The following is a 70,061-nucleotide window of genomic DNA, read 5'->3' as shown; positions in this document are numbered from 1 at the left end:
AGAATTGCATATCTGTGTGACTGAGGGGCTATCAAGTACTCTGTGAGCTTTATGTTTGTGCGTGGCACATGAGTGGGGGAGTACATAGATACGGATGTAAGCTGATAGATATCGAGGAACAAAGAAAGATGCTATACACACGAACGCTCTCACATAGATTTTAGGGTCGATGCTCCATCATGGCCTTGACCGTGGTAGCTAAAGCAAATTAGACAACTAAATATCCATTTGTGTGTGAATGTATTGTGTGTTTGTGTGTATGTGTATATACATGTATGTGTGGTAAGACGTCTGGTTCCAGGTTCAGTCCCACTGCGTGGCCATCTTGGGCAAGTGTCTCCTACGATGGCCTCGGGTCGATCAAAGCCTTTGTGAGTGGATCTCTTAGACAGAAAAGTGAAAGGATCCCGTCGTGTTGATTCGTTAGTTACTGCACGCATTTTTTTTCTCTCCTTCTTTCTGTGTTTTTTTTCTCTCTGTGTATCTTTCTGTTGAAGAGCGTAGGCTCGAAACGTTAAAGACTTGTTTTATTTATATTTCCTGAGCGCCATACTAATACAATTGTTTGTTTGTTTTCCACCTGCCTTCGTCTTTTGTCTATTTTCATAAAGCTTCCCGTTATATATATATATATATATATATATATATATTAGAAGAAATGAGGTACTCAGAAATCTGGATGGTTTTATATTTAAATATATTTACGAATATGTCACATGTTTTTATAAACCATATATTAGCGCTTGCGTCCACTCTAGTGGAGTCGTCACTAGAGTGGCCCCTAGACTTATCCCCTCTAAGTTACGGAGACGTAAACACAACCAACATTGGTTGTCAAACAATAGTGGGGGACAAACACACACATATATTTATATATACGACAGGGTACTTTTAGTTTCCGTCTACCAAATCCACTCACAAGGCTTTGGTTGGCCCGAGACTATAGTAGAAGATACTTGCCCAAGGTGTCACGCCGTGGCACTGAACCCAGAATCATGTGGTTGGGAAGCAAGCTTCTTACCACCCAGCCATGCCTGATGCCATAAAAATTTATAAACTTTCGAGAGAACGTGAAATAATTGAATAATTCTTTTTTGTTTTTCCCCCCTTTCTTGGTACAGTGAATCTTGAAGCATTTATTGCTGTAAGTAATAGTGTGTAGAAAAGTCGAAGCCTGCCGTGGGACATCCAAAAGTCTTTTTCAGCCCAATATTAACATGCTATTAATGATAAGCATTATGTGCTTCGAGATCCACAATTCCAAAAAGAAACACACACACACAATAGTACATGTATTCCAGCGTTTCTGAAACTTTTTCCATTCATTACCCCATTTTTCACCACGAGCTTTTTTCGCGACCCCAGATATCAAATATGAAATAAAACATACAAATAAATACATAAATCTTTTTTTTTTTTTTTTTTTTTGCTGAACAATACACATATGAAAAAAAAATGTAGTTACGTTATTTGTCAAAATAAAAGTAGTTTTCGGATTTGTGTGTTTGTGAAATAACAACTGCATTGAAATTCGAGTGTTTGAATTTAATTTTCGCTTCGCGACCCACAGTTTAAGAAACGCTGATATTATTCTAACAATAGATGTATATCCATTTCATACATCTTTTATGACACCGTTTATACAAATGAGAGTAAAAAGAGAGTGAGTGAGAGAGAAAGAGAGAGAGAGAGAGAGAGAGAGAGAGAGAGAGAGAGAGAGAGAGAGAGAGAGAGAGAGAGAGAGGGTCGTGGTTGGGGCGGAGATTACAAGCTTCAAATGTACTCTGCTATATAATATACAGAGATTATAATATACACTGGTTATGAGGGTCGGAGGTGTAGTGTGAGAGAGTAGCAGAATGGAGCCTGTTTACGGAGGGCGATGGTGTGAAGAAATGGAAGCGGTAAGTGTGTGGAAGACTTGGTAGCTTCTTCAGGGTGGTGCTTTAGTGTTTTGTGGTGGTGGCGGTGGTGGTGACGATAGTGACGGTTGTAATAATAGTAGGAAGAGGGGTGACGAACGAGATGAAACCACACTTATGAGATGTACTGGAGGCAGAAATGATGATGATGATGAGGAGGAGGAGGAGGAGGAGGAGGAGTAGGATGGAGGTGATGATGGTGACGATGGTCGATAATGACAGCGATGATGATAATTAATCATAATGACAACGACGGCGACAATGATGATGATGATGAGGAGGAGGAGGAGATGATGATGATGATGATGAAGATGATGAATAATGGAAGTTGTAAGAGGAAGAAAAAAAAGAAGTAGAATTTATAAAGTATATTCTGTGTATGGGAAGTAATAGCAAAGAAGCTGGAAAAGAGGAGGAAGGGTGGATGGGGGGAGGAGGTGAAGAATTCAAAGACGAGAACGATTTTGAAATCGTCGCCACCATCGTCATCATCATTTTTACCAACACCAACCAACCAACTAGCCAACCAACCAAGCAACAACCAACCAGCCAACCAAAAAAATAAACAAACGAATCAAAAGACAGACAGACAAACAACCAAAAACAACAGCCAACAGAATAAGCGGGAGGGTTGAGAGGCATCAACTAAAGCCGCAACACAATCAGTCAGTCTTTCCGTGTTATTTACTAATTCCCACACAAAGGAAGCTGTTAAATTTTTGTTTTTTACCAGACCCCAAGGTCGAGCGAACGAAGGAACCACCACGTGGTTGCTCTATCGGTACTTTTTGGTTATCTCACCCCCATTAAGAAAAGCGGGTTATCTTCCCCAACTGAAAAATAAATTGTTTAACCCTCAATAAAACAACAAAAAAATAAAAAAGTTAATAAACTTGAAAAGTGAAATGAATAAACATCTTAGGGAATCTGAAAGTATTTTTATAACAAAATTTGATAAACATGTTTCGTTTTTGCATTTGGTTTGCAAGATTCTTTATATGAGTTCGTGTCTTGAAGCATATTCTGTTGTGTCTGGGGAGAGTCATTTTCTTTTTGTGCCTTATAATTTAACACACTCACCGGTAAAGTTTCCACTTATTTTTATTTTCCTAAACTTTTCAATCTTCAATAAACATGAAAACTGAAAAAATTAAATATCTTATTGAATCTAATAACATTTTTATAACAAATCATACCATTCCTATTGAGGAGGCCAAAAATCAAAAGGATCTAAACCTTTTAATTCAGTCTCTTGTCGCCATATACACTTAACTTTTTAGTGGAGAGATAACCCAATTTTTTAATGGCAATTTTTAATGGGCGTGAGATAACCAGAAGGTACCGCTCTATTGGTTATATTTGCATTTATTAGTCATTGGATTACGACCATGTTGGAGCAACGCCTTGGAGGTTTTTAGTGGAACAAATCGACCCTGGTACTTTTGTCTTTTTTTTTTTTTAATTTGGGGATCTTGTTAAATTCCTTCCATCTCCGTAAAAGTTTCGTCTGCACAGACAAAATGTGAATAATCTGGAAATACGATTGGCTAAAATCGTAGAAATTTAGATGTTTGTAACTTCTTGATTATTAATTTCTAGAAAAGAAAAAGGAAAATGAACTGGATTTTCGTCATCGGCATCCAAAACTACCCCAGAATAACAATTTTTGCAAATAATTTGCTGTAAAAAATTTTAAAACTTCAAGTGGTTAGAAGAAATGTAACAAGATCTAAGTCTGGTACTTATTTTATCAGTCGCTTTTGCCGAATCACTAAGTTACGGGGACTTAAACAAACCAGCACTAGAGATAGGAGACAAGCACATACATACATACACATACATACATGCATACATACATGCATACATACATGCATACATACATGCATGCATGCATACATACATACATACATACATACATACATACATAAATACATACATACATACATACATACATACATACATACATACATACATACATACATACATACATACATACATACACGCGCTCACACATTTATTAATGTGATTTTAGAGGGATATATTATCCGGGCTGAAAGAAGGGTAATGACCCCCTTCGGTCATGAATGACAATGGGATTGCACCTAGAAGGTTACACTCCGACCACAAGACGGCAGTGTCCCTTAATAAATATAGAAGGCCTGAAATTGTGTGGGGTGGGGGCAGTCGATTAGATCGACTCCAGTGTTTCACTGGTACTTAATTTATCGACCTCGAAAGGATGAAAGGCAAAGTCGACCTTAGCGGAATTTGAACTCAGAACGTAAAGACGGACGAAATACCTATTTCTTTACTACCCACAAGGGGCTAAACACAGAGAGGACAAACAAGGACAGACAAACGGATTAAGTCAATTATATCGACCCCAGGGCGTAACTGGTACTTATTCAATCGACCCCGAAAGATGGAAAGGCAAAGTCAACCTCGGCGGAATTTGAACTCAGATCGTAGCGGCAGGCGAAATACCTCTAAGCATTTCGCCCGGCATGCTAACGATCCTGCCGGCTCGTCGCTTTTAATGTCCCTTAATAAGTGTGTCTTCAGTTAGCAGTACTAATTCGTATTCTTCCTCTGGGTCTTCCTATGAGCCTTCCTGTGGAATTAAACTTCAAACCAGAGTCTTTTATACACGTAACTCAACTCTACGAGTGGAGTTAGTTTCTTGTCTTCGGTGGGACTGTATAACAAGATAAGTATCCAACATTAGGTAAATGCCAAGTTCATTTACCATGAGAACGGCGATAATCGCACATCTGGTGTTATTATCTGCTTCACATTATTCTGCTCTGACTAAGATCCGCTTAACTTTCACATACTCTTATCATCAAATATAGCTTATCAAATTTGTCTTCCCAATCGAAATTTGCAGTTTTATTAACATTTTAAAAATAATTGTTTTTTCTCTGATCCACCGCGATTATCTGGTGCAGTGGAGGTGCATTGTCGAAGTTATTTTTTTTATGGTGTTAAGCGGTTATTTAACACATTTGAAAGACCATTAGGCTATCCAGATTGTCCCCTTTGTGGGAAGATTTTTAGGCCAATAGCCGACACATTACCTAGTCTTGTGAGGTTTGGTAGACAGAAACTGAAAGAAGTCTTTGACGATACGTGATGGTTGTAGATGAGTATTATCGTCATACAAGCGGGGCTGTTTGTTTCCAGTCTTCTGCGAAAACATGTTTGGCTATGGGGAAATATTACCTTGCTTGGAAACGAGTGAGAGTTGGTGATAGGAAGGCCATCCAGCCGTAAATAATCTGCCTGAAGAAATTCCGTCTGACACGTGCAAGCATGGAAAAGTGGACCTTAAATGATGATGATGATGATGATGTTCAGTGAGTTTGAATTCATTTAGGTAGATTTCCTCTGACAAGCTCTGTGGTCATTGACCCCCCCCCCCAAAAAAAGAAAAAGAAATAAAGAAAAAAAGGCACTATTGAACAGGTTTGCAGAGATTTTAATTAGCCTGTTTTGAATTAAGTATTTCAATATCAATTCTGCTTTAACAGAATCATTTGTTCCGAGTTTGTTTTATTTGGTTGCAGCAAAAAAAAACCAAAAAAAAACACAATAAAGAAAAAATGGAAACAATGTCGTTTGACACACATTTTCCAGGTTTCACTGTCATTTAAAGATCACCAGCTCACTAACACCCCTTCCTACGCCTAGCCTGACAACCTGTCCAGTAAATGAATATTGGAAAATGAAATAAAATAAATGAAAATATGTAAAGTATGTGAACCACAAGCAACGAGAATATTTGTCATACACCAGGCTTTGTTTTGCTGGTAACAGATAACATTTCGTTGTTTACTCGCGTTTACAGAGTGAAATGGAAGCTGACGTAACTGTTTTTATTATTGTATCTACCAGCAATAAAATAAACACTAGTAATGTTATAACATTAAGACAATGAACCTGGCAGAATTAATAACCTTACTTGTTCTTCGATTGAATTTACATACCAAGCCAGTGACATTACATTACGTCCTTTTTTTTAAAAGATTAATGGCTTGACGTATCTACTTTTAAATAAGCACCGTGTGTAGAGATGTGATTGTCGTTGCTATGTCCCAGGTGGGACCCGTCCCGGGTTAACTCAAAGTAGACCCATGGTCAAAGGCGTTCCAGTTATGACCATCATGTGCTTTGAAAGAAATTCATTTGTTCCTCGCAGGTCGAGCGATTACGCAGATCTTTAGTTGGTTCATTGAGTTACAGAATATCGTTTTGGCAACAAGAAGTTGTATATATCTGGCAACACGGCTGGTGGACAGTGGCTATAGTACTGATGGGAATATTTAGGAATTAGAATTTGAATTAATCTATTGGATTTTACCGCTAACAAAATGAACAAAACGTAAAATTCAGAAAATCTTGTGTTAAAGAATAACATCAATTATTCAACTATGGTAGTAGTTGAATAATATTCTTACGGCCGCAATTTACTCACACGCAGCATCTTTCAGAGCTTGTCGCTAATTCAGTTCTTAACCAAATGGAACACCATTAATATTTTTGAAGAGGACTGGTCCCTAGCTACATTTTGGCATTAAAAAATTGAGATTTGGTTCAGTAGAAAAAAGTTTACATCAGAATTTGTAACAACATTATAGGAGAGTAAGTAACACCTCCAATCAAGTTTAGATCTAAATAACTTTTTTAATTTAAAAGCAAAATATATTTATCTTAGCTTCAATTGAAGCATGAAGAACCTCATAGTTTTGATTCCATGCACCAAAAATCTGTATAAAAAAAAATTGTGAGGTAAAATATTATGAAAACAGTGTAAGTAAGGCAAAAAAATTGGAATTAAGTATAATGAACTTCTTTATTTTCAAAACAAACCATATTCTAACTAAGCTTAAATGACAGAGCTCAATTCGAGGAATTTCATGGTATCAATCTCATGCAATGAAGTTTTAAAAAAAGTTATGAGTATTTGTTTCTCAAATTTGAGGGTGATAATATAGTTCTATACTTTTTTATGGATATAGTTATATTGGAGACTTAATATGTCACCAACATCATTGAGGTCAGGAAAAATTATCAATGACACCACTAATTGACACATTATTAATTAGCATAATAACATAGCCCGGAAAAAAACATGGATTACATGGAAAAATGTGAGCAAGAGAAATAACATTCTTAAGATTATAAAGATGGAAAAGTACAGGACAAGTTATTACATCTGGTAAAGTGCAGACCAAGAAAATTTTTACTTAAAATATTGCGGCTAAAGATAAAATTTGAATATCAAAAATTATTTGATTTTAATTTACAAATTAAAATTATTAAAAATAGGTACCATCATATTGTTAAAATATTGACACATAAGAATACTTAAAAAATGAGAGCCAGAAGTACCAATACAGCTAAAGTTTTATGCAAATTTGAACAGTATATATGGTAGGCAAATTCATTATGTCAAAAAATAGGCATTGGGTCAAGACTAAAAATGTGAAGACTTGGCAATGACTTAGGCAATAACTGAATTTGTTATAGATTTTACTGTAATATATAACTAATTTTTGTATTATTCTATTTATTGTACTTATCTAATTATGTTCTATTATTTTTCAAATTTCTAATTATCAATTAATAATTTTAAAAATGAATTTTTTGAAGTGCAAAAATGTTTTAATAGAATTATTTTTTAAATTTTTAATAGAAGTAACATGTAATAACTTGTAATAAAATTTTTAGTTTTAATAAAAGCTAATATTTTCTAAATCTAAATATTTTATCCTTAGCTGCAATACTTTAAATAAAAATTGTCTTGTTCTGTACTTTACCTGATGTAATAACTTGTCCAAGTTTATAATCCTAAGAATATTATTTCTCTAGCTCACATTTTTCTATGTAATAAAGTCATGATTAATTAGATCAACTAGAGACAAATTAGAAAGCAGAGATCTGATGGAGCACCCACTGTCTTTAATAGGCTCAAAGACATCCATTCTTGGAAGGTTGGTTTCTTCCTCCCAGTAATCAACGTAGAAATGATTGATAGGTTACAGCAGTTGCTAGCAGAGCATCAGTGTAGACTCAGAAAAAAGAACTAGTTCAAAAATGCAAAGGTGATTTGCTAAAGACATACAAATACATTTGAAGTACTACCTAACAGTAACCATTTAGCAAATTGCATTCGTAAGATTTTGTCAACTTGAGACCAAGATAGAAAGTACTTGTCTAAAGATGTCACACATCATCATCGGTTAACGTCCGGTCTTCATGATGGCATAGGTTGGATGGCTTGACATGGAGCTGGCTACCAGAGTCCAACTGTCTTGTGGAATGGTTTCTACTGCAGAATGTGCTGAGTACTTTTTATGCATCAGTCACGAGTGCATTTACATGGCATTTGTGCATTAACACAGCACTGGCAAGGATGCTTTTTATATAACAGTGGCACCTGAAATGACAAGCCAATATGTGTGGAAGACAACGATTTTACTTAGCTTGACAGGTCTTAAGTACAGCAAACCACCACATCTCCCAGTCCCTTGTCATTTCCTTCATGAGGCCCAGCATCAAAAGATCCTTTCTCACCACTTTGTTCCACGTCTTCCTGGATCTACCCCTTTGACAGGTACCCTCCACAATTTGAGCTCAGCACTTCTATATGCAGCTGTCCTCATTGCATGACCAAACCAGTAGTCTTCTCTCTTGCACAACATCTGACGCTGCTTTTGCAGTTTTCCCTCTTAAATCATTTACATTGTCATTACTCATCCAGCAGTGCACGCTAGCTTCATTTCTTTCAAATCTAACTGGAAACACGATTGGGAAGCCATGTTTTACTTAAGAATTTGTTTTTAAAGTAGGTAATGCAAAAGCAAATAGTAAGACTTATTTCATAATTCCTAACCTGTCTAGTGGTGACAATTTTTTACTATAACACACCCTATTGTGTGCATAGATATATATATATATATATATATATATATACACACATCCATTGAACAAGAACCTCACAAAGATGATGGAGGACTGAGGTATGTGGCATATTGCTGTAGTTTAAGGTCCACCCACTACAGGAGAATTGAGATCCTAAAAACTAAGGTATCACTTAAAAAGCACCCAGTAGAGTGGTTGGCATTAGAAAGGGCATCCATCCACAGAAACCAAGCCAGAACAAACTATGGAACCTGGTGCAGCTTCTGGTCTTACCAGTTCATCAAGCTGTCCAGTCTATATAAGCAAGGGGAGAAAAAAAAAACAAAAACAAAAAAAAACATTAACTGAAGATGGGATTAAAAAAAAAAAAGAAGTTTATTTTTAATTTCAATGCCCTTGGGCACTTCCAATAATCGAAATCATTTCCTGTTTTCAGTCTATTCTTTGGTAATGGTGATCTGTGGAAACAGCACTTGGTCCTCATTATGTCTTGGTTCTCTATACTAGTTTGAATGTTTCATGTCAATACTTGCTGTTCAATATGTAATAGAAATTTTAAGGTGGTGAGGTGTGTGGTGACACACTGGGCAATATTGTCCTTTATATTCTGAGTTCAAATTCTGCCATGGTCAACTTTGTGAGAACTGATGGTGGGTCAATGTAATTGACTTACCTACCCCCTCCCCCTAATCTTGCTAGCCTTGTGTTAAAATTTTAAACCAATATGTTATGAGTATTTATGGTAGCTCCCCATTTCCATTATACTGAAATACAAAAGAATTTCCTCCTATAATTTTAATTTCTCCCATCATAATTAGCAGGAAACCAGAAATTTTTCCAAAGAATCAGATCTGGTGTGTGAAACTGAAAAAATCCAGTTATTGTACAAAGTCATTTCCTGAGGATGCATTCCAATCTTTGGGACTTGAAACTTGGAAATAAAGGGAAAATATCTCTGCACTTTCACATACTTTACCAAAATGTTATTTTAATGACTTGGATATTAATTTTGTTCATTACTTGACTGGAGCAACCTATGAACATTCTAATAGTGACTATCCAGTCTTTTCATATACTCATAATGCAATTTATCTTTAATGTAGAAAAGGCATAAAGGGGCATTTCACTATTTTTTTAGTAAGCTAAACAACTCGAGACTTCTCAGTTGTTAGATACAAGAATACTATGCATTTAAGACAGACAAGGTTTCACAGACCTCTAGACCATCTGGTTAACAGTACATCATAATCTCAAACCTATTGGGTTACATCAATACATATTGACTCAGCAAATTAAAACAAGGAAAAGATAAAATATTTTAACAAGAAGTTTATTCAGAACCAAATACTCCAGTTGGTGTAAACTTGTTAAAAACAGGAATACAAAATATCATTGTTTTAAAAGGAGATATAGAAATCAAATGTTCTATAGAGTCAGTTATAGAAATGGTGAGAGAATCTTCAATCCTTTAGTTCAATGTAAGAAATTTATTCCCAAGCTCATCTTGGACATGCTCCAAAAAGGAACGGATCATACCAAACTCAAAAGGCACAGAGTAGTTCCATAGCAGTAAAATATTGTACAGTCTATTCCTGGTTAGAGCCAAACAGTATTCTTCCAGTGAAGAAAAGTATCCGTTTTGTCTTCCACTACAGTCCCCAGCATAAACAGAAGAGGGGACACTGGTATTGTCACTTGCTTTGGAGCAGAGCTGAGTCGTGGTAGGGATCCCACTTTTTTCTTGCTATATTTTCTGGTTTTGTGCCAAATAGCCAGTACTGGTCTACCAGAGTAAAGTAGAACAAGCCAAGAGACCGAAAGAACCTGTTCTGCGCGCTCTTGCGAGAACGCCAATTTTCTGTAAAAGAAAACAAGGAATATATTACAATATAGCCAAAAATTCAAGATTCAAAACAAAAACAGCCTTTGACTTATTCTATTCAGAAGATTTTTTTTAAACCCAATAATTACATTTATTTATAGTTTCGACTATTTTGAATCATTCCATTCCCCTTGAAGTTTCTAGATTCTTACGATATAAAGGTTAATCAAACAATATATTTTATATACATTCAATCCAATTCTCTATAGTAATAAAGTAAATTATTCTGCAAGCAACTATGCTTATGTTAATATAAAGAAAGTCCAACACAGGAATGATTATCAATTTACCACGATTATACTAGAGTAACAAGCAAACTGAATGATTTTTTTTTCAATTCAAAGAATTCAAAAATACTTACAGGCAATATAGATTTGGAGTAAATTGGTTATAAGAATCATCCAGGGAGTTCAATAATAGGCTCGGACTCCCAGTCCACAAATACAGAGTTATAGTAATCAACAATTGACTGGTTCATCTTGCGGAATTCACATTTTTCGGCACAAGAGGTTGGAGCCTGTCATAAGAAAATGGCAAAATTGTATTTAAGAAAAGATGGAAGAATAATAACTTCTAAAGTTTAAAATTTAGCCCCCTGCAATATTAGATGCCTTCCGAATTTTATACCAGTTAATAATTAAGGATTAAATTGGAACTTTAAAACAATGATGTTGACTATATTTAAACAAGGATGGCTTAGTTTATTTTATTCTATTTTTTTAAAATTTACTGCTACTGATAAGACAAATTAAAAATATATATATATAAAAAATGGATTCTTACCTGGACCAGTACACAGCAGTAATCCCGATAATCCTCGTTGTCATTTGGATCCTCGTATCTGACAAGTGCTGACAATTTGTCAGTGCTGTCAACTTTTACAAGATTAATGTCGTTATCACGACAAAAGGCTTCAACTAAAGTCTGTTGAATGCTGACCATAACGGACTGGTTCCGGTCTACTGGCAGAATGCAAAGCAGAACAAAATCTGGACCCCTGTAAAAAATTTTAAAAAATTATAAGTATTTTTGCTAAATGTTCAAAGTAGATATAATTCTTAAAATTACAACCGCAATCTATTACCAACATTAAAAAAAAATAATAATAAACAGACACGAGTGGCCCCTTTCGAGTAGCGAACCGCACTACTAAAAAAAAGTAATGGTAATTTTTCGTTAGAGTGCCATTCAAAAGAATTCCGTGAGCCGCAGGTGTAAAACTTACAAACTGCGAAAAGAGGGGGTGGGATGAATATTAAGAAAAAAAATAGGCCGTGCACGTGATTAGATCACCGTAATTAATAAAAATAAATAAAAACACGTGCAAAAGTTCTCAGGGTAGGTCTGTTAGCTATAGAATAATAAAAGTGTCACGAGAATATTTACTCTCAAGATTCCAGAACAAACCAGAAAACTTGTTTCGTCCGGTGCTAAATAAAGCTGTCGACACCGTATTAGCTATTTATAGACCATTAATAGATATAAAAAAAATAGCTGTTGGCAAGGATTTCTACATTTCACGTAGTAAAAACAAGTCCCAAGACTTGATATTTATTTTTAAAATTTAAATATAGAAAAAAAGTGAAGAGGGAAAAAAAAGCTTACATTTCCAGTAATTTGACGGAGCTCGCCACACCGCAGGTCAGTCTGCCCTCAGACTTGGATTTAAGGATTAACTCGCTCAAAGCTTGGCCGATATCCATGTTGTTCCTGCGAATGAAATAAAAAAAACACATTTCAAGGTAACTGAAAATAAAGCTGTAAGACACATGACAACCAAGTTGGCAGGAATACAAAACTGCAAAAAGTAAATCTCGACTGATCCAGGGGCATGGGGATTTGAACAACTGTTTCTATATACACGTAGATCTGGTGACATTTAACGAACTTTAACGTTATAAGCCACGCTATACCAACGCATAAAAATGTAAATATTCCATGCAACCAAGATCAAAGTATTGGCAGTTCATGATCGACATACACCAAGTTACCCAAAGAGAAAATTTAATAATTAGGCACAGTTAAGCCTCTTAACCAATGCTAGATATCCTTCCAGTTCCTTTATGTAAAAAAGAAAAAAAACTATCGCTAGAAGTAATTTGATTTTAAAAAGTACTATTCTTAACCGTTAACAATTTCTAAAATATTTTATAAACTAAAGTTCCATACCTAAAATATGTACGATTACACTATAATGAGCTCTGACCCGGTTCTCAACAGATAAAAACTTGCTGTCACATGTTTGAATTTTCCCCAGACTTCCAGGAAAACCCCCTCCCCACCATTCAACCGAAAAGCCAGAGTTGAAGTCAGCTGCAAAAATTTTAAACTTTATGCAGCCACCTCCGGTTCTAAACTTTCGTATACTTCAAATTTTGTACAATAAATTCATATTAAAATTTAAGGAGGAAAAAAAAGCCGTTGCACACACGCACTTTCACTGGATAGAAAGAAAAAAATGTAGCACACACGCACGTTTCACCTAATAAAGAAATACCGTTGAAACTCGACGACGATTTCCCGTTAAAAAAAAAGAAAAACTCAATATCCCGATCTTTGTAAATATGAAATGTTTGCACGCGCACACACAAAAACCTTTTAATTAGTCAAGTTCCTTAGTATGTACTTTTGTCATTAACAGTTAAATGACAAAAGTACATTAACGAATGCGTCAGTTTAAAAGTATTTTGTGCAAAACTATACTAAAAACTAATATTTAATTTCAACAATTTAAACAAATACATACAACTGCGTCGTCTATCAGATTAATATTCGAACCCCGTCTCCCACCTTATTCTTATTATTCAAACTGGTTAGGTCTAGTAAGTACATAGTCCATCGTGGCACACGCGTAGGTATGCGAGTCCCGGACACAGAGATAAACGAAATCTCGGCTGACTATTGCGCCATATGACGCAAGAAAAGCAGAGCACGAACACACAGACACAAAGCGAAAAGTTGTCTGACAGAAAACAAAGTGGAGTCAAAAAAGATGAATTTCACGGATACACGTGGACATTATGGGGGAAATGGAAAGAAAGAAAAGAAAGTGATGCAATTATTCTGTTAATTTTTGTGTTTCAATTACTGGTCTGCATCCATGCTAGAGCGCCTTTCTAGACAAAGACCGGTCAAAATCCAGGCCCTAACAAAATATCTGCACGAACCTCACCTCCACCTTAACCAGATCGCAATTAAATTACATATAATACATTCATGTATGTATATAGCATACACACGTTTATACACGACCTCAACTCGTAACAAAGAGAAAACTCTGAAAATGACGTTGGTTGCATTGTTCGCTCTCGCACTGAAGATCAGGGCATTGTCTCAGCAGGGCCTTATCTTAAAGTTCACAAACACCTCCACGAACACCTCGAGATTTTTTGAAAAGAAGTTTCGAGCAAACTCGCATCTACACACCGCGCGCACACACACATTATATAATGTGCACAAAGAATTCAAAATACGGTTACATGTATGTTATTTATAAATACCGCAGAAGCAACCAGCGTATATATAAACTATATATATAATAAAAAATTATGTCATAAATTCTATTTAATCCTCGCAGGATACTATGTAGGTACCTATAAGGAACCTTGGTAATCGCTGCAGAATATATTCACAAAAACAAAGCGGAGGGGGTAAAAAAAAAACAAAAATAGATCAATTAATTACCTTTCTTTTGATTGCATGGGTTTTTCAGAATCTTCAGGCAAAATCATGTTGTGATTTAAGAATGACAGTTTGCAAAGTAATGTATAAGTCCGTAAGATAAAAATCAAGATTCGGTTAATTGGAAATATCCAAGTTGGTTGTAACAAAGCGCTCAGTTCGTCGTAAGAGAAGAAAATTGCTTGCGACTCGTTGAATGAGAGAAAAGATGTGACAATGGAAAGGATAGCGCGGCTGCTTATATAGCAGTTGAGATTTGCTGGCTTCTGATTGGTCAATTCGCTAACGCTATCACCTGCTGCTTCTGTGTATAAATGTGATACGTCACACGTTTCAAGCGAGTGCGTTATACATATTACATTAGCTGTTAAAAAATATACGAAATAAATAAATAAATAAAAAAAGACGCACGCACACACACACACACACACACACACATGCACACACACATGCACACACGCAGCTGTTAATAAACATTATATATACAAAAAAGTATATTACACGTAGTTCTAGAAATCGCGGTCGTTTTCCACGTATATATACACATACGTGCAAATTCACATATTTTTTTTTAAAGTAAACATGCACACACATGTATTCAACTGGTGCAATTCACATATACGTAAGCACATCAACTTGCATATACATACACAAAATTTAAACACAATGAATTCATACACAAACACATAAACACATAAACGCACACACACACACACACACACACACACATGCACACACGCAGCTGTTAATAAACATTATATATACAAAAAAGTATATTACACGTAGTTCTAGAAATCGCGGTCGTTTTCCACGTATATATACACATACGTGCAAATTCACATATTTTTTTTTAAAGTAAACATGCACACACATGTATTCAACTGGTGCAATTCACATATACGTAAGCACATCAACTTGCATATACATACACAAAATTTAAACACAATGAATTCATACACAAACACATAAACACATAAACGCACACACACACACACACACGCATTAATACATAGACTCTCAGAAACATTACCCACTTAGACACACGCAAGCGTGGGTTGGATAGACTTGGCTGTTTCTTTGTTTTTATGAAACATTGTTGCATAAATGAAATGAAAGTTTTTTTTCCTTGAAATATTTCTAAGTGTGTGTGTGTATAAGGTTTCTGTGCATTGTACACACTGTGTACAATGCACAGAAACTGAATATAATTTTTTTTAAACTACATTATCTTGCTTTCTGTATATTTCCCGAATTATTGCTTTATTTGCATTCAATTAAAATAAACTGAATTGAAATATTTACTAAGTCTGCAAACGTTTCTTTTCATGAATACCCACATTGATAATATATTTTCATTATACGCTTTTTCTTTCTGATACTAAGTGAGCGTGTGTGCAGATGTATATGTCAATTAGTGTGCGTGTGTGTGCGTTAGTAGAATTGTTCAATAAAACTGTTAAAGTGCACACACGCACACGTGTTTGCTTATATGAGATCGTTAACTTGAAGTTATGTTACATAAAACACACTTAGCATGTTACACACACACACACACTTCTACATACGACAAACAGAAACTGTCCGGTTCAGGAAAAAACCGGCCGATTACGGTTAAACCTGTTATCTCTATTGCTGTCAAATCTTCCGTTGAACAAGTTATTAAACCAAAATCTTGGTAAAATACTTAAGGAGATGAGGTTCTTTCGTTTTGGTTGAGAATTTTCTTAGAAGAATTACTGCTTTTATTAACAATTCTTTGCCGATCATCATTAATTTCCTTGTATTCTGCTTTTTATTTTTCATATCTAAACAACCAGCCAAGACGGCTAGTTTTGTGATTCTCGATTCTTCTGACAGACATAAGGCATCATACATTTCTTGCCTTTGTATTTAAGGATCGGGTTCAGTTGTGGTGTTCATCCTTTCCCCATTCTCAGTAGCAGTGAAATGGTTACAACTAGGCATGACTTACGAGAGGGATGCGGCAGAAGTTACAACGAATACAGGAATTTCCTGGGATTTCCCGGAAATTATTTGTATGTATTGAAGACTAGCATTTTATATTAAAGGGAAGGGGATTTCTAATGGGAATTCTGTAGCCCCTGATGACTGAATTTTCAGAGGCTCTGAAGCCAGGGTCACCTTTACAGTACTATAGGCCCCTGCGCAAACCAATGTCATGAGACCCCTATAAACACAACTACGGTGCACATAGATTTGCTTTGCCCTGTGTACCCATGACTTAAGACAAAACTGCCTGCAGCTGGGAATCGAAACCAGATTTGTGAACTTGGGTCACTAGGAACATACCGCCAATATACTATAATTTATAAAGCTAGTGATATTTATGTAAACAACAGCCCCACAACTTCTCGCTGCACCACAAGTCCTTTTTTCCTTTTTATGTTTGTTTTACACACATATTTAAGTTACATATAGTTTAACTCCCGGTCACCCAAAAAACACAAAAAAACACTCTAGTTAATAGATGTAAAAAAATGTGTAGAGAACGACTATGAAAACAAAAAATTGCACTAGCGAACGGGGTTTGAGGAGAGGACTTTCGGGAAGTTCACAAGGTCCGATTTTCCGAAATCCTCTCCCCATCCCTTCGGAAAACATTTTCCCCGCAAATTTCTTTATAGTCATAATCTATGCCATTGGTGCGGTATTTCCATAAAATTTCATTAATATACATCCATTTTCCTGAAAGTTATGAAGGAAAAATTGGAGCTTGGGAATTTTCCGAAAGCCCTCTCCTCACCCGCATTCGTTTGCGCAAATATTTGTTTTCATATTCGTCCTCTGCACATTTTTTCTTTTACACCAATTAAACTAGTGGGGGGGGGGGGTTGTGACCAGGAGTTAAACTATATATTAACCTATATTTATTGGTTTTATGATGTTTGTTTGCAAAACTGGCTCCCCACTTCACGTGATATTGTTTTGCTTTTGATTCATCAAATAACCCCTGTCCTTTGTTTAAAAACTAGCAGAGAGCACTCGCCTAATTCTCTAAATCGTTTATGTATGTATGTATGTACGAATGTATGCATGTGTATGTGTGTGCGTGTGTGCATTGCACGCTGAATACTCCACAAATCGTTTATTTTAGGGTCTTGTCTCCGATATTTCTATACTAAAACGAACATACACACACACGTTTGTTTGTGTGCGTGTGTGCAGAAATATAAACACTACACATACATTTACACGTATATTTGTGCACGTATACGTATGTGCAAACATACCTATACATGCACTGTCACACACACACACACACACGTACACTTGGATTGTGCGACGGAAAAAAACTTTAAACAATTATTAAAAAGTCTAATCACTAAAATCATAATACAGTGTTTATCAGATATATCATAAGAGATTTCAGTTTAAAAACTTTACGAAACATTAGAATTTTCCTTGAAAGTTATGGAAATACCGTAAAACCAAACAAGCTATCCACGTGTTTGCACACACGCAAAAAAAAAAACACACACACACACACAGACTCTTTTACTCTTTCTCTCTCTCTCTCTCCCTCTCTCTCTCTCTCTCCCTCTCTCTCTCTTTCTCCCTTTCACTCTCTCTCTCTTTCTCTCTCACACACACATTCTTTATCTCTCTATCTCTCAAAAACATTCTCTTTCTCTGTCTTTCCCGCATACAGATACTGAAAAACATCCATAGGTAAACAATGATAAAATGTGTGTGTGTGTATTATTGCATAACCTCTTCGAAGCTATTTTGCGTTTGTATAAATAACATTAGAAAAACTCGTGTGAACTGTGTTCGGACACGTTTGCGTGTGTGCAATGTTTATTTACTGCACCTATTATCCTATGTATGTGTTGTAACTAAGTCTTCGACTTTGCCTTTCATCCTTTCGGAGTCGATAAATTAAGTACCAGTTACGCACTGGGTCGATGTAATCGACTTAATCCGTTTGTCTGTCCTTGTTTGTCCCCTCTGTGTTTATCCCCTTGTGGGTAGTAAAGAAATATATATATAATGCTTATTAATATGTATGTATATTAATGTGTGTGTGTGTCTACCTGCGTATATGTGTATGCATGTGTGTGTGCGTGTGTGTTTATAATATACACATACTATGAGCGTTTCGCTGGTTATGTCTGTTGTGATGTTTGCATGAGGACAACTACGTACAACACACCTGTATGTGTTTAAACAGGTATATATTTTTGCATGCACATCTAAATACCAGTAAGAGGGTATACATATACGAGTATGTGTAGGATCATGCATATGACTACATCAAATGCTTGTATGGGTAAAGTGTGTGTGTGTAAGTACATCACGGAACTAAAGAAGACAATTACATAATCGAGAGAGAGAGAAGAGCGAAATAATATTTGCTCTTGAGAGCCAGCAGGAGAACCTGTATGTGGTCACCCGCTTGCTGGAAATAGCAGTCAAATCTCAAAGACTTCCCTGCCGAGCACGCAATACAGGTCGGGTCCCAGGAATTTTTCGAAGAGAGGGCACAAGGTGAGAAGGGAATACAATTTCAGGAGAAAGGGGTGTAATAATATTATTTAGAACTGTGCACTTCTTTGCTTGAGGGAAGGACGTGTCCCACAGCTCTCCCCCCCATACATACACACACTTTGGGTCCGCTCCTGGTTTGTTTGGGTCAAAACTAACTTGGGGCTATACAGCAGCAGCAGTAGCAGTAGCAATACCACCACCACCACAAACAACAACAACAACAACAACAACAACAATCTGTGATCTTGCGCTTGTCTGAATAAGAAAACAAGTTTCAATGCTTTACGTAAAGTGTACATCTTATGTGGTACATCTTATGTGGTACCTATCTGCAAGCCTTACACGCTTATGCACTGAGTTTAATGACCTTAATAGCATCACGATCTGTGGCACTGAGGATACAAATTCGCAAATGAATTATGATAGTAGTAGTAGTAGTAGTAGTAGTAGTAGTAGTAGTAGTAGTAGTAGTAGTAGTAGTAGTAGTAGTAGTAGTGGGTGGTGGTGGTGGTGTGGTGGTGGTGGTGGTAGTAGTAGTAGTAGTAGTAGTAAGTAGTGGTGGTAGTAGTAGTAGTAATAGTAGTAGTAGTAGTAGTAGTTATAATGATAATACAGCTAGATGGGATACTGTAACGCGTGAAATATACGTTTCGGACAGTTGTGCTTTTTCATACACACACACGTATCTATAGCTATATAAGTATATATGTATGTATATATATATATATATATATATATATATATATATATATATCTATATATATATATATATATATATATATATATATATATATGTGTGTGTGTGTGTGTGTGTGTAAACAGAGAGAGGGGTGATTTGATTTGAAACATTTGGAAAACCTTTTAAACCGGCATTTAAACGCGAACACGCACACACAGAGTTAAATTCATTTCTCATATATTTCTTAAGGGTATCAAGATTTTAATTATTGCACTGGCTGTGGCCTGCCCGGTCGCTGACACAGTTTCGCTGCAGCAGCTCTTTGTCAGCGATTGCTTTATGTCAATAACTGATATATATATATATATATATATATATATATATATATATATATATAAGTAGGTGAATGAATTATCTTAGCATGGAAAGTTCGTTTAACCGATACCTGGGTAGCAAATTCACGTCAGAAAACACGGTTGAAGCGACCTGTCAAGGGTAGAAACTCCGGGTTCTTGTGTGGAAATTTGTGTGTTTTTTATATAGATAAATATTTATTTATTTATATATATATATATATATACATACATGCGCACTCACACACACACAAACACATACATACATACACACACACACACACACGCACATGTATGCATGTATGTAAATAGAACGCTGGATTTTTTATTTCTCACGGCAAACCAACTCATTCGAATTATTTCCATCTATAAACGTTTTTATGGATTAAATTTTGCCGACACAGAACCGCAACCTGCTTCCTTGGATTCCGGATCTTAATATGATAATGTCCTTAGAAAGGAATGTATCGAGTTTCCTCCGCTTATCTCCACCCTCTTTTTCTCTTCCTTTGAAATCACTGTACATAACACTTCTCGTTATATTAGTATTACTTAGTTTATACTTATTGTATTGTAGGTTCTCTCAACAGATGGCTGATTACAACTGTCATGTCCTTGCACACACACACACACATACATACATACACACACGCACACACACACACTCACACGCACACACCACTCACAAAGAAAGAGAGAGGATCTCTTCAAGCATTCACACTATCTCTCTGAAAAACATGATTTCTCAGGCATACTATACTCTTTGACACCTCATACACATATACCACACATACACTCACACATTCACCGTGACACTCAACACACGACAAACGCTATCACACCCAGGTTCTATGAGAACATTATTACCTCTGCATTCTCTCTCTCTCTCTCCTTTTTACTTCCTCATTGACAATCAAAACAAACTTTGGAATGTTAATAAAATGTGTAAAATGAAGAATTGAAGTTTGGCCGTTTGTTGGTTACGTGTCGTGTCGAGAGGTGAAGTTAGAAAGTTGAGGAGAAAGCACTCTTCACCTTCACTTCTTCAGAGAAGTAAACTCGACAATTCGCATCTTTTCATAGAATGCGCATAACCTGAAAGCTACGACGAAGCCCCCAATTTCAACTTTGAACACCACCACCCCCGCCGATGAAGTCTCTAAAATACCATAACAATTTAATACAAATTTGCATACCAATAAATTTTTAGAATTAAGTATCTTTAATTTTCTCTGGGCCGATGCTCTCCTTGCTTCCGGTTCTTAGGGGCTTGCAATGCTTCCCTGGCCCGATGCTCTCCTTGCTTTCGGTTCTTAGGGGCTTGCATTGCTTCCCTGGTTTAGAAAAAGGTTTCCAAACCCTGCTGCTGTGTGCTCGCCCAACATGCTAAAAGCAGCTGCTCTGTCTCACTGAAATCGGACTCCCACCGACTTACAAAAGAAAAACGTGGTCCAGAGTCCTCTGCACATAGGGGAAAGCTGGTATGGTCACGGTTGGAATGGCTTTGATCACAGGTCTGCTAGTATTATCCCCACCATTTCACTACCCACCTCCACTTACCGCAGCAACGACGACGATAACACCATTAAGTTATGTTTATTAGCGTTATATTTCTTTTTGTTTGGGCAATTAATCTAGTTTTCTTTGAATGAGAGAAAAATGAAAACTCATTAACAATCAATAATAATTTACGCTCATATACATATTTAATAAGCGGCATTCATACACACACACACACACACACATGCTGATACAAAAAAAACAAGCTTACTCAATAAAACACAATCTTTGTACATGCTTACACAATCCTACATGGACACATGTTTTAACATATGTCCAACGCATGCATACATATTAACACAAAGGCGTACACATACATGCAAACACACGCTCGTATCTTCAGTGAAATACGCTTGCTTACGAAACACATAGACACACACACTTAAGAATTACATACATACGTGTGTCTTTTACTCGTTTAATTCATTAGACTGTAGTCATGCCAGAGTGGACGCCCAGTGGCTAGGACAGCGGACACGCGGTCATAGGATCGCGGTTTCCAATCCCAGACCGAGCATTGGGAGTGTTTATTGAGCGAAAACACCTAAAAGCTCCACAAGGGTGGTGAACCCTGCTGTACTCTTTCACCACAACTTTCTCTCACTCTTTCTTCCTGTTTCTGTTGTACGTATATTTCAAAGGCCCAACCTTGTCACGCTGAATCCCCCCGAGAACTACGTTAAGGGTACACGTGCCAAGCTGTATCGGCCTTTGCCTTTCCCTTGGATAACATCGGTGGCATGGAGAGGGGAGGCTGGTAGGCATGGGCGACTGCTGGTCTTCCATGAACAACCTTGCCAGGACTTGTGCCTGGGAGGGTAACTTTCTATGTGCAAGTCCATGGCCCTTCATGACCGAAGGGGGTCACAACAAGTCATGCCGGGATACCGCCTTGAAAGGGTTAGTCTAATGATTCTCAACCGGGGTACATACAACCCTTGGGGATACATACAGGATTTTGTTAAAGCTTTACGTGCAATAAAGTTGTATACTTCTACAAGAAATAGGACATTAGAACTGGGAGGGGGTTGTATAGTTCTTAATATATAATTATAAAATACAATATTTAAACATCGAATGACTATGAAGGCCCCAGTAGATAAAATGAGAATCAAAGGGGTCCATAGGAAAAAAAAAAAAACGGTTGAAAATTAATCACTGATTAGTCGTGCAAATCGATCCAAATGCTTCCTGGTACTTAATTTATACTGAGGGGCTTTAGCTAACCCACTAAGTTATTGGACACAAACAAACCAACACTGCTCTATATATGAATATATATATACAAGGTTATTTCAAATATATTTGGGGCATACGCACATCTATACATTTACATATATAAATACATAAGTTTTATATATATATATATATATATATATATATATATATATATATATACACAATAATAATAAGGGTAAAATTAATTAATTAGTAATTAATAATTTTAACAAGCAGTGTTCAGTATGTAAAAGGACCATTTACGGTATATTTAAAACATTACTTTATATAATTAGGGTTCAGCAAAAAAATTTACTTTACCACACACCGAACTTTTAGAAATAGCAGCCAAAGAATTTAGCTATTGTGTGTGAGTGTGCGTATGCATATATATATATATATATATATATATATATATATATATATATATATGCATACGCACACTCACACATTAGTAAAAGTACAAATATTCTGTGCACATATGTTTGAGTAAAAAAAAAAACTGTACAGATAAGGCAGTGCTCCAGCATGGTCGCAGTCAGATGACTGAAATAAAGAATAAAAGAAGATGAGACCGATAGACTAAAGAAATAAGTACAATGACCGATTTGTTTGCCTTCAGGGCAGTGTCCCAGCGTTGTCACAGTCCAATGATTGAGACAAGAAACAGAGAGAGAGAGAGAGACCGGTGGAATAGAAAACACACACACGTATTGCTGTAGTAGTAGTAATCGACCAACACGGATATATAAACATGTTACTTGACACTTGAGTCAGTTGTTGTTGAACGAAAGGTGAACGAACACACAGACACAACACACAGACACAACACGCAGACAGAGGAACTGAGACGCATTCGATCAAATAAATACAAACACATCCGCATTCATGTTATATAGAAGAAACGAAATAAACATACAAAGAAACACACACACATACACACACATCTTTTATCTTTTACTTCAGTCATTGGACTGCGGCCATGCTGGGGCACTGCCTTGAAGGACTTAATCGAACAAATCGACCCCAGTACATAGTTATACTATCGATCTCTTGTGCTGAACTATGTTATGGAGACGTAAACAAACCAACAGTTGTTATCAAGTGGTGATAGGGACAAGCACAAACACGCGCACATACATACATACTCTTTTTTTTTACTATTTCACTTGTTTCAGTCATTTGACTGCGGCCATGCTGGAGCAGCCGCCTTTAGTCGACCAAATCGATCCCAGGACTTATTCTTTGTAAGCTTAGTACTTATTCTATCGGCCTCTTTTGCCGAACCGCTAAGTAACGGGAGCGTAAACACACCAGCATCGGTTGGCAAGCGATGTTGGGTGGAGACAAACACAGACACACAAACACACACACACGCATTCATATATATATGTATATATGTATGTGTGTATATATACACTTGTATATGCGACGGGATTTTTTTAGTCCTAGGGTTGATTTCTTTGATTAAAAAAAACAGTGCTCCAGCATGGCCACAGTCAGAAACAAGTAAAAGAATAAAAGAGTAAAATACAATAGGATCTAAAAAAAAAAACATCGAATGCCTTATGGGGATTCCGTAGAGAAAAACAGGAATCTCTTTGATCGGTAAAAAAATGGTTGAGAATTAGTTTTAGCTAAAAGAAAACACACACACACACACACACATACACACAAACGCACGCACACACTCACACACACACACACACATACACACACACGCACGCACACACTCACACACACACGCATACACACACACACACATACACATCGAACTACCACGAAATCAAACATTAATGCGTTTCTTTGTAGTTTGTGAAGCGATTATCGAGAATATCACCGAACGCTTCGACCGTTGGTAGCATCTGCGTGGTAGCTCGATCTGCTAGAAATAGCAGCCAGATAGCTCTCAAATTATATCGTACAGTTTTAGAAATATAAAATCGCGTAATTTAATATAGCTTTACAGATTGTGCTTGGAGTGAGGTGGGGGAATACGGGATGGTCACGCCTGGAATGCTTTTGATCATTGCGGGCACTAGCGTAGCTGGGGTGAGGATGGAACGATAGGGGCGGTCCGCCCCGAGCAGCACTTTTAAAGGGGCGGCACTTTTGGGTTTGTTGTAGGCAATATGTGTTTTTTGTGGGGTCCGAGGGCGGCGAATGGAAGGGCCGCCCCGGGCGACACACACTCTAGCTACGCTTGTGATTGTAGGCCTGCTTGCTCGATCAGAGCAAATATGAGTTTAAACAAGAGCAAACCACAAGTGGTTGGTATTTTATGTTTTGTCAGTTACGCGAACTTCCCGAATTTCTCGGTTTTTTGTTAGGATTTTGGCGGGGGTGGGGTATTTCTATCAGAAGTATTTCAGGATGTGGAATGCTATAAAATGACAAATAATAATAATAATAATAATAATAATAATAACTGATTGGAAGTGTTATCATGTACATTGTTTTGTCTTGGTATAAAACATGGGTTATAGCAAATATTCTGTTCAATACCACAGATTTGCTTGTCAGTTGTTTGACTTTAACCAATAGAGCATGTCCCTTAGTGGCTGACGATATGTGCATCTCTGATCACGAGCAGAAGTAGTGGGGGAGCATCATAGCCATGTGTTGAGAGGGATTCTTTGGGGTTTGAATAATTCACCTCTGGAAACATGGGTGTTTCGTTCAACATCCTTAAACAACCCTTATTCAGGGACCTTTTGAACGGGATGGGTTACTCGACCAGAAGAAAATTCTAATTGGGCCCTACCTGCAAGGTCATGAGCTGTTTATCTTGATATAAGATCACCATGTCGCGCAATTATGGTTGTGATGCATGTGCCTAGTGTACCTTTAACAAACGGGTAGTCACGATGGGTATACTGGGCTTCGTATATTTTACCCCAGTGTCACTTTGATGGCATACACCGCTCTCTTACTCAATAATAATAATAATAATAATAATAATAATAATAATAATAATAATAATAATAATAAAAATAAAAAAGAAAAAAGTCATTTTAATCGAGAAAAGTTCTATGAAATGGGGATGGGGTATGAATTTTTTTTCTCTTTAAAAATGCAGTGTTTCAAAATGTGGGATACTTAACATGAGGAATAATAACAATAATCCTTTCTACTGAAGGCACAAGGCCTTGAAATTTTGGGGGAGGAGACTAGTCGATTAGATCGACCTCAGTGTTTCACTGGTACTTAATTTATCGACCCCAACAAGATGAAAGGCAAAGTCGACCTCGGTGGAATTTGAACTCAGGACTTAGCAACGGGCAAAATACCGCTAAGCATATTGCCCGGCATGCTAACGATTCTGGCCTCGATAGGTGTGCTAAGGAAATTTTTGTAAGTGGCAAGCTCAGACACGGCTTCCATTGAATTAGATATCAACATTACCATCGAGGAACTTGACCCACAAGACAATTATAAATACATTGGAATAAACGAAGGAGATGCTACTATGAAGGAAAAAAGTAAGAATGGATTACTGTAGGAGAATAAGACTTGTACTGAAGACTGAAGTCAACTTGAAAAGTCGCATCGAAACCATTCACACCCGAACACTTACAGTAATCCAGTACAGTTTTAACATCATTAACTGGCATCCTACGGAACTCCAACGCCTGGACAAGAAGACAAGAAATTTATTGACATCCAAGAACATGCACCACCCTAAGGCAGACATAGACCATCTGTACCAGTGGGGGAAGAAGAATGATGCAAGGAATAAAGAGGTACTTATCTAGTACAGAGGACCAGATGCTGCGACTTGTGGGCGAGCATGAAAGCAGCAAAAAGCCACACCCTATTGTGAAAGAAGCTTATAAGTTCAAAAGGTAACTTGGCATCAACTATGAATTAGATGACGAGACTGAATCTACTGATACCAAGCAACCAAAACGAATCAAGCAGACTTCGTAAAAGAACGGGCAGAAACAAACTAGGAAGCTTTGGAGCCAGAAGCCCCTGCATGGACAACACATTCTCTGAAGCTAAAATGCTGATGTTGACCAAGGAACAACCCATCAGTGGCTGAGAAGTTAAGGACTGAAAGTAGAGACTGAAGGCTTTATACTAGCAGCGCTAGATCAAAGCTTGCTTATTAGAAATTACCAGGCTAACGTTCTCCAAAATGGCACATTCGACGAAACAATAGACCACATCGTTTCCGAATGTCCTGTGCTGACACAAATCAAATGCAAAAATCGCCACGATAGGGTAGGACAGTGTGTACATTGGAAAATGTGTAAATACTACAAAAATCGGTACCCTTGCTTACTGGTATGAACGTCATCCTGAGCCAGATATTGAAGGTTAAAATATCAGTCTTCTGGGATTTTCCAGTCAACACTGACAGAACGATCCAAGTTATTGACCAGACATAATTATTAAAGACAAGGAAGAAAATACTCGCAGACTAAAAGATGTAAGTGTTCCCACTGATAAAATCATACCTGCAAAGGAGTTTGACAAACTTAATAAATATAAGGACCTAGAAATTGAAATACAAAAGATGTGGAATCTTAAAGCAAAAACTGTTCCTGTAATTGCAGGTGCTCTAATTATAAAAAAAGGGTGTCAGAAACATTAAGACAACATCCCAGGAGAACCATGTTCCAAGGAAATCCAAAAGATTGTGCTAAGTACCGACACATCCTTAGAAAAACCTTATCAATTTAAATACTTGTGTTGTACTACATGAACATATTTCTCTATTGCCCTCGCCACTTCCCCTCGCGAAGCTTTCAGCTATATTTCAACATCTGTTAACCTTCACTTGCCCTAGGGCGCTGGGTGAGCCCCGGCAAGGGATTGCATTGAATATGCTGATTAAAAGTAAACAACAACAACAACAACAATAATAATAATAACAATAACAATATAGCTAGAAAAGGTTGGAAAATACGAACTACTAGAAGACGAGCTGGAAAAAGTGGGAAAATACAAACTACTAAAAGATAAAATTTCAAGAACGTGGGATAAATAGAGTGGCTTTTATCTCAGCAGTTGTAGGGGCATTGGGGACACTAACAACCAAGTTCGAGGAATATGTCAGAGAAATTGGAATTGACATGATAGCAGAGCATGCACCCAAAATTGTTCTATTGGGGACAGCTAGGATTTTGAGATTGGTGCTTGGGTGTTGAGTATCTTCCATGCAACTTAACGCATAAGTACCAAATCTTATAATCTTCTGCTTCACAGAATTATCTAGAACGAGTAAGATTGAAAGCTCTGGTAAGTAAAATCTAATAATAGAAACAATGCCCTCATGCAGTACCAGGCAATGACTCCCATGGCTTCTGATCTTAACTGAGTGGAAGTGTTAATATATTTTGTTTTGGTGTAAAAAAAATTGGTCTACAGTAAATACTCTGCTCAATACCGAGGATTTGCTTGTCACGTGCTTGACCTTCGCCATCTGAGCATGTCCCATAGCGGTTTACAGTATGTGCATCTCTGATCACGAGCAGGAGTAGTGGGGAAGCACCGTAGCCATGTGTTGAGAGGACTTATTTGGAGTTTGAATAATTCACCTCTGGAAATATGGGTGTTTCGTTCATCATCCTTAAACAATCCTTACTCATGGACCCTTTGAGCGGAATGGAATACTCAACCCGAAGAAAATTCAAACTGAGCTCCACCTAGTAATCATCATCATATCTACTATAGGCACAGGGCCAGAAATTTGATGGGGAGGGATTTTAGCCGACCCCAGTGCTCAACTGGTACTTATCAACCCCGGATAATAATGTTAGTGGTGGTTACTGTTTCGAAGGTACGATAAGGTGGAAGTGTTGAACAAGAGTAGGAGTGGCTGTGTGGTAAGTAGCTTGCTTACCAACCACATGGTTCCGGGTTCAGTCCCACTGCGTGGCACCTTGGGCGAGTGTCTTCTACTATAGCCTCGGGCCGACCAAATCCTTGTGAGTGGATTTGGCAGACGGAAACTGAAAGAAGCCCTTCGTATATATGTATATATATATATATATATATATATACTAGCAGTATCGCCCGGCGTTGCTCGGGTTTGTAAGGGAAATAACTATATAAGCATTTTTAGAGAGTTACTTCCCTTATAGATGCCAATTCGGGCTTTCTTAGCCATTTCTGTTTTGGTGTTTTCAAGCCATGAAGTCGTTGTTCTAAAAGAAAGCTGGTCACGTTGACAACGCTTTACGACGTTGATTTCTTTACACTCCCTTCCCCACAGCTTCACGAGGGAGGGAAGAAGGGGGAGAAGCAAACAAAGGCAGGTGTGACCATGGACGCCAACTCCGCCGCCATCGACACACGAAAAATTATGCATTAAAATGGAATAAAAATTATGTTAAATTATTTTTAAAATCGTAGACTCATCGTAGACGCGCGCTAATACTCAGACGGGCTCGATATGAATCACGACTATAAGATATCCGAATTTGGTTAAACTGCACCGCAAAATGTGGGAGTAGTTAGGAATCTAAATCGAAGGGGACAGACACTCACACAACTACAGTTTTATATATATAGATATATATATGTGTGTGTGTGTGTGTGTGTGTGTGTGTGTGTGTGTGTGTGTGTGTGTGTCTGTCTGTCTGTGTTCAGCAAATGAGACCGATAGAATAAGTACTAGGCTTACAAAGAATAAGTCCTGGTGTCGATTTGCTCGACTAAAGGCGGTGCTCCAGCATGGCCACAGTCAAATGACTGAAACAAGTAAAAGAGTAAGACTTTTGGAAATTATAGTGGGTTTCTACAAAACGCGGAAAAATCCCGAAAAATTTCCCTGGGAAATTCTGATTTATGTGTGATGGCTTTTCAAAAAGTCCGCTGTTGAATGCTTCAACATAAAAAATAAGGAAGCGAAAAAGAAAGAACGATAATTTTATTAGGGTGTTCCGAAGGCACAATGGGGGGTGGGGTGGCAGGCAGTTAAAAAAACATGGATTAAACTTCTTTTAGAAGTTCATCCCCAAAGATTTTAAAATGTGGGTAATTATAAAAAGAGGGAAAATTCCGGGATGGGGGGAACCCCCAGAGGAATCCCGATTCATACGAAGGTACGATGTGGAATGGCAGGCGGTTAAAAGACCTGGATTAAATTTGCCTTCCATTTAGAAGTTTACCCCACAAAGATTTTTAAATGTAGATAACTATAAAATGATGGAAAATTCTGGAATAAAAAAATCTCAGAAAAATCCCGACTCGCACGTGACCGGTATTTCGAAAGTCGCTTTCCCACGGTAGTTATATTGTATGAATATACAGATAATACTTGCACTTTCTCTCTCTCTCTCTCTCTCTCTCTCTCTCTCTCACCCACGCACAAAAGCGCTCGCGTGCGCGCACACACACATACATACACACACGCTAGTCTTGCGTCAACCAATATATCAATCACGCACACATACACACTACATAGACATTGGTGATCGAGTCAAGTCAACAAGGAAAGAACTTCCAGAAATAGATACTCTGACATCTGACCTCTTCATTAAAAAAAAAAAATACAAATCACATTTTCGATAATGTGGTCTAGCACATAGGAGAAAAATGGCGAGATGGTCATTGCTGGAATGCCGATGATCATTAGGTCTGCTCCATTAAGTGTTGACTTGGAGCTAAACAACGCAGCAGCAGCAGCAGCAGCAGCAGCAGCAGCAGCAGCAGCAGTAGTAGTAGTAGTAGTAGTAGTAGTAGTAGTAGTAGTTGTAGCAGTAGTAGCAGCAGCAGTAGTAGTAGCAGCAGCAGCAGCAGTAGTAGTAGTAGTAGTAGTAGTAGTAGTAGTAGTAGTGGCGGTGGTGGTTGTGGTGGTGGTGCTGGTGGTAGTAATAGTAGTAGTAGTAGTAGTAGTAGTAGTAGTAGTAGCAGCAGCAGTAGTAGTGGTGGTGGTGGTGGTGGTGGTGGTTGCAATGGTAACAGCAGCTGCTGAATTAGTGGCCAGAGAGGTCAAAAGTTAAACGCCGTTGATTGATCATTTACTTAAATAGCAGTGATCATGTCCAGACATGTCCGTCCCGCTTGATAAGCAGTAAACATAGTTATTATTGTTATCATGATTAGTTAAAGCGGCCGAGGCGGCAAGCGAGCAGGATCGTTAGCATGTCGGACGAACTGCCGTTCTGAGTTCAAATTCCGCCGAGGTCGCCCTTGCCTTTTATCTTTTCAGAATGGATAAAATAAGTACCTCTTGAGCATTTGAGTTGAAAGGATTATTAAGGCGTTTCTGCGCCGGATGAAAGGCTTAGCGGCAACATACTTAGCGGTATTTCGTCCGTCTTCATGTTCTGAGTTCAAATTTCGCTGTGGTTGAATTTGCTTTTCATCCTTTCGGGGTCGATAAATTAAGTACCAGTCAAGTACTGGTGTCAATGTCATCGACTCTACCTCTCCCTACAAATCCCATGCTTTGTGCCAATTGTATAAAGGATTATTATTGTCATTAATATCTCTCCCTGTGGTTCAAAGATAAATTACTAAATAGGAGCACTCCGTCGGTTGCGACAACGAGGGTCCCAGTTGATCCGAACAGCGGAACAGCTTGCTCGTAAAATTAACCTGTAAGTGGCTGAGTACTCCACAGACATGCTGCATACCCTTAACGTTGTTCTCGGGGAGTTTCAGCGTGACACAGTGTGTGACAAGGCTGGCCCTTTGAAATACAGGTGCAACTCATTTTTGCCAGCTGAGTGGACTGGAGCAACGTGAAATAAAGTGTCTTGCTCAAGGATACAACGCGTCGCCGGGAATTGAACTCACGACCTTACGATCATGAGCCGAATGCCCCTAACCACTGAGCCACGCGCCTTCACAAATTACTAACTAATGGTAACGATGAACGGTTCAACGTCAGATTGTTATTTCGCTTGATTACTCTGTAACTGAAGCTCAAATTTCACAGGAGTTGATTTGACTTTTCCTCTTCCCGGGGTTTACTCTTGTTATTATTACTTTAACCGTAAACCAACCCTCCTCAAACAGACCTATGATTCATAGACGTACAACCTTGGCAATCCTTTCTTTGCGCGTATCGTTTGACGGTAGGGTGCGATTTTATGAGAGCTTGCTTAGCTACTATTTCTACTATTTCAGGCGACCTCATACTCGCTCCTTCATTTGTTTGCAGCGGCAGCGGCAGCGGCGATACTGTGGGAAACTGTTATTGATGGTAACAATATGTTACTGTTATTGATAGCTAGGCTTGGCAGAGCAGATCTGGAAGCAACGATGTTTCAGTGTATATCGGACTAATAATGACGCATGATCTAGTGGTTAGGGGATCAGGACTCAGGATCGTGAGGTCGTAGTTTCGATTCCAAAGTGGATAGTGTCATGTGATCTGGAGCCAAATACTTCAATTTATAAGCGGGTATGCTAGAGATGACCGTAATGGTATCGGACATCAGGGTATGCTAGAGATGACGTCACCGTAATGGTGTTGGACATCACAGACGTTGACAAGAACTAATGCCTCTGAACGTCTTAAGCGCCACCGTTTGGAAGAGATAGTTCGCTGTCAGGTCCCGGTACTTCAGCGTTTTCTTCGGCTTCGGAAGCAGTGATCCTCCCATTAACTGCAACATCCAGGATGTGGGAAGGAGCAAAGGATTTGCAGACAGTGGTGTCCCAAATGAGGCACCTACCTCTAACACAGGGACAGAAGGTGAGACCATGTGGTCTCTTTCCATCACTTCTGAATAACCTCGACGGCTCCAGAACCCAGGGGGTATTAATCCGAACCATGGCCCATTTAATGATTAGATTTAGCTCGGTGTGACGAGCGAAACCATCGGCACTTAGGCGGCAAGGCAGACCGTAAAGATCTGTGGGGTCGAGGGCTTACCACAGTGGTATCTCAGACCCCTACAGACGTCAGTCCCCTCTCTGAGTGCTATGGAGACGCGGAGTTCATTTAGACTGAGCAGACCTCCAATGTTGGCCACAGGCAGGGCATTAATCCAGTCCCCGAGAATTTTGCACTTGCAAAAAGTAGGCGGCACCTTGAAAATTGATCAGAGTTGAAAGTAGCATCTAAACGCAGATTGTTTCATACTCTCTGTTTCCGTCTGTCCTCCACTGTAACCGGAACTGACAAACCCAGCTCTCGCCACTATGATAGAGCTTCATCCATCTCCCTGTTGGAATCAGTCCATGTTGGAGAGGAGAGGATGTTGACTACCAAAAAGGAGCAAGCGTAGATGGAGGAAAGAAAACAAGAAAGTGATATAGACGAGTACTTGCGCTTAACTAGACCGCCAAACCGTTTTGGCAAAGCAGTCTGGGAAGAGCTTTACATTCGAGTTTCCTGAAGATTAGGTCGTCAAAGTATTGGAGGGACGACAATAATCTGTAAGAGGGACTAATTCTCGGAAAATACGACAGTCTAGGAATTGAAAAGTAATTCCTAAGTATAAAAAACCTTGGCGGGGCTCAATTACTTCAAGGTTTTTTAAAAAGTTGTTCGAGGTTAGCCATTTTGGATCTAAAGATGGGGTCGAAAGCTAGGTCGGTAATTGGGGTTCCAAAGGAGCACCACACGGATGAAGGAGGAACCGCGATTGTGGGGGAGGGAGTCAATAAATAGTTTAGTAGTCTCCTCGTGCGATGAAGAAAACCAAGATTAAGCACCTGACACCTGGATTAAGCGTTACTATAGCCTAGGGTCGACCGAAGCTTTGTGAGTGGGTTTGGCAGACAGAAACTAAAAGAAGCCCGTCCTCTCTCTCTGTGTGTGTGTGTGTGTGTGTGTGTGTGCGTGCGTGTGTATGTGTTTTTGTGTCTCTGCCCCACACACTGCTTGACAACCGCTGTTGGTGTGCTTATGTCCCCATACATTAGCGGTTCGGCATAAGAGACTGATGGAATGAGTACCAGGCTTTAAAAAAAATGAGTACTGGGGTCGATCTTTTCGCCTAAAATTCTTCAAGGCGTTGCCCCATCATGGCCGCTGTCTAATGACTGAAACAAGGAAAGGATAAAAGATTATAAGCAGTGATATGAGAGAGATTTGGCTGTTTTTTCTAGCAGCTGCTCGGGCAACCACAAAGAATCTTGAGATGCCACGTGGTGTCCGTAGCGGTATTGATTGATGGGTCAAAGGTTCGGTGATTGTCCGTCGTTTCAGCAGCAGAGGAAGACAAACAACCACGACTTGCCCAGACTTGTTCCTCTCTCCATTAACAACAACAACAAAATCTACTCGAGGCAGAACAAACATAAAAAAAAGGGGAAAATTGTGCTGTTTACGGACGTCACGCTTCACTGCTTAACGAAGTTCACTCTGTCGGTTATTTTTCTTTACACACACACACACACACACAAACGTACACACACACACACACACGCACAAACACACACACACACAAACACAAACACACACACACAAACACGCACGCACGCACGCACGCACGCACGCACGCACGCGCGCACACACACACACACACACACACACACACACACACACACGTGAGTGTGCGTAAAAGAAAAATCACACGAAAGGCAACAGCACATAGCGTCGGTGTGAGCGTGCGCGCGCGTGTGTATAAGTATTTTACAAGTTTGACTTCCGAGCAGTCGATCCAAGTTCGATTCCTGACTGATGCGAGCGTTAACGTTTACGTTATGTGCAGTTCAGGAGTAGTGCGGTAAGATCCAGCTTGCTTTCCAACAACATGGTTCTGGATTCAGTCCCTCTGAGTTTGGTATGCGGTAGACGCAACCTTCAGCAAACTGATTCATTGGATCCACGCAATCTCTATTTCACCGAAGGCGGTGAGCTGGCAGAACTGTTTGCACGCCGGGCGAAATGTTGGACGGTATTTCGTCTGCCGCTACGTTCTGAGTTCAAATTCCGCCGAGGTCGACTTTGCATTTCATCCCTTCGGGGTCGATTAAATAAGTACCAGTTACGCACTGGGGTCGATGTAATCGACTTAATACCTATGTCTGTCCTTGTTTGTCCCCTCTGTGTTTAGCCCCTTGTGGGTAATAAAGAAATAGGTTGTCAATCGATGTTGGGGAGACAAACACAGACACACAAACATACACACACACACACACACACACACACACACACACACATATATATATATATATATATATATATATATATATATATATATATACACATATATACGACGGGCTTCTTTCAGTTTCCGTCTACCAAATCCACTCATAAGCCTTTGGTCGGCCCGAGGCTATAGTAGAAGACACTTGTCCAAGGTGCCACGTTGTGGGACAGAATCCGGAACCATGTGGTTGGTAAGCAAGCTACTTACCACACAGCCACTCCTACGCCTACGTATTAATCTTTTTTTTAAAAAACTTGGTACTTATTCTATCGGTCCGCCGAACTGCTAGGTTAAGAGGATGTAAACACACCAACATCGGGGTCACACAGCCAACATCAGGGTCAACCTTATTTAACATCACCAACTGGTCCTTGAGTGCATTTAGTGAAATCCCTCTTTTGTCTGCGTTCGGGTCGGGTCTTCGGTCTGTGAATGCCTTCCTCCCACCCACCCTCACCCCCAGTCGTAGAGGCCTTGAAAAGGACCGTGGAACAGTGGTCGTATCTCTTGACAAAGCAATATAACAGAATGCACACGTACCAACACGTATGCTGATGTAACGCGTGTGTAGATTAATACATACGTGGACGGACACACACAAACACGTTCCACCAAGACAAATTTAATACAACTGAAACAGTTGTGTTAAGATCTCTAAATAGATCAACTCACAAGTAAGATGTACTTATATACATAATTATATAACTGTGTACATAGTCTTTGAACTGCTATCATCCACCTCACTAGATACAAAGACAAACACCGACGCCGCCGCCGCCATCAATTGCAACAGCAGTCAGAAGAAACACACAGATCAATGAAAGAGGCTCTTTACGTGGTTGTTGACCTGCTAGAAATAGCAGTCAATTCTGACCGTCTTTATTTTTAGCTTAAGTATATTCTGTTATTTGAATAATTATAATAATTACAATCTGTTATTTGTTACCTTATGCTTGTTTCACTCATTGGACTGCGGCCATGCTGGAGAACCGCCTTGTCAAACAAATCGTCGCTAGTGCTTTTTTCTTTCTTTTATTACTATAATTTTTTTTTATTACGCCACGTGTATTTTGCCGAACCGCTAGTTTATAGGGACGTAAATAAACCAGCACCAGTTGTCAAGCAATGGTGGTGGGGACAGACTCAAATGCAATAACACCACACACACACACACACACACACACACACACACACATTATATATTTTACTCGTTTCATACTGGGGCACTGCCTTGAAGAATTTTATCGTCGAATGAATCGACCCGAGTACTTATTTTTGTTCAGCCTGGTTCGTATTCTATCAGTCTCTTTTACTGAACCGTTAGGTTACAGGGACATAAACACACCAACGCCGGTTGTCAAGCGGTAGTGGGGGCAGCAAATACAGGCACAAAGAGACACAGACATGCACATTAGGCGCGATCGCAAGAAATTTTCGAAGGAAGGGCACAAGGTCAGAAGGGAATACAATTCCTGAAAAAAAGGACTAATAACATTATTTAGAAAGGCGCACTTCTTTTCTTGAGGGGACACGTGCCTCTCAGTCACCCCCTTGGGTCCTCCCCAGTACATATACATATATACATGTACGATGGGCTTCTTTCAGTTTCCATCAAACAGATATATTGAGAAGGCTTTGGTCGGCCCGGGACTATGGTAGATGACAGTTGCCCAAGGTATGACGCAACGTGACTAAACTTGAAACCATGTGACTGAGAAATGAACTTCTTACCACACGAACAATAACAGTAAAAAAACATCAACATAAAAAGAAGGTATATAGATAACATAAAAGGCGTAGGAGTGGCTGTGTGGTAAGTAGCTTGCTTACCAACCACATGATTCTGGGTTCAGTCCCACTGCGTGGCACCTTGGGCCGACCAAAGCCTTGTGAGTGGATTTGGTAGAAGGAAACTGAAAGAAGCCCGTCGTATATATGTTTGTGTGTATATATATATATGTGTGTGTGTGTGTGTGTGTGTGTGTGTGGTGTGTGTGTGTATGTGTGTGTGTGTGTGTGTGTGTGTGTATGTTTATGTGTCTGTGTTTGTTCCCCCAACATCGTTTGACAACCGATGCTGCTGTGTTTACGTCCCCGTAACTTAGCGGTTTGGCAAAAGACCGATAGAGTAAGTACTAGGCTTACAAAGAATAAGTCCTGGGGGTCGATTTGCCCGACTAAAGGCGGTGCTCCAGCATAGCCACGGTCAAATGACTGAAACAAGTAAAAGAGTAAACGAGTAAAAGTGTATGCTCTTCAATATCCTCCCGAAGAACCTAAGAGACCTGCATGGGGTGGATGCAGATGTCTTTAAAATAAAACTGGATCTCTTCTTGTCAGGTGTCCCAGATGAACCAACTTCACGGCAGGAGGTGCAGATGAGGGCAGCTGCATCGAACTCTCTCATGCACCAAATGACAATTGCTAAAAAGCATTCGTTAAGTAAAATCATGTAGCAACACCAAATGGCGGTGCCCCAGCATGACCACAGCTTGTGAGCTGAAACTAGATAAAAAAAAAAATTCTAAGTATGCATAACAGCAGAGAATGATATTTATCTCTAAAAATATTTCGTGCAATCCTCCAAAAACTCATTCTATTACGGCAGGTGATTTCGTGGCTGTGACGCGTGGATTATATAGTTCGGAGTATAGTTGATGGGAAGAGTCCGATCAAAGCTACACGAGGGCGACCGGGGCAATGCAACCCGGGCGATGCATTTATCGGGGAGGCACTTTAGGGTCTGCTGTATATGCTTGTATACGCTCTGGATTGGGGCGCAAGAGGTAGTGCGGCAAACTGAAGCGCGGCCCACACTCTAGCTACGTCACTGGGGAAGAGTATGGTTGAAAGGGACAGGGTGGCTTAAGTGTCCTTAGACATGGCTTGAATGCTCTTAAATCAGGGCCGTATTAAGGCCCATAGAGGCCCTAGGTACTTAAAAGATTTTGGCGTCCCCATATGCATGTAATTCGAAATATGAACAATAATAAACCATAAAATAAATATTTATATTTGAAAATGAAACGAAACTAATAGTAAAATGGAAAATAATGTTTGTTTTTGTATACTCCCACTTTATTTATACTTCTCCTACTTTTTTTTTTTTTTTAGTTGCAAAGTCTTTGATCAGATCCTCATCATGAACCCATGAACACTTCGAAATTTTATTTCAGATCATATAAATCAATTTGAATATTATTTTAGTAATTTTAAAGTGATTTCTTTTGTACCGTAAACCATTTACAGTTTCTGTGGTGCCCTCTCCCTTCCCTCGGTGCTCTAAGCACGTGCTTGTTTTGCTTAATGGTCAGTCCAGCACTGTCTTAACTTTATAGATCTTATCGATTAAGGTTGAACATGGACTAAACATCAACAACCTCTCTGGTTTTGGTTTATGAGCTCTGACACGCGCTCTGCAGCGTGACCTTTAATAGAAAAAAAGAAATAGAAGCAGAAAAATCACAAAGAAAGAAGTTACAACACACGCGTACGCACACGCGCACACACACGCACTCGCACACACACTCACTCACACGCGCATGCATACGCACACACACACTCACACACACGCACACATACACACACATGCATACACACACACGCGCACACACACATTCACACACACTCACAATCATACACGCACGCACACATACACACACACACACTCACACACTCACACACACTCACGTACGCGCACACACATTCACACACTCACAAACACATACACACACACGCACAGCACACAACTGAAACGCTTCATCAAATAAATCATTTTTATTGAATAAAACGTGATTTTTGTTTTTCTCATACATTTTGTACCATTACATAACTTGTGTTATTGTAAACAAGTCATGTATTGTAAGTTAACAAAAGACTTTATATTACTTGTGTAATTTCCTTTAACAATTACTTATAGTATTAAAATGAAATTATATTTTTTTCATGTGAATTTATATATATTAGATAGAATTCGGCCTGTAAGTGGCCTGTGCACACACACACTACACACAGACACCACACACACACACGCACACACACACACACACACACACACACACACACACACACACACACACACACTCACGCGAAAGCTTCGGATCTTTTCTGTTTCGCTCTCAATTTTCAATTCATCTAATTTTGTTCCAGTTGTTTTCAAATTTGGTGTATTGATGTTGATTTGTACGCTAATTATGAAAATGCCATGAATTGCCATGAATTGATAGCTTTTAAAGCCTGAAAATTTTAGCCAATTGAAAGCCACAGACATTGGTACCGATTTCCATGGTTACAACCCAAACCCAAGGTACAGTTTGTTCTTAGGATTGTACTGCTTTTCCTTCATTTATGGGTTAAAGGACTAACTTCAGCCCGGTTTTGTGTTGAAGAACTGGGGATGGGCCACTGCACAGCCGTTGATTACGACAGCTATGTTCATGAAATATGTGAAGAGGACCTGCTCCACAACCCAGTTCAGAGTGGCGGTCCTGGGAAGATTGTTGAGACGGCGGAAACAGTCTTCTCAAGACGTAAACACAACCAAGGAAGGGTGCTACATGAGCAGTGAGTTTTTGAAGGAGTATGTCGCGAGACCAAACATGTTTTTCTTTATGCGCTGCCATGTTGGAATCGCAACACACTGGAGGAATGCATACGTCAGTCGGTTCTTCCAGAAACCTCAATTTCCAGTGACTTGTGGAGAGCCTATTCTACATAAAAGTGAACTACATTGTTGATTTTATTAATTCGAAAGATGGTACCCACACGTAACAAGTGGCAAGCGCATGGGTCTGAGTAAAAGGAAGAAATAAACGACGCTGTGGAACCCACCGTTCGTATCTCTGCGAGTTTATGTGGCGCAGGAGATACGAAAACTATAATTTGTTTGACAAGCTTTTAATGAGCATCTAAAACTTTCGCTTTTTGAATTTTTGCTACAAAAAACGTATTGTTTACATGAAGCAAGCTAGAGTTCTTTTTGTTTGTAAATTCAACATTCAGTTATTTGTCTTTGTAATTTTTCGCAAAAACAAATTCATTGAGGGTTTTTCCTTTGTATATTGTTTAACTGCCTGTTCCAACATTTCACACGACTTCATTCTTTGAAACTTATTAAAACTTCTGTTGTCGTGATGTTTTGTCTAATGTGGTCATAGACAGGCATCACGCACAAAATCCCTGTTTCCAAATCCTTCTTTCTAATTGGATAAAAATCACCAAACTTTAAACCTCTGTCGGGGGTTTATTTCAGTCATTGAACTGTGGCCTTGCTGGGGCACGGCCTTCAACGGTTTAGCCAAACCAATCGATCCTAGCGCGCATGTTTTTTTTTAAAAGTCTGGTACTTATTCTAACGGTGTCTTTTGCTGAAAGTGCTAGTTACTATGACGTAAACAAAGCAACACCAGTTGTCAAGCAGTGGGTTGACATGCACAAACACAAAGAGACACATACGCATATATATATACATACACACACACACACACGCATCCACACATATCTATGTAAGTAGCCCATCAAGTGTGCCCGTCAAGAATATTATACTTACATACATACATACATACATACATACACACACACACACACACACACACACACACACACACACACACACACACACATATATATATATATATATATATATATATACATGCATACATATATGTGTGTGTGTGAAGGCGCATGGCTCAGTGGTTAGAGCGTCGAGCTTACGATCGCGAGGTTGTAAGCTCGAATCCCGGACCAGGCTGCGTGTTGTGTTCTTGAGCAAGACACTTTATTTCACGTTGCTCCAGTTCACTCAGCTGTAGAAATGAGTTGCGACGTCACAGGTGCCAGACTGTATCGGCCCCTTTGCCTTTCCCTTGGATAACACTGGGGGCGTGGAGAAGGGAGGCCGGTATGCATGGGCGACTGCCGGTCTTCCATAACCTTGCTCGGACTTGTGCCTGGGAGGGTAATTTTCTAGGTGCAATCCCATTGTCAGTGTCGTGACCGAAGGGGGTCTAATATATACATACATACATAATATATATATATATATATATATTATATATATATATATATATATATATATAGTGTAATAAATAAAATATATGCATACATACAAACATATATGTACGTACCTACATCTATATGTATATATACATGCATATATAAATATATATACGTGTGTACAGGACACCACAAATAGACGTAGAACTTAACGAGAAACGAAAACGTAAAAACAGCATGGAACGGACCATTCCTTTAACAACGAAAAAACAGAGTACAAGACAACTACACAAGGAAAAATCCCCTTCATCAGCCGTCCCTAGTTCAACTCCAGCGTGTTTCGAAGGTGAGGACAGAACACGTCTCGTCGAACTAATCCTTCCTGCGAAAGAAAGTTCGTAGACCCGGCTGTGAGAGATGAGAAGGAGTGAGAGAGAGAGAGAGAGAGAGAGAGAGAGAGAGAGAGAGAGAGAGAGAGAGAGAGAGAGAGAGGAAGGAAGCAAAAGAGGGTGAAAGAAAGAGAGAAGAAGGAGTTATGGAGTTTCGCGTCATAATTATATATAAAAACCAGCTTAGAGAAGAAGAAGAAACGAAACGAAACGAAACGAAACGAATCGAATCGACGCGAAGGCGCTCAGTCATACAATAGTGTAATAAATAAAATATATGCATACATACAAACATATATATATATATATATATATATATATATATATATATATATATATATATATATATATATATATATATATATATATATATATATACATGCATATATAATATATATGTATGTATGTATAATATTCTTTCTTTTGCTCCAGCCATTTCACTGCGGCCATGCTGAAGCACTGTTTTGTAGGTTTTAGCCGAACAAATCGACCCCATGGCTTATTTTAAAGCTTAGTACTTGTCCTATCGGTCTCTTTTGCCAAACCGCTAAGTTACGGCAACGTTACTGGTTGCCAAGCGGTGAAGGGGAGGGACAAACACAAATATGCACACACACACACTCACAGAGGCTTCTTTCAGTTTCCGTTTACTAAATCCCCTCACAAGGCTTTGGTCGGTCTGAGGCTATAGTAGAAGATACTTGACGGGTTCCCTACAATTTCCTTTTTTCAAATTTACTCATAAGGCATTGATTAGTCTGGGCCTATAGCAGACACCTCCCCAAGGTACTGTGCAGTGGAACCGAAACCGAAAGCCTGTAGTTGCAAAGCGAGCTTCTTAACCACAAAGCCTGGCAGATTTCCACTTTGCTTTTGTCAACCCAACCCCCACTCACAAAGTACTTATTTCTTTACTACCCACAAGGGGCTAAACACAGAGGGGACAAACAAGGACAGACAAACGGATTAAGTCGATTACATCGACCCCAGTGCGTAACTGGTACTTAATTTATCGACCCCGAAAGGATGAAAGGCAAAGTCGACCTCGGCGGAATTTGAACTCAGAACGTAACGGCAGACGAAATACAGCTACGCATTTCGCCCGGCGTGCTAACGTTTCTGCCAGCTCACCACCGCCTTGTGCTGGTCGGCTCGAAGCCAATATAGAAAATGACGAAATAATCTTCTTAACAGCAGAGCTTTGCCTGCGCCTGGCTTCGAATGTCTTTGAACCCTACAAACTAAAGAATTTCCTCTTTTGTTTTTCGTTGAAATTTAATCCCGGTTAATACCGCTGCCCCATTAATCGTAGCCATTTAACTTGACCACATGCTGACCAGCCTAATGTTTTGAAGAAAAAACCTGTAAACTTTGACTTGTATTCATGTTTAATACTCTAATGTAGTGTTTATTTATTTGTTACTATTTCAGCCTTATTGTTTCTAAGGCTAAAGGGGGTTGAAGCGGTGTCATATTGACCAGCTGCTAAGGTCATCATATTTTGTTTTATATATTCTTTGTTGGTGGTGGGTGGGTGTGTGTTTTGGAGTTGTATTGTGCCTTTGTGTTCGTGTCTTTGTGAGTGTGTATGTATATCCATGTTTTTGAGTGACTGTGTGTGTATGCGTGCGTGCATGTGTGTGTGTGTATGTATGTATGTGTGTGTGTGTTCGTTTGTTTCTGAGTGAGTGATTGCGTGTCTTTGTATATGTGTGTCTATTTGTTTGTAAGTGACTGAGTGATTGTGTGTGTGTGTGTGTGTGTGTGTGTGTGTATGTGTGCGTGAGGGTTTCTGAGTGAGTGTGTGTGTGTGTGCGTGCGCCTATGTGTTTCAGTATGAGTGACTCTGTATGTGTGTGTGTGTGTTTATATACGGGCTTGAATGCATGTGTGTATGTACTTATCAGAGTCAGTACCAGTCTCAGTGAATGTGTGTGTGTTTGCATGTGCAGGTGTGTCTCAGGATGTGGACTTGTCTATGTCAGGAAGCATGAGTATGCGTTTATACGTGCGTTTAGTATCTGTGTGTGTGTGTGTGATGGCATGTGTGTTTGTATACTTAAGTGGACACTGAGTTTGTGGCGGCCCGCCCTTCCACATGGAATGTAAAGTAGCTTCGTGAATCACTAGCTGAGAAGAAATCATCATTTATATTCAATAAAAAATCAAATATGAAAAATGTCCCAACTGGGGAACTGTTTGCTAGGAGCTAGGACCATTCTGGTGACCCACAAACTCTAGTTCTTGGTGATTATCGGGTGTAAATGCCTTTCCTCCATAGCCAGGGACTAGAACAAGGAAAGACTGCAACAAGGCCATTCGCCTATGTCAAACTTGCTACCCTCCTCCAAGTTTTAGTAAATTTACTTGAGGGCAGAACTTCCTTCTTTACCCCAAACGCCCTCTACAAGTTGCACTTTCAATCCTTCCAATGTTGTGCACAATACTACCACAACCTCTACCGCAGACCGAGGAAAACTGCCTGTTCTTCCTTGTCGAAAGAAGAAAACGCGGGGCATTTTTCACAATGAATTCGCGTGACAATCAGATCCATTCTATATGTGATCGCAACTGTTCAGAGGTGAGCAATGTTCGACACTGAACGAGTGAGTGGAGAACGGCTTTGATGTTCTGTACGAATTTCAGATATGAAAAACTAATGGTACTGCTGTGACTATAGAGTTTATCTCGATTCAGCAATATTCACTACCTCCGATAGTATTTGCCAACCAAAGTTCTTTCGGAAGTTGCCCATAATCCTTAACCTGAAAGTTTTTCGGAAAAATCTTCTGGGAACTTTCATCAATACCATGTGCATTCCAGAACATACTTCCCATTAACCCTAAAATACAAGGGTCCTGAAGCCAAAGTGGTAAATGGTCGCGAGCACCAGACAACAAATTAGGTCTGAGGCGCTTAATTTTGGATTATGCTTGAATGTAAGTCAATGAGAAAAACCAGCGGTGAAAAAAATGCATCTTACAAACGGCAACATCGTTTGCTCACCCCCAAGGAATTAATGCAGGTGACGCAATTCCAGTGCATGCTACCACATTATTGGCCATGGTATCCCAAGACTCCAATTTGTTGGCTGTTGGTGGTAAATAGACATTCTAAGTAGCGGTGCAGGTTGTGGAACAAGTCGCAACAGTCAATTTCTTTATTAACCATGAGGTGAGAAAACGAGGGGACGATACGAAGACAGACAAAACAGACTTTGGGGTCAGGGTATGGAATGAGACGAAACGTATGAATAAACAAGCAATATATGAGAAGCGGAGGACGCGGTCGACCCCACAAACCACAGACTCACCCTGAAGACTTTGCTTTCTCCTTTCGCAACAGTCAGCGGGTTATTGGAAGCGAAAGTGATGAAAGTAGTCGTCACACTTGTTTTTTTTTTCTTCTTTTTTTTTTTTTTCGCGGATATCTTCGCTTTAGTTTCTTTTTTAACGAGACTCACCCACCCTATTCGCAAACGTTTTCTCTCCGTCTAGGTATCTCGAAGTGAGCAATATAGCATTTTCCACAGAAGTGTTCATATTTTCACCTTTGAAAATGAAAATCATTTTTCTGTAAAAAGTGGGGTGGGGGTTTTGTGTTGTTGTTGGTGGTGGTGGTGGTGATGGTGGGCTGTGCGTGTCTCTGGAAACACGTTCGTCTTTACTATTACGTTTTGATGGATGTTTTGTCTTTGATAGCATCCGACTGCTAAGGTTGTTTAGGTCTTGACACAGCACTGAAGATAGTACGGGGGACAAGTGTACACTAATGAACATAGTCTTCAATGATACCTTCCCAAAGAATGCAACTTCTGTACGGCGATGCAGATTTAACATATCTCCCGAAGAATCATACGTTTCGGAAAATAATACAATTTCAAAAGAGATAATGTGGTTCCTTTCTGTTTGGCTGCACTTTTTAAAATTTTTAAATTACGTGAAAAATTTCATATCATGTCAAAAATTAGCATACAGAACTACATCAATACACCAAGTTTGAAATGAATTGGAATAAAATTGAAGAAATTGAAAAGTGGCAGCCAAGCAGAAAAACTCCAATAATATCTAGTAGTTTTCATCAATATCATTCTCCTCCTCTTCTTCCTTTTCCTCTTACTCGTCATCATCATCACAATCGACGTGGTCGCCAGCGTTATCATCATCATCATCGCCATCATCGCCATCATCGCCATCATCATCATCATCATCATCATCATCATCATCGCCATCATCATCATCATCGTCATCATCATCATCATCATCGCCATCATCATTATCATCACCAGCAGCAGCAAGTAGTTAGTAGTAGTAGTCGCAATGACAACAACAACAACAACAACAGTATATCGTTATGAACATCAAAAACAGGTCCCACCCAATGCTAATGTTCAATCAATCTTCCGGATTAAGGACGAAGCAACCTTAACGAAAATAGAAGTTTGTTGAGGTGGGGCCTTGGTACAGCGATGTAGACTGGTGTAGAGTTGAAGTAAGGAGAAGTTCCAAGCAATCACTTCCTAAGTCACAAAGTATAACGTGTCGCAAGCACAGAGATATTTCTGCTGGGTTGTTTGTATACGTGTGTGGTCTGGGATATGATCCCGTTGGTCGGTTCGGCCCTCTTGCACTGGAACACGCATAACCAAAATAAGACCCTAATATTGAATTTCAGAACCAACTCGAAGTATATGCCTTAGTCCCTCTCTAGTTTCTTTCTCTCTTTCTTTCCCTTTAATTGGGTGTTTACGTATACATGTGCTTGTATATGTGTGTGTGAGTGTGTGTGGTGTGTGGGTGTGTGTGTGTGTGTGTGTGTGTGTGTGTGTGTGTGTGTGTGTGTGTGTGTGTGTGTGTGTGTGTGTGTGTGTGTGATTATACGTGTGAGTACTATTATTCACTGTTTGCAAGGCCATGAGCTGATAGAACTGTTAGTTCTTCGGTCAAAAATTTCTAGTGACATTTCTTCTGGACTTTTGCGTTCGAAGTCCAAATTCCGCCGAGGTCGACTTTGCCTCTCATCGTTTCAGAGTCGATAAAATTAGTTCTAGTTGAACTCAGAGTCGAAATAATTTAATAATATCCCGCTCACACTGAAATTTCTGGCCTTGTGCCAGAGTTCAAAACCGCTATTTTGTGTGTGTGTTTGTGCGTGTGTGTGAATGTGTGTATGCAAGTAAGCATGTATGTATGTATATATGCATACTTATGGTCTCTCTTACCCGACCGCTGATTCACAGGAGCGTAAACAAGCCAACACCTGTTGTCAAGCGGATTGAGAGCGACAAACACGAAGGCTTACACACACACACACACACACACGACGGGCTTCCACACAATTTCCATCTACCAAATTCATTCACAAACTCACGAAGCATTTGTCAGCCCGAGGCAATAGTAGAAGATAGTTTCTCAAGGTTCCGCGCAGTGGGACTGAAATCTCGTGGCTGTAAAGCGAGCTTCTTAACCACATAGCCATATCTGCGTCCATGACTCAGAAAGCACGCCCTGCAGAGAGGTCATTAGACCGCATCTGTGTAGCGTTTTTCTCTGGCTTGAACATATTGCTTCTGTTAGTGTTCCGTTAACAACCTTCAAACAGTCTGGCTCGGTAGACAGCCCGTTTAAAGAGGAATAGACTTTGAGTTTTCACAATATATTCAGTTATTATACAACAGTATCAAGACCTTGGTAATCGGCTGTAAAAGGCGAAAATAAATTTTGTTTCCATTCTGTTCCATTATTTGTTTCATATCTATTGGGTTGTCCGGAAAGTTCGTACCGATTTTTAAAGGGAAAGAAAAAGGTCAATATATACTTGCCATTACATTTTTAATCAACCAAATATGAACCATTTTGTTGCACAATGCGTCTCCATCGTTCTTTTAACTTGAAAATACCCTCTTCCCAGAATTGAAGTGGTTTCGTGGCAAAGAATTCATCAAGGTATCTTTTTACGTCATCCAAGGAATTGAAATTTTACCATTAAGACTATTCTGCAGAGACCTGAATAGGTCTTATTCAGGTCTTTGGTTGCTTGTGAGGCATTTTCCCCTTTACGGAAAAAGAAAGGCATCAAGTGCCGAAAATGAACTCTCTTATTTCCGTTTTAAAAGGGTTACAGAATTAACACAGGTTATAGGAACATAAACCTTCTTCCACGAAAAGATAGCTTAAACTGTGCTCTAAATGGAGGTGTAGTCAAATCCTATTTCATGGACTCAACCATGTTCTAAAATAAGTCGAAAGGTAAGCTACTATAAATCGGCACGAACTTTTCGGACAACCCAATATAATCAGTTTATCGTATGAGGGCTTGCTGAAAAGTTCATGGCTTGAAGGGTGTCGCGAAAGGCCTGGCTGGAGGTCCAACCCTCCGAGTTCTTTTACAGAACTCATGAAAACTGAATGACCCCTGCGATAAGTGTGTGAATCTGATAGGGGAATATCTCTCTATATATAAACGGCAGTTTGTCTGTGTGTGTTTCTGTGTGTCTGTTTGCTTGTACCCTCACCCTGACCACGGCTTTCAACCGATTCTGATGAAACTTGACACACACATAGCCCAATGTCATAATTCAAAACTAACGCAGCGAAAATTTTGAAAAGTTCCCCCAGTTCTGAAAAAAATCGATAAATTCGACATGGGGTCGAGAATCAGAAACACAAACCACAGACTGTCTAGGGGACGCAACTCGACCTTTTTTAGCTCTCAAAAAAAATTTACCATAATTTTTTTTCCATTTTTTTGCTATTTTTTGGCTATAACTCTCTAAAAATGCTTTATAGTTATTTCCCTTACAAACCTGAGCAACGCCGGGCGATACTGCTAGTGTTTAATAAAATCATAATTGACTGATTCTCCTATTTTTTTCTTTTACCGAAAACCAAGAATTTTTCAGCACCCGTCTCGTATATAATGGCATAATAGACGCAGATACGTATCCGACGCGCTTAAATTTCAGAAGCGAATATTCAAAGAAACAGTTTCGAATGCATTAAAACTTATGATATGCTCATCTTCGTAAATAGGAACCAGGCTGATCTTTTGTGATGTTTCTTATTAAAAATTATTATATAATCCGTCAAATGTAGTAAGTTACCATTCATTTAACCGACCGCTGCAAACTCCCACATTGCTTATCAAATGTGTAATCGGGACCTTTCTTTCTTAGCATCAACGAAATATGCGTTTCTTAATTTTTCCCCTCCTCAGTGATTACAGATCTCAGGGAAATAGTGCTTCCATGTCGGAGTGAAAACTGGATCACGTATTTACAAGTTCACTGGTCTTAATATAAGTATAACTGAATATACTGGGAAAACTAAATTAATTATGTGAATTCGAATTTAGATGTAATTAATACAACTAAGGATATATTTTAAAGACAATGTTGTTCTTTTTATAATGGGGATGTGATGGCATTAATCCATTGTCAATGATATTACCGCGAAATGCTGACACCAGAAGCAAAATAATTTCGGCTGAGAATCGAAATCAGTTTACAAACTTGGTTCACTGAGAGCTAAATTATTGTTTTACGGCATTCGCTACAAAATTGCTCCACTTATTAATAAATACCTTTTCATCTTCTGATGTGATTAGAAGATAATCTACTTTCACTTAAAGTGATTTAAATTGCAACAGCTAGGGATCACTGATTCTCATATTACTGGGTTATCAGGCATAACCCGCTTATACACCGAATTTACCCCCTACGGCTGTTTACAATATTCACAAAGAGGGTATTATTTTGGCCCTTTATTTGAAAATAAAGACCCCTTTTTTTTAGTGGAGTGGATGTCGGTTGATATATATCATGATCTGATTGGTGATGTATCGTGATCGGTTCATGCAATCAGACTCAACTGATGGCTGGTGTGATGTACAAGTCAGGCTAGTGATGGAGAGATCAGGCATCAGACCACCATAAGTAATCATCTGACGGTTTTAGAAGGGATAGAAACGTATAAATTGACTCAATAAAAAACAAATGAATATTTAACCGGCGGATTAAGAAAATAGATTCCGTAGATTTATTAAATGTTTTGACTTGGCAAGATTTATGTTAATTGGATGGTATGCCTTTGAACAAGAAGTAACCTCCCAGTGCGCTAAATTCGCAATGCGGTTTCGATTCACTTTACTTACACTTTATACTAATGCTTTAGAATAAAGTATTAACATCGTGCAACACTATTCTTCTTCATAAGGTGGCATTATTGCGCTGAGCAAAGTGCTTAACGACATTTCGTCCGTCTTTACATTCTGAGTTCAAATTCCGCCGGGGTCAACTTATCCCTTCATCCTTTTGGGGATGGACAAAATAAGTACCAATTGAGTACTGGCGTCCATGTAATCGACTTTCGCCCTCCCCAGAAATTGCTGGCCTTGTGCCAAAATTTGAAACCAATATTACTATTCTTCATCAAGTGCAAATCAATTCACTACGGAGAGGTGGCAGACTCGTTACCATACCGGACAAAATGCCACGCGGCATTTCTACCGGTTTTATGCTGAGTTCAAATGTAGTCGACTTTGTCTTTCATCCTTTTTTAAGTCTGTAAAATAAGTACCAATTGAGCACTGGGGTCGAAGCCATCAACTAGTCCCACCTTATCAAAAACATTTCAGGCCTTGTTCTTATATTAGTTTTAAATTTTGGCACAATGCCAGCAAGATCGGAGGAGGTGATAAGTCGATTACATCGACCCCAGTGCTCAACTGGTACTTATCTTATCGACCTCGAAAGGATGAAAAACAAAATCGATCCCGGCGGATTTGAACTCGAAGGTGAAGACGAGCAAAATGCCGCTAAGCATTTTGCCCAGCGTGCTAACGTTTCATATTTCTTTATTGCCCACAAGGAGCTAAACATGGACATAGAAAGGACAAACAAGGACAGACAACGGGATTAAGTCGATTATATCGACTCCAGTGCGTAACTGCTACTTATTTTATCGACCCCGAAAGGATGAAAGGCAAAGTCGACCTCGGCGGAATTTGAACTCAGAACGTAACGGCAGACGAAATACCTATTTCTTTATTGCCCACAAGGGGGTACACACAAAGGGGAGAAACTAAGACAGACAAACGGATTAAGTCGATTACATCGACCCCAGTGCTTAACTGGTACTTATTTAATCTACCCCGAAAGGATGAAAGGCAAAGTCGACCTTGGCGGAATTTGAACTCAGAACGTAACGACAGACGAAATACCTATTTCTTTACTACCCCCAAGGGGCTAAACACAGAGGGGACAAACAAGGACAGACATAGGTATTAAGTCGATTACATCGACCCCAGTGCGTAGCTGGTACTTAATTTATCGACCCCGAAAGGATGAAAGGCAAAGTCGACCTCGGCGGAATTTGAACTCAAAACATAACGGCAGACGAAATACGGCTACGCATTTCGCCCGGCGTGCTAACGACTCTGCCAGCTCACCGCCCTAGTCCTTATTCTTATATTAGGATGAAAGAATTATAAATCAATCCATAGTCTGAAATTACAAATAGCTGAATGTTTACAGAGCGGTGAATGAACTCACAAACTTCTGCTAAAGTGAAATTTGAGAAACGTCTGTGTGTTAATGGAGTACGAAATCATTCAGCAGAAAGATTCTTAATCGCTCATAGAAATTTGTCATATCTCCCACCGCAATGTTATTAAAGAAAAGAAACCGTACGGTGCAATGGTTTGCTGTCGCCAAGGGATTCAGTGTCAGTCTTAAGACTTGCCATTGCGTACAGTTTACTTCTAACTATATACACTCCTATAACCGATGATATCACCTCTTTCCTCCCGCCCCTAACTCTCCGTACACATGCGTCATCCATATGCAACCTTGATATCCTATACTAGACCTGTATAACTTCCATGGACAAGTATTTCGTAAATATCCTTCAGTGAGTATAAAATATCCTTCAGCTTACTTCAACTCGCTTCAACTTGTAACTGTTACTGCTATCATCTCAACCAGTGGTTCCAAAAGTGGACAGCACTTACCCCCTTGGGGCTGGTGGAAAGATCCAGGGTGGCGTTGAAGAAAAGTGGGGGTGATAACGGGGTAACCCAAAAGTGGGCGATGAATGTAACCCGGCACCCCACAAAAATATAATGGGATAATTAGGTCAAGTTTTATATGTGAAATGCAGTTGTTTTGAATTTTGCTGCAGAAAGTGGTCTATGTTTATGGTGTTGAGTTGCTGAGGGGAGGGTTTGGGATGCGGCATGGATGTTAAGGGGGTGGCGGCCTGAAGACGTTTGGGAACCACTGATGTAAGCGGTGTGGACCATACTCTCTCTACACATGATTAACTCGCAACTAAAACACAGCCTGTGTTGCAACATATACTCGGTGTCGCCATCTTTCAAATGATCTCTTACGGCGACCCCACGTGTACCCTGGGTCCTCAACACACCCACGTGATATACAGCGCATCTTGTGCTGTATATCCCACCCTAGGTCTGACCATCACCGATCTCTTCTTCTTCTTCTTCTTCTTCTTCTTCTTCTTCTTCTTCTTCTTCGAAAGAGAGAGAGAGAGGTGGGGTAGGAGTAAGTAAGAAAGAGAGTGAGAAAAAGAGCAATTAATACCAGTTCTAGACTAGTGTTTATTTATCGATTATGAATAGATGAAGTCCTCGGAGCAAGCCATTGAACTTAGGGATCAAAATCAGAACGAATACCGCAAGATATTCTGTTCAACTTTCTACTAGCTCACCGTGTAACCCACCACTACCACCACCACCACCACCATCTCCTCCAGCGCACATTGTTAAAACTGTTTCCGAAATACTGAGCTTCTTCTGTTATGATTTTGAAATACGTCAGCTCCGGTCAGTTACTCAGTTACTCACTCATTACAAATTCTTTTTCTTCTTTTTTCTTTTGCAGTTCACGTATTTAAGATGGTGTTGCTACGTTTTCACAAACATCGCAGATATTCCCAGAGAGAAAAGAGAATTATGGAGATATGCACTTCCCACCCCCGGCAGCGTCAAGTCCACAGCTACATTGTCCTCTCCTCCTTCTACTTCTACCACTACAACACCTCTTCTGAAATGACTATACGCTTACCACCTCTGATCTGATGTATCTGATATGTACATTTGTCTTGTCATGTCCTAAAAAAATTCAATCATTCAGGTGTAGGAGTGGCTGTGTGGTAAGTAGCTTGCTAACCAACTACATGGTTCCGGGTTCAGTCCCACTGCGTGGCACCTTGGGCAAGTGTCTTCTACTATAGCCTCGGGCCAACCAAATCCTTGTGAGTGGATTTGGTAGACGGAAACTGAAAGAAGCCCGTCGTATTTATGTACATATATGCGTGTGTCTGTGTTTGTCCCCCTAGCATTACTTGACAACCGATGCTGGTGTGTTTATGTTCCCGTTACATAGCGGTTCGGCAAAAGAGACCGATAGAATAAGTACTGGGCTTACAAAGAATAAGTCCCGGGGTCGAGTTGCCCGATTAAAGGCGGTGCTCCAGCATGGCCGCAGTCAAATGACTGAAACAATTAAAAGAGAAAAAGAGAGAGTATTCTTTGCTGATGCTACTTCCTTCTGGAATTACCTATAGTCTATGCTAACATAAGCAGAAATAAAGGCGGTGGGGTGGCAGAATCGTTAGCACGAGGGGTAAAGCGCTTAGCAGAATTTCGTCCGTCTTTACGTGGACTTTACCTTTCATCTTTTTGGGGTGATAAAATAAGTGCCAGTTAAGTAATAGGGCCGATGTAATCGACTTAACCCCTCACCTAGAATTGTTGGCCTTGTACCAAAATTTGAAACTAATATAAGCAGTAATAAACCATGCTTGAGTCAATTCCGATATTTCTTCACTCTTTTGATCTACCCCACCTATCCCAAGTCAGCCCAGGTGTAGCAAATTTATGATCAAGTCTAGTCATGTGATGAGCAAAGACATTAATTGACTTTCAAATGTAATTTGAATATTCGACTATCTTCAGCTGTTAACAGTTATCGTATACATAATCACATCTCATTCGTTTTCTTTCTGTTAATATTTCTGTGGTTTTTGCCCACGATACATTAAACTAACGATATTTAAGCTCTGCACATCCCGTCTTCTTTTTCCAAACATGGTGTATCGAGAGGTTCATTATTCAGTTTCTTCTTACATGAGGACGAGCCATCATCATCATCATCATCATCACCATTTTAAAGTCTACTTTTCTATGCTTGCATGGGTCGGACGCATGGAATTTTGTTGCGGCAGAATTTCTACAACCGGATGCTCCCTACCTCCGCACCTGTTTCCAAGTACGGTAATACTTCCCCATGACCTGAATTGCTTTCAAGATGTATGAAAGACACTGTTTTCATGATGGTGAAATTCGTGTGAACCACCATGCAATGTCGAATCAAGGACACAGTAACACACACACACACACACACTTGTGTTTGTGTGTGTGCGTGCATGCATGTGTGTGAGCGTGTGCATGTGCGTGTGTGCGCGCGCGTGCGTGCGTGTGGCTATGTGGTAAGAGGCTTGCTTCCTAACCACATGGTTCTGGGTTCAGTCCCACTGCATGGCACCTTGGGAAAGTGTCTTCTACTATAGCCTCCCACCTCGCCATCGCTTGACAGCCCATGCTGGTTTGTTTATGCCTCCCACCTCGCCATCGCTTGACAGCCCATGCTGGTTTGTTTATGCCCCCCCCCGTGACTTAGCGGTTCGGAAAAAGAGACCGATAGAATAAGAAAGTACTAGGCTTATAAAGAATAAGTCCTGGGCTCGATTTCTCGGCATGGCCGCAGTCAAAGGACTGAAACAAGTAAAAAATATGATGTCCATATCTTATCTTACAGCCTTTTCGATGTTCACAAAGTACTGGGTAGTAGTCATGATGTCGGCATTTTGATACCTAGCGCGAACCATGGTATGGGTAACTCTTGTTCAATATTTAGATGTATTCCATTTCTCCGTGGCGTCTAACTTTTTCTCAGCTACAGCTTTATGCTCTCCAACGCTGTTGACTGTTTACTAATACATCAAACTGTCACTCTTTACTCTTTTACTTGTTTCAGTCATTTGACTGTGGTCATGCTGGAGCACCGCCTTTAGTCGAGCAAATCGCCCCCAGGACTTATTCTTTGTAAGTCTACTACTTATTCTATCGGTCTCTTTTGCCGAACCGCTAAGTTACGTAAACACACCAGCATCGGTTGTCAAACAATGTTGGGGGGGGGGTGCAAATACAGACACACAAACACATACACACACATATATGCGACGGGCTCCTTTCAGTTTCCATCTACCAAATCCACTCACAAGGCTTTGGTCGGCCCAAGGCTATAGTAGAAGACACTTGTCCAAGGTGCCACACAGTGGGACTGAACTCGGATCCATGTGGTTGGTAAGCAAGCTACTTACCACACAGCCTGTTCTTGAAAAAAGACAAAAAATCGTCAACTTTAGTACGAAGACTGTTTGTGTGTGTGAGTGTATGTGTGTATCTGTATGCACGCATGTGTGTGTTTGGATTTACATGTACGTGTGTGTGTACGTGCAAGCGATGTGTGTGTGTGCGTGCGTCTGTGTGCGTGTGTGTGTGAATGTGTGTGTATGCGTGCGTGTGCGTGTGCGTGTGTGGATGTTGGTGTGCATGTGTGAGTAAGTGTGTGTGTGGTGCGCTCGCATCTGAGTATGTGTGTGTGTGGTGCGCTCACATGTGTGTGTGTGTGATATGTGTGTGTGTTATGTGTGGTGTGTGTGTGTGTGTGTGTGTGTGTGTGTGTGTGTGTTCAGTTTCCGTCTATTAGACTCCATTCAACTACAGACTAACGTCGGCTCAGGGCTATTAGATTGGAGACATTTATCCATTATAACCCTAAGTATTCAACTTATAACTGGACGACTGCGAAGCGAACCTCTTAACAAACGGCCATACTGACACCCATTCTCACAGTTCGACCGTAAATGCATCAACCAGCCGCACACTGGCCTCTTCAGTACAGCACACTTGCAGCTAAGGTAGTCATGTATGTGCTTACGATATGCTATCGAGGATTGGTCTCTAGCCAAATTTTAGTCATCGTATTCAGTCTGTGTTGTGTGTGCATGTATGCTTGCATGTGTGCGCTTGTTTATGTCTGTGTGTTTGTGTGTGTGTGCGTGTGTGTGTGTGTGTGTGTGTGTGTGTGTGAGTGCAGGTTCGTGTGTATGAGCATGTAAAAGTGTGTATGTGTGTAGTGTAAGAGTGTCTCAGAGCAACCTTTACCGCTGTGGTTTCGTACATTACTCATCTCTTAACATTGATATTTATACAATTATTTCTGTGTGTATTCGTGCGTGCATGTGTGTGTGCGTGTGTGTGTGTGTGTGTGTGTGTGTGTGTGTGTGTGTGTGTGCGTGCGTGTGTTTGTGTATGTGCGTGTGTGTGAGAGAGAGAAGAGGAGAAAAAGAAGAGAGTAAGAGGGGAGAAAGTGGGGAGGGAAAGAACGAAGAGAAAGAGGAGTGATGTTGTTTGTGTACTTTAGATATACTGTCTTTTTTTGCGGGCGGGGGGGGGGAAGCGTGGAGGAATCTCTTTCGTCATAGGTGCTCTTGATCAGACCTAAATAAATAATAAAAACAATAACACAGACACACAGACACACACACTAGCACGAGCACTCGCGCGCACGCACACACACACGCACACACACACACACACACACACACACACACCTATCTACGAACACACTTATTGCTCTCACATATGCACATACATACATACACAAGATGCGGCTTGTATTTAAAACTTGGGTTAATTGCGACTTCAACACCCGGCCACCAAAACAAAAACAAAGAAACAAGTGTAATACGGTGTAAAAAAAAAAAAAATATGTGTATTAAACGAATATGAAAACAAAAATTTGCGCCAACGAACCGGGGTGGGGTGGTGTTGAGAGGACTTTCGGAAAATTCACAAGATCCGATTTGTTTCCCTCATAACTTTTAGGAAAATGGATATCTTTTAATGAAATTTTATATAAATACTTTTCAAACAGAATAGATTACGATTATAAAGGAATTGATGGAGAAAGTTTCTTTTGGAGACTGCAAGATTATACTCAGTTTCCTGATGATATGGAAGACTGCATTCCGGTTCCTGATGTCGTTCACCAATAACTCCTTGGTGCATCTTTTTATACTGTAAAACATTCAATACAGCTTTTCTTACCCAAGCATCTAAAACATCCTTAACTTCTTTCCATAGTGAAACCATATTCAACAACGTATTTATGAATTTGTTTCTCTCACCATGGTACATGGGATCTTTTTTAAAACCTTTTTCTCAGACGAAACATAAATGAATCTAAATGAATCGAAAGTCTTTTCTCACACACTCGAGAAAAAATTTTTTCTCACAAATTTCTTTATAATGATAATTTATGCCGTTTGAAAGGTATTTATGTAAAAATTCACTAAAAGATATCCATTTTCCCAAACGTTTTGAGGGGAAAAATCGAATCGAGTGAATTTTCCGAAAGTCCTCTCCTGAAACCCTTCGGAAAAAATTTTCCCCACAAATTTCTTTATAATCGTAAACTATGCTGTTTGAAAAGTATTTCGGTAAAATTTCCTTTTCCTAAAAGTTATGAAATAAAAAAATTGGATCTTGTGAATGTTCCGAAAGTCCCCTCCCCACCTCCGGTTTGTTTACTTCCATATTCGTTTACTACACATTTTTAACACTTATTACACTTGTTCGGATGTTAAAGTAGTAATTAACCAAAACTTGTTTGGTATATACTAATTACCACAACCACTTCATCTTGAATAAATTAGATTTCAGGCAATAATAAACAATAACAATAACAATAGTAATAATAATAATAATAATGATAATGATAATGATAATGATAATAATAATAATAATAATAATAATAATAATAATAATAATAATAATAATAAATGCCCTGATGCAGTACCTGGTACCTGAGATATGAGATCACCATGTCGCGCACATATGGTCGTGGTGCATGTGCCTAGTGTACCCTTATCAGACGGGTAGTCATGATAGGTATACTGGGCTTCGTATATTTTAACCCAGTGTCACTTAGATGGCACGCGCTGCTCTCTCACTCAATAATAATAATAATAATAATAATAATAATAATATAATAATAATAATAATAATATAATAATAATAATCCTTTTTATAGGCACGGGGTCTGAAATTTTGGGGAGTGGGATAGTCGATTATATCGACCCCAACGTTTCACTGGTGCATCATTTATCGACACTGAAAGGATGAAAGGTATTGTTGACCGCGGCGGAATTTGAACTCAGAGCATAGCACCGGCGAAATACCGCCAAGCATTTTGCATGACGTGCTAACCATTCTGCCAGCTCGCCGCCTTAATAATAATAATAATAATAATGATGATGATGATGATGATGATGATGATGATGATGATGATGATGATGATGACGATGATGATGATGATAGAGGCACAACAAATTTGATGAGAGAAGGAGTAGTCGATACCAAGACCGTAGAACTTGACGGGCACCTTTTGAACCCCTGGGGGACTGAAGGTGAAGATGACCTCAGCGGTGATAGAACACAGAATGCAAAGAGCCAGAAGAAAAAAACTGCAGGGCTTTACTTTAGACGCTCGAGTTTAATCTGCCAATCCACCGCCGTGTTAGGCACAAAGCCAGGAATCTGAAGAAGTGGGTTAGTTGATAACATCGCGCCCAGCGCTTGACTGATACTTTATTTATCACAGCCAGAAGGATGAGAGCCAAGGTTGTCTTCGACGTCAAAAGAGTCGAAGTGAATGCCAGATGGCATTTTCTTGTAACACTATATCGATTCTTCTATTTGACACAAGTGTGACGGATGAAGCGGCATTACGTGCGTACGCCTATGGCTAGGTGTGCGACTGAGTTAATGAAAACAAAGTGAAAAATAAAATAGGCGCTGACGTAGCTGTGTGGTAAGATGTTTGCGTCACAACCACATGCTTCCGGGTTCAGTCCCACTGCGTGAAGCCTTGGGGGCAAGTGTCTTCTACAGTAACCTCGGGTAGACCAAAGCCTTGTGAGTTTATTTGGTAGATGGAAACAGAAAGAAGCCCATCGTTTATATATGGAAGGTCATCGTGATCAGACAAATCAACTGATTTTTATTGACTCTGAGAGTTTCCTTGAGAAAGTTGTCGCTTTTTCTCACAATTAGTTCTTTCTAGAATAACGTGGAAATTTCTCCAGCTGCGTTACCAGACTAGTAGGTGTCTATGAGCATCTGACAACAATCCGGATGCCAGGCGCCCAATTTTTGTCTATACTTGACCCAGGACTGCAGTTCCATCTAAGAGACGAGCTTTGGAAAAACAAACAAAAAAACAGTGACAACAGGATTTTGAGAGAATCATACACAGTCACTCACAACTATTTGGACATTCTAGAAGCATTTGAGTAGTGGTTAGCGAGAACTCGTAAGTCGTGGTCTTCTCTTCCACCATCAATGCAAAAACAAAACAAAACAAAACAAATTAAAAACAAATAAATAGGGAAGACTAGTCAGAAACGCGAACATTCCATAGATAAAATGTTCCTTCCTGTTGAGTAACATCTGTGGATTTAGGTCAAATTGATCCGCGCCCACAACCATCATCTCTTATTAACAGTCAAATCATTCATCAAGTTCATCTCTGAAGCGCAAATCTCTCATTTCTCTTTTCGTTCTTTCCTATTATCCAGTTTACATTCGATATCCCAACAGCACCATGAACGAACGGTGGTGTCAATAGATTGAAGACGTCGGAACTATTTCTATACTTCCAACATGTACGTATATATGTCGTGGAATTGAGAAGAAATGTTTTGAAAAAGGTTTGACGATTATATGTATTGTAAAGTTAGACTGGAAGCAGTTGGTAGCAGGTACTCTTTGCAACGAAGGAAAAGGGTGGCCTGAACGTTTAAGAAATGGACGGGATGTTCAGAGAGAGAATACTTTTAAGGAGGGCATCTAATTGGAATGTAATTTCCTTATCACTCTCTCGCTCTCTACCTGGATATTGGTTTTAAATTTTAGGACAAGTCCAGCAATTTCGATGGGAGGGACCAAGTCGATCACATCAACTACAATGATCAACTGGAACATATTTTATCGACCCCGAAAAGATGCAAGGTAAAGTCGACCCGAACCCAGGACGTAAAGACGGACGAAATGCTGCTAAGCATTTTGCCCCGCGTGTTCACGATTTCGTCAGATCACCGCCCACCCTCACCTGGATATTAACAATGAAGACTCCCAGTTCCCCTTATCTAAAGCTTTTGTTTACACCCCTAAATTCTTTCCAGCCTTCGGTAACTATTTCACTCTCTCGAACTAAATGAAGGGCGTCAATATATTTTGACCCTTTTCTGAAGTCATTGTTTTCATTGACTTTAAATCTCTTTTATTTTTTTCTCTTTTACTTGTTTCAGTCATTTGACTGCGGCCATGCTGGAGCACCGCCTTTAGTCGAGCAACTCAACCCCGGGACTTATTCTTTGTAAGCCCAGTACTTATTCTATCGGTCTCTTTTGCCGAATCGCTAAGTGACGGGGACGTAAACACACCAGCATCGGTTGTCAAGCAATGCTAGGGGGACAAACACAGACACACAAACACACACACATATATATATACATATATACGACAGGCTTCTTTCAGTTTCCGTCTACAAAATCCACTCACAAGGCATTGGTCGGCCCGGGGCTATAGTAGAAGACACTTGCCCAAGATGCCACGCAGTGGGACTAAACCCGCAACCATGTGGTTGGTAAGCAAGCTACTTACCACACAGCCACTCCTGCGCCTATAAATGTTCACAATTCCCCTTGATATTCTAACACCTCCGCTTCATTAATACTTCTGGTACGGAAGCCGATTCCTTTGTCATTGCAAGCCATTTGCAATTGTTAGCAACACCTCTTACACGTATTCCTGAGAGATTCACAAACACCAAATACTCTTGGTTTCCAGCTTACCACCAAACCCAGCCTTTTATAAATTTTTACAAGGGCGCTGAATTGGCCTGTGGTAAGTAGCTTGCTTACCAACCAAATGGTTCTGGGTTCAGTCCCACTGCGTGGCACTTTGGGCAAGTGTCTTCTACTATAGTCTCGGACCGACCAAATCGAGTGGATTTGGTAGACGGAAACTGAAAAATGCCCGTCGTATGTATGTATGTATGTATGTATGTATGTATGTATGTATGTATGTGTGTGTGTGTGTGTGTGTGTGTGTGTGTGTGTGTTTGTGTGTCTGAGTTTGTCCCCCCACCATTGCTTGACAACCGATTCTGGTTTGTTTACGTACTCGTAACTTGGCGGTTCAGCAAATGAGACCGATAGAATAAGTATTAGGCTTACAAAAGAGTATGCTCTGGGTTCGATTTGTTCGACTAAAGGTGGTACTCCATCATGGCCGCAGTCAAATGACTGAAGCAAATGAAAGAATAAAAGAATCGATAAACCTATTGGATTGTCCAACCACCCGCTTCTCAAGCCCACCCGCTTCTCAAGCCCACCCGCTTCTCATCCCTTTACTGCACAACATCCCAATCTTGCCTCCAAACTCCACAACACTTTAAATCAGTTACTTGGTCATAAACCTGCCAGTTTTACGCTAACAATTTCTGAAAACAAACTTACTTCCCGTCTGACCCATCGGAAGTTGCTAAGAAACCGTTCTTTCAGTCATATTGCCTTTATTTTTTTTTTTTTTTATAAAACTAAAACACACAATCCCTCCCAAGGGATTCACACGGAGCTATGCTTCATGACCAACACAGCTGCAATACCTGGAAAATGTCGAGCAGCTAGTTAAGTTTTACCTATTACTACAATTCTTGCAGAGAGCAGAGGACTACCATTATACAGCCTACGAGATCTAATACCTCCAGAACTGCAGCCAATCCTTCAGTGCCCTAGCAAAGGGGATTTCTTCTTCCTACTATCGTTGTGAATGTAACTCCACAGCGCACACACTCGTCTCTCTTCAAACCATTTCTTCTTGCTTTCACTAGTTTCACTCTGTCGCACTCATTCACCCCGGAAGTGTAGAAATACTTCCGGTAGCTTGAATCCAATAACACCTCTACTCCTGACAAGTTCCTATATATTAACCTCAAACAGTACCCTCAAGAACGAGATTCAATCCTCGCAAAACTATTCAGTCTTTCTGTCACTACAAAATGTATCCTAATCTTGGAAACACACATCTCGGCGGAATTTGAACTCAGATTGTAAAGTGCCGGAAGAAATGCCGCTAAACGTTTTTTCCGACGCACTGACGATTGTACCAGCACACTTCTTAACTCAGATCTTCTGCTCTTATTCATATTTCACTCAACATAATTATACTTATATCCAAATATTAGTACAACACGTTTATGTATAAGTAGGTCAAATAACTGACATCAGCTGTCACGGGAGTGGGTTATGTATCACCACAAGTAATTGATATAAGTAGGTCGAATGTGTTGTCCAATGGAAGCAAATCACTCTTATATCTTCTCTAACTATCACAATGGCTACGAGATTTGTCTTGGTTCCACGTGGACAATGCATGCATGCGGAAGATTGGAGAATCATCCAGAACAGGATGAATCTGTCCAAATACAGCTGTTCTTGCCGAAAAGGCTCCATAGAGTTTATTTCAGTTACCAGAAATTCATTTGCAGAAAAAACGCTGTAATTTCAAGTGAAACGTTTATCTATCTATCTATCCCCCCCCTTTTTTGTCCTCTTTCTTTCCTTTTACGATCCCTTTTGATCGAAAACCAAACCCCCTTTTTTACCCCCAAAAGAAAAACTCTACCTTGTAATTTGTCCTGTCTGTGTGCAGCCCTGTGTGGCTAATAAAGAAACATATCTATCCATCCATCCAATCATCCATCAATCCATCCATCTATCTATCTATCTATCTATCTATCTATCTATCTATCTATCTATCTATCTATCTATCTATCTATCTATCTACCTATCTATCTATCTATCTATCTATCTATCTATCTATCTATCTATCTATCTATCTATCTATCTATCTATCTAACTATCTATCTATCTATCTATCTATCTATCTATCTATCTGTCTATCTAACTATCTATCTATCTATCTATCTATCTATCTATCTATCTATCTATTTATTTATCTATCTATCTATCTATCTATCTATCTATCTATCTATCTATCTATCTATCTATCTATCTATCTATCTATCTATCTATCTATCTATCTATCTATCTCCCACCGGTAGCACAACTAGACCGAAAATTTCTGAAAGTCATCCATAATCTTCGAGTGGAAGGTCATCGTGATCAGACAAATCAACTGATTTTTATTGACCCTGAGAGTTTCCTTGAGAAAGTTGTCGCTTTTTCTCACTGTTAGTTCTTTCTAGAATAACGTGGAAATTTCTCCAGCTGCGTTACCAGACTAGTAGGTGTCTATGAGCATCTGACAACAATCCGGATGCCAGGCGCCCAATTTTTGTCTATACTTGACCCAGAACTGCAGTTCCATCTAAGAGACGAGCTATGGAAAAACAAACACACAAACCAAAGAAGAAGAAAAAAACAATGACAACAGGATTTTGAGAGGATCATACACGGTTACTCACAACTACTTGGACTTTCTAGAAGAATCTGAGTAGTGGTTAACGAGAACTCGAAAGCCGCGGTTTCCTCTTCTGCAATCAAGGCAAAAACAAAACAAAAACAAATTAAAAAGAAATAAATAGGGAAGTCTAATCAGAAACGCAAACATTCCACAGAGAAAATGTTCCTTCCTACTGAGCAACATCTGTGGACTTAGGCCAAATTGATTTCCGCCCACCACCATTATCTCTTATTAACACTCAAATCATTCATCAAGTTCATCTCTGAAGCGCAAATCTCTAACTTCTCCTCCATCAGCTCATTCCTATTATCCAGTTTACACTCGATATTCCAACCATGACCGAACGGTGGTGTCAATAGATTGAAGACGTCGGAACTATTTCTATACTTCCAACATGTACGTATATATGTCGTGGTAAGACAAGTGGAATAGAGAAGAAATGTTTTGAAAAAGGTTTGACGATTATATGTATTGTAAAGTTAGATTGGAAGCAGTTGGTAGCGGGTACTCTTTGCAACGAAGGAAAAGGGTGGCCTGAAGGTGTGGGAAACGGGTGGGGTATTCAATGATGGAGCACTTTTAAAAATGACACGTATATGGAATCTATTTTCTCCATCACTCTCTCCCGCTCTACCTGGATATTGGTCTAAAATTTTGGCACAATGCCAGCAGGGGTAGGGACTAAGTCGAATAAACCGGTCTCAGTGTTCAACTGGTACTTATTTTATTTATCACGAAAAGATGAAAGGCAAAGTCGACCTCAGCAGAATTTGAACCGAAGACGTAATGTGTGTGTGTGTGTGTGCTGGGCGCATCGTCAGTTACGACGGCGGGTGTTTCAGTTGATTCGATCAACGGAACGGCCTGCTCATGAAATTAACATGCATGTGGCTGAGAGCTCCACAGACATGCGTACCTTTACTGTGGTTCTCAGGGAGATTCAGCGTGACACACGGAATGTGGCAAGGCTGGCCGTCTTGAATTACAGGTACAACTTATTATTGCCAGCTGAGTGGACCGGAGCAGTGCGAAATATATTGTCTTACGCAAGGAATCGAACTCACGCATGTGAGCCGAATACACGAACCACTAAACTACGCGCTTTCACACACACACACACACTCGTATACCTGGATGCACTCGACGTGCAACTATTGAATTATCATGTTTCAGCTCTAGTGTTGACCTAGTTAAGCTGCCACCGTTGCTTGTGCAAAAGGTCATCCGTATCCGACGGTGATCGATGACGTAATACAAAGAGCACAATGATAATACGAGAAATGAACATTGGCACCGACTTGGTACTCCTTTATTTCAAGTGTTAGATATAGTGCAGTATCTAACAACACATGACGGCACAAAACAGATGCAACTGTTAGATTATCCGATAGAGCCAACATGGGGATCAAACAGAAATTTTATTCATCTTTATATATAAAAGTGAGGTTGTGTGCTGTCTGTCTCCTACGATTTAGATTCCTAACTACTCCCACATTTTGCGGTGCAGTGTAACCAAAAGCGGGTATCTTGTAGTCGTGATTCATATCGAGCCCTTCTGGGTATTAGCGCGCGTCTACGATGAGTCTACGATTTTAAAAAAACTACCATCATTTTTTCCCATTTTTAATGCATTTTTTTTCTATTATATAAGGGAAGTCACTCTCTAAAAATGTATTATTAAATCTCAGAACGCAAAAAGCTACAGTAACACCCCACTTTGTGGTTAGCCATATTGAGATGGCTATTATACTTTACATCTCTAAAAATGCTTATATAGGTATTTCCCTTACAAACCTGAGCAACGCCGGGCGATACTGCTAGTTTATAAATAAAACTCAATCTGGAGAACAATTATTTTCGAAAGGACGAATTCTGCTTAAAAATGCAAATAAAGACTTCCTAGAAAATTTTAATTTATTAAAATTTATTAACTGTGGAATGTAGTAAGGAGTAAGTGTGACCTTTAACCGCATGGTGACAGCTCCGGACCTCAGCGAAGCAGACCTTAACTGTTATTGTGAAATCTTAGAATGACTAAATAAATGTATACGACTTTGTGCATGAACAGGGTGTGCCGTCATAAACAGAAAGAATAACTGACGAAAATACCTAAGATGCCTGCTACTTACATTATTTATGTCCTAGAAACGAGAAGAAAAAATGTCATAGACGTCACATAAGCTTTCTTATTCTATGCATACTCAGTATCTTGTTTATGCAGGTACATGTAAACATCGCAAACAAGTGTACTAACTATAGTAATAGTGGAAACGCTAACTTTCATAATATTGACTTTTTATTTAGACCGAGGTCAGCCCGGAAAGAACAAGTTGAAGATCAAAGTACATTCCAGTCACGACCATCTCATCGTGTTTTCATGCATAAACAAATTTAAGATTGCATAATCCAATGTATCTTTTTCAAGGCCCTGAGGTTCAATTTGAATTAGTTTTGCTCGCACAAAAGCTCCATCGTTGGTTCTGTAGAGGAGTAGACTGCATGATCCTTATAATTCTTACTAATTTTGGCACGCACGAGGTCATCTGGTTTGAGGGTGGAAAGTCGATTACATCGACCCTGGAATTGACTGGTACTTTATTTTATCGAACCTAAAAGGATGAAAGGCAAGGTCGACCTCGTCTGAATTTGAACTCAAATGAAATACCGCAAAACACTTATTTCGACGCTTTACCAATTCTGCCAGATCATCGCCTTTCAAAATCATAATAATGACGTCTAAGAGGTCCGTAACCACAGATTGGTTGGAAGGTGTAATCTTTATATATAAAAAAGTAAGGTTGTGTGTCTGTCTTCTACGATTTAGATTCCTAACTACTCCCACATTTTGCGGTGCAGTTTAACCAAAACCGGGTATCTTATAGTCGTCATTCATATCGAGCCCTTCTGGGTATCAGCGCGCGTCTACGATGAGTCTACGATTTTAAAAATAATTTACCATCATTTTTTCCATTTTAATGCATATTTTTTAAATATAAGGGAAGTAACTCTCTAAAATTGTCTACGATGAGTCAACGATTTAAAAAAAACTTTACCATCATATTTTTTCCATTTTTAATGCATTTTTTTGCTATTTTTTGGCTATAACTCTCTAAAAATGCTTTATAGTTATTTCCCTTACGAACCCGAGCAACGCCGGGCGATATTGCTAGTCATTAATAAACTAAGAATATTTCTCTATTTCTGGTACTTACTGTTAGCTTCACTACACATCTACTGACTCAACCTACTAGTAGGTGACAGCAAAATATGTAAAGCATGTGGAAAAAAATTTTCATTCACCACCCTACAACAAATCTATTTGTTCGTCCCTCGGTCCATCATTCATCATCATTGTTCGACCGTGGTCGAGACAATGGAATTTACCATGCTACGCCAGACTTCACGGTCCACGGTCCACTGTGCTCGATAATTTCATGTAGTTACAGGATGTTGACATACATCCTGTTATGCTGTGCTTTGCACTTCTCCATCAATTTTGAACATTCTTTGGCATTTCAGTGAAGATTGCAAGTTATTGAAGAAAGAAACTGATGGCAAGTCGCATCACTTTTGTCTGCAAACGTTTGTGTTCTCTTCGATTCTTTGAACAAATTCTACAGTTTCAAGCAAAGATGTTGCAATCTTCTTTGCAGTATATCAAAGAAACAAGTGAAATAGATGACAAGTTGTTACATTAAGGTTCTTGATATCCAACGAAACAAGCTGCGAATAAAGTCTGTTGTATGCGATGAAGTATGTCAACGGGCCAACGAATTTATTGAGAGCAACCAGCTAAATTGAGCGAAGCCAAATCAGTGGAGTAAGGCTGCTGGAAGCCAGCTGACAAATAGTGGGGATCGATTCACTAAATTTCAATTTCGGGCCCTCATTCCCGTTTTTGATCGGATTTTCTCAGATCTCTGATGCCACTTTTCTGCAAAAGGCTGTCATTTCACGAAGAGGCAAATCAAAGAGTGACTCTGTTTCTTAACATTGACGGCCTCGTATACATAGAGGGAACATATCGGATGAACTTCGACGACCTGAAGACTGAATGTTACAGAAGTATCGAGCATTTTCAACTCACTGATCGAGTCGAATGTTTGCATTCATTTAGGGATAGCCTCGTTGAACTGTTCAGTCTGCTTCAAATTGTTGAAATGCTGCCTGTAAGCAGTATGGGCCATGAAGACAGTTTTTCCTAATCTGCGGGATTCTATAGCGGAAAACAATAGACTAGGCAATTTTAGATACCATTGCCATGAATAGAAAACGAGCTGAAACCTTTGTCATGTTAAGTTCATCTCGCAGAATATTCTCAACTCTCTCACGGGATAAGCTAATAGCATTGGCTTTCATCACTATGTGATGAACACGATCAATGTTTCCCTTAGTGGTGGCAGTTGCAGTACGTTCAGACCTTGGGTCATCTTCAAGACTCTCTCTTCCCCTCCGAAATTCAACTGCACAATTTAGCACTGCTGATAAAGCTGGAGTATTAATCCCTAATGTAGCAACGATATCAGTATGAATATCCTAGGAGGCTAGACCCTTTCCCTGCAGGTACTGGATAACATCACGTGGTCAAATCACGTCTGTTTTCAGAATTAGCTACAAGTTAGTTTCGGAGTCTTTGAACAGTCAAATGTCAGTTTACCTGGAAAGAAACAATGCAGCTATTAATAAGAGATGTCGAAATTGATGCATGCAAGATTTCGCAACTCTAGCATCACTCCTTCATAGTCAGTTTATGAACTTTTTCGCCCGCCCTCTTATAGAGATAGACAGACAGACAGACAGACAGACAGACAGACAGATAGATAAGTTTCTTTATTGGCCACACAGGGCTGCACACAGATGGGACAAGTTACAAGGTAGAGCTTTTCTTTCGGGGGATGAAAAAAACAAAAAAACAAAAGAAACAAAAAAAGGGGGGGGCGTAGGTTTTCGATCAAGAGGGATCGTAAAAGGGAAGAAAAGAACAAAAAAATAAAAAATAAATAAATAAAATAAAATAAAAAATAAAAATAAAGATAGATAGATAGATAGATAGATAGATAGAGAAAGAGAGAGAGAGAGAGAGAGAGAGACATATACGACAGGATTTCTCGAACAAATAACATCCCACCTCGTAAATAAATTAATAAAATACACGAGCTTCATTAATGGTCACACAAATTTTGCTTCATATAATTCTCCTTTGTTCTTCATGAATAAGTTTGAAAAAAATTTTAACTATCTGCATTCTTTTAAAGCGCATTTGTTTGATCACCCATCCCGGAGATGGCTGCTCCCACCTCACCCCACCTCACTCCGTGAGAAACATTGATTTATCGTATTTAGGACGGGAGAGGGTTTTAATCGCTGTTTAAAGAAAAGACTGAATTACAGAAAACTCAACTGCGTATGTGGTAGCTGTATGTGAATGTGTGTGCATACAATGCACATACACATGCACACATATATGCATCTATACATGCATACACACACGCATACATACATACATACATACACTCACACACACAGTTGATCGAACAATAGGAATATTCGTTGTTAGTATCACTCTCACGGTGTCTGTCTATCCGTCCTTACATCTATCTATCTATCTATCTATCTATCTATCTATCTATCTATCTATCTATAAGTCTGTCTGTCTGTCTGTCTGTCTGTCTATCTATCTATCTACCTTTCTATCTATCTATCTATATATCTATCTATCTATCTATCTATCTGTCTATCTACACAAGTTAGTGATATGTATATGCGCGCGTGTAGGTGCGATTGAGTGAGTATGTGTGTATTATATATTTAGTAACGATCATTAGTATTAGAATGACTAAACATTATTTCTTGAAGAGACCTTTTGTAAATTAACAGTTTACTTTTTATCCATTTATTTATCTATTTCTCCTATTTTTCCTTTCCTTTTCAATAAGACATCCACCAACCCATCGAATCACCACCCACACAGGCTCGTACCTTTACATACAGTAATACACACACGCATACATATAAATATATATATATATATATATATATATATATATATATATATATATATATATATATATATATATATATGTATATATATACACTCAAATGCACACATTAACGCCTATATCCCTAATGTGTGGGTCGGGTGCGCCCACCGACCGACATAACTCGTGCCAGGAGCAATCTACAGCTTACCAAACCATGAATCATGGAGCGTGGCAGAAGAAACGAGTCATTGGGAGCTAAGTTTAAGTGGCATATAGCAAGCGAGCTGCTAGATATACTTATAATGTCTATACAGACACGGAGCACATCATTCACTGCCGCACACATAGAAGACACACACACACACACACATACACACAACACGAGCACAACATTAGCTGCTTCTCATTGCGATCAGCTGAAGTAAGTAAGCAAAAACTTCCTTGGCCGGGGATACCACTCACTCAGCAGGTTGATGACGTAACACTTTAATCAACCAATCACAGGGCTTACAGGTGACGTCCTACAAGCATGAGTAGGCGCTAACAGTAGAACATCAGTTGAAAGCTTTGAATGCTGAGATATAACAGCAGCAGCAGCAGCAGCAGTAATAACAACAGCAGCAAATGCAGCAGCAGCAGTAATAACACATAGAACAACAGCAGCAGCAAAGGCAGCAGCAAAGGCAGCAGCAAACGGTGACGAATCTGTGAATCAACTTAGCAAGTGGTACAGAACTAATTTCGAACTAGCATCGTTGTAATGAAATACCAAACTTATTTACAAATAGACTTTTACTTTACACGCATAAACACAACACATACAGACTTCGAGACATATTTATGGGTGAAGTAATACAGACATATTCATACGCGAGTGTTTTATGTACATGCAACACACACACACTAATGTGTGTGTGTGTGTGTGTTGCATGTGTGTGTGCATGTGTGTGTGCGTGTGTGTGTGTGTGTGTGTTTGCATGCATGTATGTTTATATGTGTGTCTATGGGCAGAGGTATGGCTATCTATGTATTTAACGATGTGATCGCAATCGCATTCAAGCACCGCGTGTATATGTGCACACACACACACACAGTCTGTGTGTGTGTGCACGCGTACACTCAAACATGTATGTGGGGGACGGGTGTACGTGTACATGTGCAGTGAAATGGAATGTTGTTGATTTGTAGCGAGGTCCATTGTTTCCTACTGAACTAACATCGGACTTGGGAGAGATAACAGGGCAGTGACTCAAGCTGGGAAGCAA

General features: G+C 39.5%; 1 protein-coding gene across 1 annotated transcript; it reads right to left on the bottom strand.

The window, feature by feature from the left end:
- Positions 1 to 10,169: 10,169 nt before the first annotated feature.
- LOC115215239 (growth arrest and DNA damage-inducible protein GADD45 alpha) lies at positions 10,170 to 35,128 on the bottom strand. Its single transcript, XM_029784478.2, has 6 exons — positions 35,055 to 35,128; positions 14,413 to 14,773; positions 12,334 to 12,438; positions 11,512 to 11,725; positions 11,090 to 11,245; positions 10,170 to 10,704 (listed from the first exon to the last, which is right to left on the bottom strand). The coding sequence occupies exons 1-5, from the start codon at positions 35,107 to 35,109 to the stop codon at positions 11,126 to 11,128; spliced, it is 855 nt and encodes a 284-aa protein (XP_029640338.2). The 5' UTR covers positions 35,110 to 35,128; the 3' UTR covers positions 10,170 to 10,704; positions 11,090 to 11,125.
- Positions 35,129 to 70,061: the final 34,933 nt, after the last annotated feature.

This window comes from Octopus sinensis, linkage group LG8, assembly GCF_006345805.1.
Source record: "Octopus sinensis linkage group LG8, ASM634580v1, whole genome shotgun sequence".
Classification (NCBI taxonomy): Eukaryota; Metazoa; Mollusca; class Cephalopoda; order Octopoda; family Octopodidae; genus Octopus; species Octopus sinensis.
The sequence above is the reverse complement of the archived record's forward strand: the minus strand, read 5'-3'. Positions and strand labels throughout refer to the sequence as shown.

What these genes read in the sequence shown, in the direction of transcription:
- LOC115215239 (XM_029784478.2), bottom strand. Translation starts at nt 35,109, where the DNA reads ATGTTGGTGTGTTTACATCCTCTTAACCTAGCAGTTCGGCGGACCGAT. An exon ending in TCCGTCAAATTACTGGAAAT is followed by an intron (nt 11,726 to 12,333) that starts GTAAGCTTTTTT and finishes AATTTTTTACAG; the next exon opens with GGGTCCAGATTTTGTTCTGC. An exon ending in ACTGCTGTGTACTGGTCCAG is followed by an intron (nt 11,246 to 11,511) that starts GTAAGAATCCAT and finishes TTCTTATGACAG; the next exon opens with GCTCCAACCTCTTGTGCCGA.